At 37.3% G+C, this 60,948-nt stretch overlaps 5 protein-coding genes and 1 long non-coding RNA gene across 12 annotated transcripts; 3 read left to right on the top strand and 3 right to left on the bottom strand.

The window, feature by feature from the left end:
• Positions 1–868: 868 nt before the first annotated feature.
• LOC133863545 (threonine synthase, chloroplastic-like) lies at positions 869–4,193 on the top strand. Of its 3 annotated transcripts, none has more exons than XR_009899406.1 (3): positions 869–2,523; positions 3,458–3,741; positions 3,826–4,193. XR_009899406.1 is itself a non-coding variant. In XM_062299530.1 (2 exons), the coding sequence occupies exon 1, from the start codon at positions 936–938 to the stop codon at positions 2,505–2,507; it is 1,572 nt and encodes a 523-aa protein (XP_062155514.1). In that variant the 5' UTR covers positions 869–935; the 3' UTR covers positions 2,508–2,523; positions 2,885–3,296. The 3 variants fall into 3 exon arrangements, 1 of the variants encoding a protein (XP_062155514.1); XR_009899407.1 differs by having other exon boundaries at positions 3,345–3,741; XM_062299530.1 differs by lacking the exons at positions 3,458–3,741; positions 3,826–4,193 and adding an exon at positions 2,885–3,296.
• Positions 4,194–8,840: 4,647 nt separating this feature from the next.
• Positions 8,841–11,827, bottom strand: LOC133864964 (uncharacterized). Its single transcript, XR_009899590.1, has 3 exons — positions 11,105–11,827; positions 10,260–10,295; positions 8,841–9,051 (listed from the first exon to the last, which is right to left on the bottom strand). It is a non-coding gene; the product is annotated as an uncharacterized LOC133864964 (long non-coding RNA).
• A 4,569-nt stretch (positions 11,828–16,396) lies between these two features.
• On the top strand, positions 16,397–28,461 carry LOC133865026 (aminopeptidase M1-like). Its single transcript, XM_062301491.1, has 19 exons — positions 16,397–16,833; positions 16,922–17,067; positions 17,428–17,530; positions 22,187–22,373; positions 22,442–22,535; positions 23,087–23,240; positions 23,613–23,717; positions 23,819–23,935; positions 24,389–24,502; positions 25,299–25,481; positions 25,601–25,922; positions 26,303–26,424; positions 26,507–26,604; positions 27,045–27,222; positions 27,313–27,427; positions 27,542–27,609; positions 27,699–27,776; positions 28,011–28,088; positions 28,182–28,461. Exons 1-19 carry the CDS (start codon positions 16,606–16,608, stop codon positions 28,365–28,367), a joined length of 2,676 nt encoding a protein of 891 aa, XP_062157475.1. The 5' UTR covers positions 16,397–16,605; the 3' UTR covers positions 28,368–28,461.
• A 2,232-nt stretch (positions 28,462–30,693) lies between these two features.
• LOC133864951 (formin-like protein 20) lies at positions 30,694–32,708 on the bottom strand. Its single transcript, XM_062301405.1, has one exon. The coding sequence runs from the start codon at positions 32,587–32,589 to the stop codon at positions 31,009–31,011; it is 1,581 nt and encodes a 526-aa protein (XP_062157389.1). The 5' UTR covers positions 32,590–32,708; the 3' UTR covers positions 30,694–31,008.
• A 6,349-nt stretch (positions 32,709–39,057) lies between these two features.
• LOC133864933 (uncharacterized) lies at positions 39,058–47,514 on the bottom strand. 5 transcript variants are annotated; one of them, XR_009899585.1, is made up of 6 exons: positions 43,483–43,497; positions 43,250–43,353; positions 42,863–42,929; positions 40,606–40,732; positions 40,377–40,494; positions 39,058–39,406 (listed from the first exon to the last, which is right to left on the bottom strand). XR_009899585.1 is itself a non-coding variant. In XM_062301379.1 (6 exons), the coding sequence occupies exons 3-6, from the start codon at positions 42,870–42,872 to the stop codon at positions 39,353–39,355; spliced, it is 309 nt and encodes a 102-aa protein (XP_062157363.1). In that variant the 5' UTR covers positions 42,873–42,929; positions 43,250–43,353; positions 47,243–47,506; the 3' UTR covers positions 39,058–39,352. The 5 variants fall into 5 exon arrangements, 3 of the variants coding, with proteins under 3 accessions (XP_062157363.1, XP_062157365.1, XP_062157362.1); XM_062301379.1 differs by lacking the exon at positions 43,483–43,497 and adding an exon at positions 47,243–47,506; XR_009899586.1 differs by lacking the exons at positions 43,250–43,353; positions 43,483–43,497 and adding an exon at positions 47,243–47,514 and having other exon boundaries at positions 40,606–40,810.
• Positions 47,515–49,106: 1,592 nt separating this feature from the next.
• On the top strand, positions 49,107–55,075 carry LOC133864399 (uncharacterized). The gene is made up of 4 exons (XM_062300723.1): positions 49,107–49,731; positions 50,074–50,223; positions 51,088–51,402; positions 54,445–55,075. Exons 1-4 carry the CDS (start codon positions 49,264–49,266, stop codon positions 54,847–54,849), a joined length of 1,338 nt encoding a protein of 445 aa, XP_062156707.1. The 5' UTR covers positions 49,107–49,263; the 3' UTR covers positions 54,850–55,075.
• The last annotated feature ends 5,873 nt before the right edge of the window (positions 55,076–60,948 follow it).

Below are 60,948 nucleotides of genomic sequence, written 5' to 3'. Positions count from 1 at the left end.
GACCGAGACAGAGAGAGCCGCAGAGTGACGGGGAGATGCTGGAGAGTGGAGAGCGTTGGCAGTCGGCACTCGAGTGGGTCAAGGCAGCCAGCGGTCCAGACTCCAGCCGACTCCAGCGGGAGCTGCGGGACTGCTGGAGGAAGAAGAAGGGACGACGGTCAACGGCGGCGCGGCGGCGAGCTGAAGAAGAAGGGAAGGGCGGCAGGCAGCAGTTGAAGGAAAAAGGGAAATTTTGGGAAAAAAAAGTTAGATTTTCACCTTTCAGACTTTCAATTTTGATTTTTGAAGTTTGAACTATTGTGAAAACTTGTGTTTTCACTTTTCAATTCGGTAATTCCCAATCCCTGAATCCCATTTCCCAATTTCTATTTTTCCCCCTTTTTTATTTTATTTAAAAAAAAAAAAGAAGAGTAAAGGACTTAATCAAGGGACTTATATAATATATTAGTTTTATATTAAATTATAGAAAAATGATATAAATACATATTATACATATCTCTTTTTTAAATCTATTATTAGATTTATGAGACTCAAATGTGAATTCTACAAATTTAATAATGAATTTAAAACTTAATTGTATGAAGATGTGCGAAGAATATATGCGTATTATTTTTCTTTCTAAGTTAGGATACGTTTGATAATAGTTGTGAAAAATATTATTAGATTTTAATTAAAAAAAAGTATTTTGATTCGGTATAAAAATAAAATTTGTTTTTTCATTGCTGGTAAAAATGTTTTATATTTTAAATTATTTAATAGGGAAAATTGAATTTTGAAACAAGAACATTGTTTTATAACCGTCACCAACCAAGCGACGACAATACACCACGACACCTTAAACCCTCCCTATAAAAAACGAAGTACAATATGCCGCCACTCACAATCAAAAGAAAAAAAGGGTCACCAAAGATCTCCTGTTCGGCCATCTCACTCCGATGGCATCCTCTTCTCTCTTGCAATCGCCCCCCCCTCTCTCCATCAAACCCAAAACCCGCACGCCTCCAAAACTCCATTTCTTTGCGATCAAAGCCTCCACTCACTCAACCCCATCTCCATCTCAACCATCCCCACCGCAGCCCATAGTCTCCAAGCCCCGCCGCCCCGCCGACGAGAACATCCGCGATGAGGCCCGCCGCAACAACCCCACCCACTCTCACCGCTTCTCCGCCAAGTATGTCCCCTTCAACGCAGACTCTTCCTCCACCGAGTCCTACTCCCTCGACGAGATCGTCTACCGCTCCCAATCCGGCGGCCTCCTCGACGTCCAACACGACATGGACGCGTTAAAAAACTATGACGGCAAGTATTGGCGCGACCTCTTCGACTCCCGCGTGGGCAAGACCACGTGGCCCTACGGATCCGGTGTCTGGTCCAAGAAGGAGTGGGTCCTCCCGGAGATCGACAGCGACGACATCGTCAGCGCCTTCGAGGGAAACTCCAATCTCTTCTGGGCCGAGCGTTTCGGCAAACAGTTCATGGGCATGAGCGAGCTCTGGGTCAAGCACTGCGGGATCAGCCACACCGGGAGTTTCAAGGATCTGGGCATGACCGTCTTGGTCAGCCAGGTCAATCGCCTCCGCAAAATGAACCGCCCCGTCTTCGGCGTTGGCTGCGCCTCCACCGGAGACACCTCCGCCGCTCTCTCTGCCTACTGCGCTGCCGCCGGAATCCCATCCATCGTTTTCTTGCCCGCAAATCGAATCTCGATTGCCCAGCTGGTTCAACCCATCGCCAATGGCGCTTTCGTTTTGAGTCTCGACACTGATTTCGACGGCTGTATGCACCTGATTCGTGAGGTAACCTCCGAATTACCCATTTATTTAGCGAATTCGTTGAATAGTTTGAGACTAGAAGGTCAAAAAACAGCGGCTATTGAGATCTTGCAACAGTTTGATTGGGAAGTACCCGATTGGGTTATAGTTCCGGGAGGAAATCTTGGAAACATATATGCGTTTTACAAAGGGTTCCATATGTGTAAAGAATTAGGCCTTGTTGATAGGATTCCCAGGCTTGTTTGTGCTCAAGCGGCTAATGCGAACCCGCTTTACTTGCACTACAAGTCAGGGTGGAAAGAATTCAAGTCCATAAAGGCCAACACAACCTTTGCGTCCGCCATTCAAATTGGTGATCCAGTTTCGATCGATAGAGCAGTGTATGCGCTCAAGAATTCGAACGGGATTGTCGAGGAGGCGACTGAGGAGGAGTTGATGGACGCAATGGCGCAGGCGGATTCGACCGGGATGTTTATATGTCCTCATACTGGGGTGGCTTTGACAGCCTTGATTAAGCTTAGGAAGAGTGGGGTGATAGGGCCGACCGATCGAACCGTGGTGGTGAGCACGGCGCATGGGTTGAAGTTTACACAGTCGAAGATTGATTATCACTCCAAGGCTATCAAGGACATAGCATGCAGGTTTGCGAACCCACCCGTTCAGGTTAAGGCGGATTTCGGCTCAGTTATGGATGTTTTGAAGAAGTATCTGCTGAGTAAGGCGCCCAAGCATTAGGCCTGATTGTGGCATTGTAAGTTTTGCTCATGTATTTTGTCTTCTGCTTATTTGGTTTTAGTGGCATTAGTGTTGTTAGTTTATTTGCTCTTCTTCTTGGATGCTTGGCTATAGGGAATATGCTTGGGTTAAAGAAAAATGTTTCTCATCCTTTGTGAGCTTTGGTAGGAAGGAGTTCATTTGTACGGCAGCATTTTCAATTTTGGACAAGTTCATTGTCATTCGAATTCGACGACATTTTTGTTGGCGAGCTTTTAGCTTGAAGGGTTTACCTGCATTCTATGTGCTGCTTATGTTGGACTCGTATGTTTTTGCTTCTGACTTGCTTGCTTTGTTTGGTGTCTAATACTAGAGAAATGATGTTTTGCTTTTTTCAGCATTATGAGCATTTCTAGTTGTCAAGCTTTGATTTGACTGGTTGGAATCAAACAACTTAAATGTGTACAAATTGTGAGAGCTACATTTAAGGAGTGAGTTTGATGGCCTGTGATCTTGAATTTTGCGCACTACTTAATGAAATTAGTTTAGGAGTAATGCTATAAGGGGGACTCTCTTCCTTGTGTCCTCCCAAATGTCATGTGGCTTTTAAAATCACCATTGAATTTGAGACGATCATTATTGGATTTTGATCCAATGGTAATTTTAAAAGTCACATAACATTTGGGAGGACATAATGAGGACTTTGACCTCCTTGTAGCATTACTCATCAGTTTAGTTTGGACTTCGCTCTTGAAGCACATTTCTACAAGTAGCAGTACAATTTGTAGGAGAAGGTTCTATGTTCACAATCACATTATGATCTTCTCTGTTATTAGCCCAAAGTAAGCTCAATTGCAGAGGTGTGGCTGTGCAGCCTGAATGGGCTAATTCATAACAACTCTAGTGATAGAATAGATCTATCCAGTTCCCGTTCCTTTCCAGTGCACTTGTTAATATCTCCGTCACTCAAGGACGGACGTGGTGGGAAAGAAGCAGCCCTAGCCTCTGTCCGGCCGATCACTCCGCTGGCATCTTGCATTCAGGACCCTGTTTGACTCTCATTCAGGGATGTATTTCTGAAGTTGCTGCTGAGTGCATAGTGAATCTTAGTTATGTCCTTCATTCTTAATGCACATATATTTCTTGGAGAGGAGCCACATGGGTTGTACAAAGGATCCACTTCAAAATCTGCGAAAGTTGTCTCTTGGTGATTAGAATACCTCTCAAGATGAGCGAGGTTGTCTGAAGTTGGCAGGTATATAATTATTTCCTCTTTGTAAGGAAAGATAATTTGGTCTTAGATGTTCTGATTAACAGGTATTGTAAAACTGCATCGCAGGAACTGTGCAGTTTCTTGCTTCAGTTACAAAGATGCTATAATGGGCACGGATTTGGCACTAGACTTCGCGTGAGTTTAGAAAAGATCTGCATGTACACTGCATGTTATCTTGGCTTGCAGGAAATGGATTCGCTATTATCCTACCTGTGGATGGCTGGATTCAGATCTGCAAGAAACCAATGGTCAGGTGCTGATTCATTTTGGCCAACAGAACTTACAAAATCTGATATACTGCACTTTGTTGGGATTGCTTAGTTAATTCTTTCTTTGAGTAAACTTCATAAACTCAGGAAAGCTTATCACTTTCATGCCCGTCCATTTTTCTCCCCTTTATGGCCTATTAGTTGCATATGAATTAACCATCTATCTGTCCTTGGCAGCACTATGCAATGAGAGATTATTGACTTTGGGCTGTAAATGAACGGAATTGTTCATAACCAGCTCAAGTTTGACCGGTATAAACTCGATTCAAATTTGGTTTATCTATTAACCGAAGCAAGTTTGAACAGAAATTTAGGCTCGTTTATTAAATAAGCCAAACTTGGATAAACTCGGTTTGACTCATTTATTGAAGATTTTAAATTTTTAAAAAGATAAAAGGGAATTATCTTTCTAATATGATAAATATAAATTGAATATTTGTGATTGTAAGTCTTGATATAGATATGTAGGTCATGTAATATATGTATATAATTGAGATTGGATTATTTACTATTATAATTCAACCCATATGAACTAGATGTTAAAAGATTCCACCACACTTGCAATTGGACTAATGACATTGAGCAATGTTATAAATTATATTTTTATCTTACAACTATTTTATAATGCTGATGTAGTAGTCCTAATCAACCATTGTTAAAAAGAAAAAAGATTCAATTTTTAGTTGAAATTACCACGTCAGCATTATAGCATAGTTGTGAGATAAAATTGTAGTTTTTAGCATTTCTCATGACATATACTTTTTCTTTTTGATTAGTGTTGGATATTACATTTTTATTTTCCAGCCATTTCACAGTATTGATGTAGCAGACTGGTAGTTCCAGCAAACTTTTGAATCAATATTTGTTAAAAAATAAATCAATTTAAGGGTCGGTTGAGATTGAGACCTTGGCATTACGAGATAAAAATGCGATATATAGTATTACTCTTTTCTTTTTGCTAAGGGAAATATTATATACCATATTTTTATCTCATAATTATTTTACAATATTGATGTGACATTCCTAATTAAGCTTTGATTTTTTTTATTTTTTATTTTTGGGGAAAAAAAAGGCAAAATTAATCCCTTTGGTTTGCATGATTTGCAATTAATTCTATGTGGTATCAAAATAAACTAAGAGGTCATTGAGGTATGCCAAAAAAATAATTTGGTTCCTATAGTCAAATTTTGTCACTAAATTAACATATTTCATTAGTGTGACAGACTTAAATAAGACACGTATCATAATTTTATTGGCTTTAACATATAACTTTATCAGAATATGTTAATTTAGTGGATGAGATTCGATTGTAGGGAATAAATTAGTTTTTTGGCATACTCCAAGATCTCTGAGTTCATTTTGATACAACGGGAAACTAATTGCAAGTCAGGAAAATCACATGTACTATTTTTTCTTTTTCCTTTTTTCTTATTATTTTATAAGAACCTATTATGAAATTTGTTAGAATTGTTGTATCAAAATGGTTGTGAGATATATATAAAAAAAAAAAAAAGGTTTTGAGCGTTACTTTTTGCCAAAAGTTGGTGGGATTTGATTCTTGTACTACACCATCACAACAATCCCTTACATGAGGGTGGACTCCAGTGTGTAAGACCCACCTTCATGTGAGGGGTTGTTGTGCAGTTGTTGTATTGGTGTAATAAATCTAACATTTTTTCTTACATACGATACAAAAGTCCGATTCATTGCTTTCTTTCGCATGCATACTTTTCAACGCTCAACTGCTTCCCATACACAAAAATAAAAAACCTTATCCACTTGAAACAAAGTAGAAAGCGACGTTTAGAAAAAAGAAAAAAAAGATAAAAAGGGAATTTATTTTATTTTATTGAGAGTGTCTTCTTCGGTTATTTAAAAGATAAAGTATAACCCTTTCAAAAAAAAAAAAAAGATAAAGTATAACATTTTTTTTAAACAAAAAAAAAAAAAGGTTGATAAAGGGTAATAGGATGGATGATTACATGGAAATAAGATACATATAAGAGATATGTTAGATGTATAACTATTTTGCATAATAATTACATAACAATATTGATGTGTCTAACATTTTTTTTTTAAAAAAAAAATTGACATATCAGTATTGTTATGCAATTATTATATAAGAATTGTGCAAATAACATATCTTTACATATAAAGGGTTGGGTTAATCAACAAAAATATAAAAACAGTTAAAAAAAAAAGTGTAAAAGAATAACCTATTGGGAATGTATATGACCCGACCCATTTAGTTTTTAGCCAGAAATGGTGGTTTGAAGTGGCAAAGCCGACAGTTTGGATCAGATTTGTTGTAGGGAAGCACCACTATGGTGTCCTAGGGGAGAGGTACCCAACAAAGAAAAATTGGTGAATATCAAAACAGAAATTGCAACTATATTTGGAGTTCTCCATGGGTAAAAAAAAAAGGGTTAAATACTTTTTTGCCCATGTGGTTTAAAAACCTTGTTTTTCGCCCTCTCAGTTTTCATTTTTTTCATAGACGACACATGTGTTATGGAAAAAAAGGTAAATGGTACTTCCGTATATTTTTTCGTCCAAAACTGACAGATTTCTATGTCAGCGTCACGTGGCACCATTAAAATTGCGAGACGTGGTTGCACAATTTTTTTTAATTTTAATTTTTTAATTTTTTTTATTATTTAAAAAAAAAATGTGGGCCACATAGGGGGTGGTCGGCCACCCCCATTTTGGCCAAGGGGCCCTTGGGGCGAACCACCCCCATTTGGCCTAGGGTCGTTCGACCACCTTCAAGGGCAAAACCCTTTATTTATTTATTTTATTATTATTATTATTATTATTATTATTTTCACTTTGGCCCATTGGGATGGTTCGACCACCCTCAGGCCAAATGGGCCACCCCCAAGCCAAATATGGGTGGTTTTGGCAACTCCTATTTTGGCCCTTGGGGGGTGGTTCGGCCACCCCCGAAATTGGCCCTGGGGTGGCTGAGCCATCCTTACAAATTTTTTATTTTTTAAAAAATATCAAAATATATAAAAAAAAAAAAAAAAAATGGGGGCCACGTGTCGCTAATATGGAAATCCGTCAATTTTTTATGGAAAAATATAAAAGATAAAGTTTTTAAACCACAGGTGTAAAGTATTTAACCCAAAAAAGTACCAACTATGAAGAATGAAGATCCAGTATAGAAGAAGAGAAAAAACCGACAATCTGACGCATGAACCGTAAAGAAGCGACGCAACACACGCACATTGGGATGGGGCGTGGGCGAAGCAAAGGAGTGAAGCGTAACAAATTTGATTTTCAAGTTGAAAAAAAAAAAAAAAAAAAAAAAGGTGGGAGGAGAAAAGGAAGGGGCAGGAGGAAGGAGCTCCTCCTCCTTGGTTTGCTCTGAGCAGATGGGAAACTCACAAAGGAGTAGGAAAACAAAAATTGAAATATTTTGTAAGGGATGTTTCTAGATGGGAAGAATATAATGGAAAAGAGAAGGAAAATGAAGATAATCTGCAGGATCTTTACTAAAAATAAAGGAAGAGCTCTTAGAGAGGCCCAAAATCTCCAAGTAAAGGTTACAATTCAATTATCAATTCTATTCTCACTCTCAATACAACCTTCTACTTATAGGCGATTCTGTTAGGAATGATCCAATTAGAAATCAGCTCTTTCTCTCTCTACTAAACGGCTACAACAATAAAATGGAATCTAGGGATAGAAAGGTAAAATAACATATATATATATAACCATAACGGCTTCTAGAATTTCTAAGAATCACCCCACTGCTGAGTCACACTTTGGATCATTGTCATCACTGCCATCACTCTCCACGTACTCCCTGGTTGTAGCTAGAAGGTGACTATGGCAGGCCCATAACAAGGCTTCCCCCATTAGAGCATCTTGCCCACAAGGTGCGGGTATTGGGAGTGCAGCGTCCAGAGGAGTTTCCAAGTGTCATCCTTCGGAGAAGCCCATTTCCAGCAAACAAGAACTTCCGTTGCAGAGTGGTCGTTCTTCTTAATCAATCGCCGATCCACAATCTACTTCGGTTCAGGGCGTATTTCACCAGTAGCATCAACTGGAGGAAAAGTGGAAATGGGAGAAGAGAAGTGCCCCAATTTTTTTCTTCAAGCAAGAAACGTGAAAGACAGGATGAAGGCGAGCTTCAGGTGGTAGATTGAGCTTGTAGGCCACAGACCCAATTTGACAAAGAACCCGAAAGGGGCCATAGAATTGCGGAGATAGCTTCAAATTCTTGTGCAAAGATAGGGACTTTTGGCGGTATGGTTGCAAGCTGAGGTACACCTAATCCCCTTCCTTAAATTCACGCTCCGAGTGGTGCTTATCCGCTTGGATTTTCATCCGGTTCTAGGCAAGTTGCAGATGCTCATTGAGGAGGGAAATTACCTCATTGCAATCCCTCAACTGGGTGTCCACAGCAAGGTTTGCAGATGTGCCTGGAACATAGGACAAGAGGGTAGGCAGAGGATAACCAAAGAGCCTGTTGTAGAGTGGTGGTTGGTATTGTACCACCATTCTGCCAAGGGTGACCACAAACTCCAAGCCTTAGGTTTAGTTCCCACATAGCACCATAAATAGGTCTCAAAACATTTGTTGAGGGCCTCAGTTTGACCATTCGATTGTGGGTGGTATGCTGAACTAAAAGGCAAGGGAAATTCCCTGGAGCTGGAAGAGTTCCTTCCAAAAAGAACTGGTAAAGATGGGATCCCTGTCCGAGACTATAGTAGAAGGCATGTCGTTTAGTTTTTCAGAACATTGGTTGTCACGCCTCCGTTTTGGGATATAAGGGAAAACGTGAGTTTAAGTACTAAAACCATATAAATGGAAGCGCGCATTTAAAACATATATATATAGACTGAAACTTATTATATCTATTTAATAAATTCTAGCTTTTAATAATTCTTTACAACGCCTTGAAACTCCGAAAAACTTACTATACAAAGTAAACATCTAGTCAGCCCACAATGATCTATGGCTCTTAGCGAGGTCTGCGCCAATATCAAGAATTATTATTGTCTCACTGGGTCATCTGAAAAGGGTTGAGGGAAAAAGGGGTGAGTTCGACAACTCAGTAAGAAAAATACAACACCAGGGGAATAAATCATGTTATAAACCTTTATGCCATAATCTATAGTCATGCATAATGACAGACTTATTTTTATTCACTAATGGGAATTAATTACAATTATAATGAATTGCATATTGTATATTGATCTACAACCTAAACCAATTGTATGTTGATTTAATTTATATTGGATGAATTGGATATTTTTGATTATTTTGAAATTACAATGATGTTAAGAAATATAAATGAAATATGTAATTTTAGAGTGATAACAAGTTGAAGATTACAGTTATGCATATTATTTAAGAAATGATATACTAATGAAAATGACAGTTTATAAATGAGAATGACAGTTTGTAAATGAGAATGACAGTTTACTATGATCCAGTATATTCTTTTTATCAGTTTTCTCTTTAATCCTTTCTCTGTGGTTTAACCCTTTACAGACTCTAAACCGCTGTTAACCGTGAGCGGAGCACGTTGGCTTTTGTCACACAGACCTATGGACTCAGCCTGTCGTCACAGGGGAGAGCCGGTTCCGAGTTGGGGATCTTCCCTAGGTGAAGGCCAACCTCGGCTGGTAGCACACACCAACACATGGTGTGCTTGCCATGCTACCCTATGGGTACCAATCCTAGCTGTAATAGTGCCTCAGGGTTAAACAGTTACTGCACATGAACGATTTTCTGTAATACTGTGGGCTCTGCTTTATCTGTATACTTTATTTCAAAACTGTAAGAGCCGTTTTCATAACTGTAGTCATGTGCAGAATTTAACTTTAGAATCTCTTTTCTTTCAAAACTGTATTCTTGAATAGAATCATATACTTTGGAATTTTCTGTAATCATATCTTTCAAATGCTCTTTATCATTTCTCTGAGTATGCATAATTCATAATTTTTGAAATGCTCATAATCATAACTTTAATTATGCATAAATCATAACTTTAAAATGCTCTTAATCATATCTGTAATTATGCATAAATCATATCTTTAAAAATGCTCTTACTCATAACTATAATTTATGCACAAAATTCTTGAATAATAACATATGAGCAATAATAGCTTCGCATTAAAAATCACATGATCAACGCTTTGTAAAATTCCCCAACACTTTTTCAAAAGATTTATAATAAAATCTTGTTGGGGGTTTTTCGGTGTTGTATCCCCTTACCTGGACTTTCCATTAGCATCGAGATCGAGCTTTTACCTAAATAAATTGAAAGAAGAAGCTTAGAAGAATATTCTAGAATTTGTAGCCTAAAACTTAATTAAAATAACATGTATCAAGAGGTCTCCAATTTGTACTACCCAAAACAACCCCCTTGAATTTACTAATCCTTAGTCCGAAACTTCACATCCAACAACCCAATTTTTAAGTTGAACGACAAAATAGAACCTTATCCACATATAAACATCATCCAATCATCAAGAGAAAACTCATTTCTCATTAATTTGTCCATAACATGATAATCCTCCAACCTTTAAGCAAGAACTTAATAATAAATCGTAATTTTTACTAATTTCGAAAACAACTTCACTCTCATCCAAAGTCATTAATCCAAAATATTGTACATGGTCAAAACTCATCAAAATAATATTTAGTCCTTTAACCAAATTCTCCTACTCAATTACATACTCAATAAGCTACTCCAAATAAAACATCTCAACCGGAAATTGCACCCCAAAATATCAATACTCCAAAATTACCCATAATTAACCACTAGAAATCACAAATCCTTTCTAACCAGAATCATTACACGCATACAACCAACCCAACAACAATGAAATCCCTAGCAAGCTTCAATTGGCCAGAAGCAAGAAAAAAAAACTCACCAACAATCTCCACCACATCACTGACCGATATCACCCAAAATACGACTCAATTCAACACAATCAAATAAAACTCACAAATTCAGATATCACAGCATCAAGACTAAACAGTCACTGAAATCATTCACAACCATTACATACTTATAACTCAAAAATTAAACAACACAAAAATACTCAAGAAATTACCCCTCTGAGAGTTTCTGTTTTAGGCTAAGGGAGACAACCGGAAATTCTCCTAGATTAAGCCGGAATTTAGCCTTCAATCCACCGGGTCTCGGGTCAACGGGTCACGGGTTCGCCGGAATCGCCATCGGAACCGCCAGAAATCGCCACTGGGAGCCACCGGATCTCTCTCTCGGGTTCGATATGGGTCGCACACACATACACACGGGTCACGGATTCTGGGTTATGGGTCACGGCCTTGATGGGTTCGGGGTTATGGGTTAGGCCGGAAAACACCAGAGCTCGCCGGAATTCAGCTTCCCAAGTTACCAGAAATCACTGGCGGTGACCTCCGTCGATCGGGTCTTCTTCGATTCAGTTGGGTCGTTCAGGTTTTGCACTTCACGGGTCACGGGTTCTCGGGTCTCTCGGGTTCTCTGGGCTCACGGGTCACGGGGTCCGGCCGGAACACCACCTGGCCCACCGGAAATAGCATCCCCGGCGTCCTCTGCTTCGACCCACCATGGTTGGTTGGATCTTCCCCGGTTCTCCAGCTCTGGCCCCGGCTCCGAACGACGCTACTCCCGACTCCCATCTCTCCCTCTCTGCATCTCGGTCTCTCTTTCTATCTCTCCCGATCTCTCAGTTCTCTCTGATCTCTCTCTCAGTCTCACTCTCTTTTTCTCTCTGCCTCGTCGGGTACAGAAACGAAGAAGGAAGAAGAGAGGAAAGAAGAAGAATAAAAAGAAAAAGTAATGAAGAAGGGAGAAGTTGACGAAAAGAAAGAGAAGAAGAATTATTAAAGGAAAAGAACAACTTGCCGTGCAAGTTCTTCTTTCATTTTTTTTTTTTTTTTAACTAAGGTTACTTTTTATCCTAATTAGATTAACCTAAGTTAATCTTTTTTAAAAAAATCTAGTTAACCCATAGTTAACTTTTATCTAGTTAAATTAACTAGAATTACTTTTTAATAAAAACTAATTAATAAACATAGGTATTTTTATTGGTTTTAAAAAAAATATGTTTTCTAATAAAAATTTGGGGTATTACATTGGTCATAGAAGCTTGGGCAACCTTAAAGGCAGAAAACGGGTGAGCCAATGGAATGAAATGGCCATACTTCGTGAGCCTGTCCACCACCACGAAGATGACTAAAAACCCATGAGAAAGAGGGAGGCCTTCAATGAAGTCCATGGAGATGTCAGACCACACACGGTTAGGGATCAACAAGGGTTGCAGTAAACCCGGAGAAAGAACTGTCTCATGTTTATTTTCCTGGCATACAGAACACTCCCTAACGAACTTCTTGATATCTTTGCGCATGCCTGGCCAATAGAAATTAGCCTTGGCTCGTTGAACCATTTTGTTGTAGTCGGAATGGCCAGTAGAAGGATTGTAATGAATAAATTCCAGAACCTGGTGTTGGAATGGAGAATGCTTTAGAATCCATAAGCTATCCTTGCGAATGAGCAAACCTTGTTGCAAGGAAAGACCCTTAGGACTAGGTGCACCTTGTTGAAGATTTTGAAGCAAAGCAACTGTTTGTGGGTCTGTCAGATATGAAGCCTTTAAGTCAGAGACCCAAGTTGGAGATGGAAAGGAGATGGGGGAAATGGAGGCCTCCTCGTGGAAGAAAGTGGGATCCAATAATCGGGATAAAGCATCTTCGACCTTATTGTCGTTGCCATGCTTATATTCAATTACATAGTCGTAACCGAGGAGCTTGGACAACCAATGTTGCTAGGAAATGGTGCCCACTTTCTGCTCCAACAAAAATTTCGATGCTGATGATTGGTCCGCACAGTGAAAATTTGGCCAAACAAGTAAGGCTGCCAGTGTTGTACTGCGGTCACCAAAGAGAGGAGCTCATTTTTGTAAGTAGAAAGGAGAAGAGCACGTCATTTCAAGGCCTTGCTAAGGAAAGCAATGGGTTGCCCGGTTTGCATCAAGACCGCACCGAGGTCGGAGCCATTAGCGTTGCATTCGATCACAAAAGTCTTGGTAAAATCAGGTAGGCGGAGCTCCAGGGGCGTAGCCATAGCAAGCTTGAGCTTGTTAAAAACTTCAGTGGCCGAAAGGGTCCATTGGAAGGCATTCTTCTTGAGAAGGGCAGTTAGTGGTGCGGCCAAGGATCCATAATGCCAGATAAATTTCCGGTAGTAACCGATAAGGCCCAAAAAACCCCTTAAGGATTTCACATTCAAGAGAATAGGCCAATTGACCATTGCCTCTAACTTGGTAGGATCTGCATGTACCCCATGTTGAGAGATGAGGTGACCCAAGTAGTCAATTTCTTCCACATCAAAGCAGCATTTGGAAAGCTTGGCAAAAAGTTTATGGCGCACCAAAATCTCCATAACAGCCTTCAAATGAAGCAAGTGATCAGCAAGGGAATTGCTGTAAATGTGGATGTCGTAAAAAAATACCAAGACAAAGAGTTGAAGGAACGGTTTGAAGACATCGTTCATGAGAGCTTGAAATGTCGATGGGGCGTTAGTAAGCCCAAAGGGCATTACGAAAAATTCGTAATGACCCTCGTGAGTGCGGAAGGTTGTCTTGGAGACGTCTTCAGGGCGCATCTAAATATAGTAATAACCAGAACGCAAGTCTAACTTAGAGAAAATGGCTGCTCCATGGAGCTCATCCAATAGCTCATCGACTATGGGAATGGGATACTTGTCATTAATCATTTTCTGATTAAGGGCACGATAGTTGACACAAAAGCGCCAACTGCCATCGGCTTTGCGCACTAAAAGAATGGGGGTAGAGAAAGGACTCTGACTTGGCCGGATCGCTCTCGAATGCAAGAGGTCCCTTATGATTTTTTCAATTTCAGCCTTCTGGAAATAAGGGTATCTGTAGGGGCGTACACTAATGGGTTGAGAGCCTTTGAGATTAATTTGATGGTCATGGCCACAGATAGGGGGAAGACCCGTGGGTTCTGCAAAAAACATGAGCAAAATAATTGACAAGAGACTGAACCAAGGTAGGCAAGGGAGCTGGAGCTGAATCGGCCTCCAAAGATAAAAGTTTCAAGGAAAATCCCTTGTTGGCAGAGGAAGAGGGCTTAAGAAAGTGGAAACCTTCTTCCATAAAAATACCCTCAGAAGACACCCCAGTGAAAAGAGTAAGGACCTAAATTAGTGAACCGCATGGTCATAAGAGTGAAATCCCATAAGATAGGCCCCAATGTGCTCAGCCACTCCACTCCTAAAACAATGTCACACCCGCCCAAAGCAATGAGATAAAAATCGGTGGAAATGGAATGACTCTGGACCTTAAGAGTGACAGAAGCAACCTTCCCACAGCTTTGGATAGTTGTCCCATCAGCAATTTTAACCCGGAGTAAGGGTATAGATGTGATGTGTAATTGGACCCGAGTTAACAAGACTGGATCCAGGAAGTTATAGGTATTTCCTGAGTCCACAAGTATGCCGGCTTGGTGATTATGCAGGAGACCCAATAATCACATGGACTTAGCCCTAGCAGAGCTAGAAATGACGTTGAGAGAAATCTCCAGTTCTTTGCACTCCACTACATCAAATTTAGGGATGGGCTCAACAACTTTGGTAGAATCATAGAATACCTCCTCCCCAGTATCATCCAACTAGAGTTCCAACCCAGATAAAAGAAAAAGTCGGGGAGACTTACATTTATGACCCGGGTGCCAACATTCATCACAATTATAGCAAAGGCCCTTCTCGCAACGTTCCTTCATATGTGTTGCTGAGATTCGCTAAATAGGAAGACCAGGCCCTGGTTTGGTATGAAGAGCCAACTGTGATGAGGAAGGAGGAAGTTGCAAGCTCGAAGGATTGGTAGGAGAACTCCAACTTTGCTGCCAAGGAAAACAAAAGGAAGCAGAAGAAGTACACAGGGGCCGTTTGGAGCTTTGAAGGTACTCCTCCTAAAGTTTAGCAAGACTAAAAACAGCGACTAAGCCTGCTGGATTTAACATCCGCACAGGGAGGCGAATGTCGTCTCGCAACCCGTTGAGAAAACAGCTCAATCGGTTCTCCTTAGACACACCATGTAACTAGGGGTATACAAACGGGGCGGTTATTAACAAGAAATAAACGGTAACCGCCCATTACCGCTAACTGGGAAGATCGAAAAACCAAAAAATCGAAAATAACCGTAATCAGATAATCGGGTAACCAGGTACCCCATTGCGGTTATCTGTTATTACATTCTGAAAAACCGATTAATAACCGAATAACCGCAACCAGTTTTTATTATTATATAAAATTATATATATATATATTAACCGGACAAATCTCAATCAAAGGGTCCATTGTTCGCGTCCCAACTGTGCCGAGATTGACATTTTTCGGCCACAATGCTTGTGGACTGTGGGTTTGGTAACACCTTTAGATTTGTCAACTAATATATATATATATATATATATAGATTTTGATTTGATTGACATTTAAATGAGCCACTAAACATATTCTTTACCTTTCATAATAATATATATATATATATATATATGGGTGCACTTATTCAAACTCTGTCTCTATTAAGATGTCGAGAGTTGCGCTGCTTTTCGAGTAATACAAATCTGCTTCTTTTCCTTTTGTGTGGGGGGTGGGGGGGGGGGGGGGGTGTCATGGTCTTGTTGAAGAGATTTTTCTAGGAAAAAACTGAGGAAGCTTCAAGAGCCATAGAAACTTGCTTCTTTCCATTTTTATGTTTTACTTTTTTTTCCTTTTTTTTTTTGCCAATTTTCCAAAAGATGATTCATGATTGATAATGATGTAATTGAATGCAAATATTGGATTTTTTTTTTTATTATTTTTTTAAAAAAATAGTTTTGAAAAATTCAACATATATGAAAATCAGTTATCCGGTTAATAACCGGTTTAAAATAATCGAATAACCAGCTGTTAGTAAAAATCGCGATCGGCTTATCGGTTTGCGGTTTTGGTTATTGAAATAAGAACTTCTAGATGGGAAGACTGGTTCGTCGGAAGCAACGGATGATGAGTGATGGCCCGATACTAAATGTAAGGGATGTTTCTAGATGAAAAGAATATAATGGAAAAGAGAAGGAAAAGGAAGATAATATGCAAGATCTTTACCGAAATAAATGAAGAGCTCTTAGAGAGGCCCAAACTCTCCCGGTAAGTGATACAATTCAATTTTCAATTCTGCTCGCACTCTCTATACAACCTTTAACTTATAGGCGATTTTGTTAGAAATGATCCAATCAGGAATCAGGGATAGAAAGGTAAAATAACATATAACCATAATAGCTTCTAGAACTTCTAAGAATTATCCCACTGCTGAGTCACTCTCTAGTTCACTGTCATCACTGCCATCACTCCCCACGTACTCCATGGTTGTAGCTAGAAGGTGACCATGGCAGGCCCATACCATAGTTTAGAAAGCGACAACGGACCAGTTTTCAAAGTAGGCAAGCACGTGTAGTCCAAATAACTCCAAAATACAAGTACCATCTGCTTAAAGCCTTGTCTTTCTCTTTGCAAAGCTACCCACAAGAAATTGAGATAGTTTTGGAGAAAATGGAGACGAAGCAAAGCACGGAGCAATTCAAAGGCCAAGCAAGGCTACCGGAGTTCGCAATCCCAAAACGTTATGATCTTTACCTCAAGACCGACCTGTCTGAATGCACTTTCTCCGGTACCGTACAAGTCAACCTTAACATCGTCGAAGACACGAAGTTCCTCGTCCTGAATGCTCTCGAGCTTGTCATCCACCAAGTCTGGTACACCACCAGCTCCCACAACCAAGTAACTGCCTCTTGCTCACTCCATCATGGTCGTTTACCGTTGATTTTGTTGCGCTTTTAATGACGTTTTGTTCCTTGAATCTTCGCAGACGTATCTGCCGTGTGATGTTGCTTTGGATGGCGATGATGAGATACTCGTGCTGGTCTTTGATGAAGTGCTTGGTGTTGGTGAAGGAGTTCTGGGGATTGAGTTTTCTGCGGCCCTTAACGAGCACTTGAAGGGTTTCTATAGATGGTGGGCTCTTTTTTCTTTTTCCCCTTTTCATAGAAGATTTATTGTCGCTCAAACGCCGATACACGCAAGGTGTCTCGTTCCTAGTCTACCTCCAAAGTTCTCTTAATTCTTGATAAGATAATAGTGTGTCCATAAGTGCAGCTTTTCCCTTGTTTGGGAGCTGTGAATATCAGGGAAAAGAAAGAAGAAAACGGAAATTTTCAATTTTAAGTTACTAGTGAGTTGTGAGAATGATCAAACACCCTAAGATTCTACAAGTTAAGCGGAAACTAAAACGACTGTGAATTATGGAGATGAACGGACAGGTATTTTTCTTGGGTACGTATATTCATGTTAAGAATTAACCCATTTTTTTTACAGTACTTATGTGGATGGAGGAGTGAAGAAGAATATGGGAGTTACTCAGTTTGAAGCTGTCGAAGCAAGGAGGTGCTTTCCTTGCTGGGATGAACCTGCGCTTAAGGTACACATAATTGTTAATTTCCTTTTACCCTTGATATAATTTGTTGTTTTGCTTATTTTAGCGCTTGGAAACACTATAATAAGTGACATGTTGATATGGTCCTGGAATATGATTTGGGTTTTGATCCTATATTACTTTCCAATAGAAGAAAATTAGGGGTAAGAATATTTTTCTGGCTACTTCAAGGGAGCCGGTTCTCCTATAATATGCATGATTGAATAAAACTCAACTATGATTTTCATTAAGCAATAATAGAGTTATATAGTCAACCCTTTCAAAGCCCAAATGAGACTCCATTAGAACTCCTAATATCCTTATATAATCACAATTCAATTAGGGTTGCAAAGGATTTCAAAAAATAATAATAATAAGGGTTGCATAAATTCAAATACGCTAGTTTACGTAAATTCAAATAACCAAGGACTTCATTCCAACCATACTACTAGACTTCTTCCTATTAAACTACTAACTTCCTATGCAAGATAGGACCGTAACATTGCTCCCCCCCTTAAAACATGGCCCTTGTTCTCAAAGGCAAAATTGTGCTTCTTTTTTTTTTCCCCATGTGTTAGTCGAATTCTTCCTCTATCAACATGTCATGATCATCTTCCCTACTGTAGGCCTCTATCATAAAAAGTTTCTTGTGGTGGTGGAAGAACAATTCTTCGGGTTGTAGTTCAACCATCCATTGATGTAGATTGGCCTTAGAGAAGTCCAATTGACACCCTTTGGTTCCGACAAGTTCTATCTCTCAAGCGTTCCCTTGTGCCTGTTCTTTGGATCAACTTCATCTGCCTTTCATCCATTTATGTCATAAACATCAAAACCGTCAGTTGGAGGGCTAGATTTCACAAATTTAAAATCCTTCCTGTCTCCTTTCAAATACAAGATCTTGGAAGAAAAACCTGCATAGTCTTTTTCAGATTCATCTAGCAAGTGTTGAGTGATGTGTGCTTTTCCTCTGATAAACAAAGTCACCTGATGACCCTCTTTGACAAGGAGTCTTGACAAAAACATACCAATAAATCTTGTGCCTCTCATTATAAGAAATTTCCTGGTGTCTGATGCCGAGACATGTAATGCTCTTTTCGGTTTCTATACCTTTCTTTTCAACTGAATTGAGTGTATAGTGTCTGTGGGACTTTGTTACTGGTGGTGGGGCTCGTCCATGGAAAAAGACGTATCTGTCACCTTTTAAACAATGCCCATTTGTGGAAAATGTAAGGGGATTGCTAGTTTATTGGAATTGCAAGGAGCATGTATTGCAGGTGTTGCTACAATCTGTGGTGAAAGAAAAGACGATCTAAAAGAAGTTGCTACTTGGGTTCCTAACAAAGCATCTAGAGGCGGATGCTGGTTATTGCCTTTGCATCCATGCAATGCATTAGACGTTTCTCGGACTCTGCACCTGACCTATTTCCTTCTTAAGTGGACAACACTTGGAACAACTCAGCGAATCAATTCAAAAGCTGTTGTTGTCCATCTAAAACTGACTGCATGGTTTGTGCAAGTTTATCAAACTGACCCTTCATACCTAGGCTCTAGTAACCAATTGATATGGACCTGGAATATGACCTTGGTTTGATCCTATATTCACTTTTAAGATAGAAGAAAATTAGGATAATAATAGTTTTTTTGACTACTTCGAGAGAACCAGTCCTCCTATAATCATGCAAGGTTGAATAAGACTCCACTATGATTTTCATTAAGCAATAATAAGGTTTTATAGTCAACCCTTTCAAAGACCAAATGCAACTCTACTAAAACTCCTAATATCCTTATACAACCATAACTCATTTAGGGTTGCAAAGGTTTACATAAATTCAAATACACGAGTTTACGCGAATTCAAATAACCAAGGATTTTATTCAAACCCTATCGTTAAGATTTATTCCTACTAAACTACCAACTTCCCATCCAAGAGAGTGCCAAAACACAGGCTTTTTAGAAACAAAGGGTACAATAGAACTTTTTGATACAACATGGCGCAATGGGAAGCAGAATTTGCAAGCACAATAACTCACAACCCTTCTATAAATCCTAGAAAACTCGAAGAATTATCAGAAAACTGAGGAAAAACTCTCTCAAGAGTATTCTTATTGATAAAACTGTGAAAATACAACTACTGGGTGGCCAGACCGTCCTTATTGCACTTAAATAAGAGTTAGGGTCGCACCCCTAGAAATAAAATTACATAACTATCCTTCATAAAAAGATCGCAAACTCCCACGACTAATCGCAATCTTCACTCGAGCGAAGGGTTAAGCAAACTTTCGGGTTCCTCACTCATAGCATCTCACTCAAGGGAAGGTTGAGCGAACTCTCAAATGAAAATTCTGTAGTAATCTCGCTCAAACAAGAGTCCTGCACCAGATTTTCGGACTTCTATTGACAGCTCGTTTTGACTTAGTAAACGTTGGTGATAAGCGTTGAATGTTTACATTCAAAGCCCCTTAATTCACATATGTTAAACTTTAAAATGTGTTGATAAATAATGTGTTATTGTGTTTTAGTGTTTTGTCTTAATTTTAGGTCTTAATGGAAATCAAGAGCAAGACCATTTGAAAAATGGGTTTAAAGATAGCAAAAAGGCTGGAAAATATCAAGGATGGAAGATCAGAATTCGATCGACCGACCATCAATCGACCCTTGAAGAAATCGAAGTCGATCGATTGACCAACATGGTTGATCGAACGACTATTCGATCGAGCGACTAGAATAGTCAATCGCGCGACCTCTGATCTTTCAGAAATATTTGCAGATGTCGACATATTTTTTGTGCGATCCAAATTTATCCTCAATTTGTGCGGTTGGAATTGGATGTCGACACTCTTCTCTTGTGCGGTTGAAAAGGATTGATTGAGATATTTTTGATGTCTCAAGTTCTTTATAAATAGAGAAGAGCCGAGAGAGACATAGTTTTTTTTTCTTAGCTTTTAGGTTGTAATCTTTTGATGCAACCCTTGCTTTAGTTTTTCCAGAGAGCTTAGATTAGTGTATTTAGTTTGTCTAATACTTTTAAATTCGTTCTTATTCAAGAAAGTTTGGAAAAATTCTTTGATGCAACTTTTTCTCTCTTTTTCCAGCAACGTGTTCTTCTTTCTTTATTGTCTATTTCTTTTTGTTTGATGCAACCTGGAATCTGAAAATTCCAGGGAGTTTAACCTAGTTTCCTTGATGCTTTTCCTTAGTTTTTCCTTTCCAAAATCCTTGTTCGTTGTTGTTTTTAGTTTATAGTTTAGTTTCTTTTACAAAGGTCAAAATAAGTGTTGTTTTAAGGAATAAGTTTAATTTGTAGTTTCCAAATCCTCTTAAAGAAATGGGTTCTTCTTCTTCTATAAGAGAATCCCATTCCTTCATGAGAAGCTAAATTAGTTTATAGGGTATTGATGCAACTCCGTCCAATTACCGTGGCTTGATTATGTTATTCTTGGATTTCTATATATGTGTAATGATTATATAGCCTAGAGATTTGCAAAACTTTTGTGAAACATTCTTCAAATAATACCCAATCTTGAAAAGAAAGTTTTCTTGTCTATAAGAACCCTTCAATTCTTGAAAGAAATCAACGTTTCATTTTTTCTGTGATTAAGGGAACGATGGCTATCTAATGATGCTTTTTGACATAATTTATGTGAATTTGATAAACCATGCTAGGGAACATTCATCACTCCACATCTTTTTAGTTTAAATGCTTTTTCATTGTAGTGTAATTTTTATGTGGATGATCCATGTGAAACTAAGATGATTTATGCTTCTTCCATAAATAGGTATGCTTATTTGGAGGTTTTATAGTCTATGCTAGGAAGCATGAATCATTCATGAGTAGATTTTAGTTGGATGATTAATGTGTAACTAAGATGGGTTATTATTACTTTTTAACTAAAGTATTTTCATGTTGAGGTCGTTGTGTGATTGACAATCATTACGTGCTCATATTATGCATATAAGGAAAATCCAAGAGAGACATAATTTGCCATTGGTATGAGGATTGAGTGAAATCAATTCCCTATACTTTTCATTCTATAAATCTCCCCATTTTGATTGTTTTTTGTTTGTGTTATCTTAGTTTTTAAAAATCAAAACGAAATACCTTTTTCAAAGTTAAATTGGATAACGTTTTAAAATATTTCATAACCAAAATAACCTCCACCATCCTTGAGGTTCGACACCCGCTCTATAGTGTAAAGACTCGTACTATAGCGAGTGGTTATAAATATTAAAATCCACGTAGTGTTCAAGCCGATAAAGTTTTAGAACAAAACCAATTTTTAATCATCGGTGAAATGCTATCAGTTGGAATTGGAAATTTTTTGTAAATTACAAAAATGAGCCCCCTTTCAATCAGCTTTCCACCAGCTTGCCTTCATCTGGTTTCGGAATTAAAGGATATGACCGTTTTACTCCAACTAGTCTACTTGGTTTCATGATTATCAATTTGCTGGACTACATGAAGCAACATGTAAACTGGTCTGCATCACTCTTAGTCATGGCAAAAATTGTAGAAGATTCTTTGATGATTTGTTTTAACGAAAAATGATTTTACTATTGAGTGAAGTTGTTGTGAGTTTATAATCACATATTTGTGTTCTTCTATGTGATTTCAATTACCTTGAAACTGAGATTTGTTCTTTGCGGCCCTGTCATTCTTTTCAGGCCACCTTCAAGATAAAACTAGATGTGCCAGCAGAGTTGACAGCATTGTCGAATATGCCAATTACTGATGAAAAGCCTAATGGAAACATTAAGACTGTTTATTTTGAGGAATCTCCAATCATGTCAACTTATTTGGTGGCTTTTGTTGTTGGTGTGTTTGATCATATTGAAGAAACAACAGCTGATGGTAGGCGTGTGCGGCAGGGGTTCATTCACTTTTTTCTTTTTTCTTGTAATATAACTGATCTCATGCAGGGATTAAGGTTCGTGTATATTGTCCTGTTGGAAAGAGTGATAAAGGGAAGTTTGCTTTAGATGTTGCTGTTAAGGCGCTCGATTTATATACCAAGTAATTTCACTGCTCTTTTTCTTGGTCATGAGGAGGTTTTGCCTTCTATGTTCTTCAATCTTGTGGTTACATAGATCAATACATTAAAATTAAAATCCATCATGACATAGTTTTACATACAAGTAAGAAGGGAGGGAGAAAAACAACAATATGTCAGAATTATAGAGTTTGGTCTACGCCGAGGTTCAAGGGAGGGTGAACTTTTCAATACTTTCTTCTATGCCAAAACAGAAAGGACTCTCTCTCTCTCTCTCTCTCATGGAAAAACACAAAGGAGCAATTTAGCTCCTCTGAACTATATGTGAAACACTTGGATTTCTTCCCTCACAGGTTTCCCATCCAAAAAGTTGCCTAATACTACAAAAAGTCCTCTGCACCTTCTTGAATCATAAAGGTCCCAGCTCCCACAAAACAGAACCAGTGTATACAATATAGAATAGGTGACAAGTAATCAAAGGATTACTAAACATTCTCTTTTTTAGTTTGGGAGAAGACTGTTTATGTTCTCGGTGGTGACAATGCTACTCAAACCTGCTTATGGCATCATTTAGGTACTTTGCAACTCCTTACCCACTTCCAAAACTAGATATGGTTGCCGTCCCTGAATTTTCTGGTGGGGCTATGGAGAACTATGGTTTGATCACATACCGTGAAAATGAGCTACTTTACGATGATTTGCTTTCTACAGCTGCCAGGAAGCAACGTGTAAGTTACATATCTAAACACGCCTTTAGCTTGATTTTTCTCTTCTGCATTATGATGCTACCAAAAATTTATCGATCTACTATGAGGCCTAGCAGCTACTGCTTGTCCAGAAATGGAAGTTAAAGCCTGTTTTTGTTTTATATATATAATAAAACTTCTATCCATTTCTCCTTTCATAAATCACAACATATGATAATTGCTTGACTGCAACCAACCCATTAAATGGTTTATATAGCAACTGCAATAGGAAAAATCTGGAAACAAGCAAGAGATCAATTTCAATAGAAATCATAATAATCTGAAATATATGATTCTTCATTTATCTCCTTAATACTTGTATATGTTCTTTAAATCATATTCTTGTTTTTTCAGAACGCAATTGTAGTATCTCATGAAGTAGCCCATCAATGGTTTGGGAATCTGGTAACAATGGAATGGTGGACTCATTTATGGCTTAATGAGGGATTTGCAACATGGGTAAATTTGAGTTGTCTTATATTGTAGCTTCCGCTTGCTGAGCATTGCACTAAATTCAATTTTTGTGACTTTGGTATCTATATTCGATCTTAAATTTCCAGGTTAGTTATTTGGCTGTTGACAGCATGTTTCCAGAGTGGAAAATATGGACTCAATTCCTAGAACTAACGACCGATGGCCTATGTATGGATGCACTGGAACAATCACATCCAATTGAGGTAAAGAATTGTAAGTGCTTGTGCTAGAGTTTTCTGGTAACACATCAATTATGCATAACTTATTGGTGAATGCAGTGATAAATCAACTATGAGAAATAGCATTTTATAGTAGAAAAATTGCTTCTGAAATTTGCATGTTGTACTCAATTTTCAAGCACTGCACCGAATGTCACCAAAGTAAAGGAATTGACACATAGTGAACAGAATGTATGTCTGTTTGCGCATATGTGTGCATGTGTGCGTGTGGAGCAGTATCTAGAAGAAGGGAGGTGACAGTTATTGAAATTTTATAATCCATCTCCAAAGATTGAAGCTCCAATTTTATTATATCTTATTAATTCCAAAGTATGACTCAGTCTAAGTGAGAATTTTTTTAGGCAATATGCTATATTAAGCAGCACTTCACTATGCAATTCAGTTTTATCCTTCACATACTGATTGGCATATTTTCAGGTGAAGGTACACCATGCTCGTTCCATAATTGAGGTATTTGATGATATCAGCTACAAAAAGGGATCTGCTGTCATAAGAATGTTGCAGGGTTTTCTTGGTGATCATATGTTCCAGGTGTGACTTCATGTTCTTAATTTACAGAGTCAGATTAATTTCGCATGCATGACCAGATAATGACTCAACATAGTTTCATAGTTAGTCTTCTACATGGCTTCATTATTATTACAGTTAACTACTATTTGGCATTATGGTTTAACGTCATTTTTTTTTTGCAAGATGTCTGCCACTTTGTAAGCCCCGAGACTGTTATGTTCTTTTCTGATCATATTTTATGTCAATAATACTGCTGTGTCTTTGATCAGTGGCTTGACTCAAAATCCCTCTGTTGCTTAGGGGTTTAAGCAGGATAATTTTGCTATGTAAAACCTTCTTGGTCTTTTTCTTGGTTGAAACTCTACATTTTTAGGTATTTAATAATTTATTAGAAGTCAGAGTTAGTTTCTTTCTTTGCCCCAGTTTATGGTGTGCTTTAAGAATCTATGCATGTATAGTGTCGATTGTTATAGTTATCGTGGAAGCTTTCTTTGATCAGTTATTCCCCTGGTCATTGTCAATAATCGGTATGATTCTCTCATTTCCTTGGAGCTAGAGGAAAATAAGAATCTTAATCATCCCAGCAGTCTATATTGTGCCACAGTTTTGTTAGACAACGAAATTGGTACCATAAACACTTTCCTTTAATCAAAATATTACGCACATAAATTTTTGTGATCAATTTACTGTGTTTTACAGAATCCATCCATTTTAACTTGTGCTTCTTGAATGTGATCATTTTACTGTGTAACAAGTTGATAGAAAAAAACATTGCTTAAGTTACATCTTTAATGCTGTGACTTCTTGTTGAAACCAGAAATCCTTAAGTTCATACATAAGAAGATATGCTGGAAAAAATACGACGACCGAAGATTTATGGAGCATTCTTTCAGAGGAATCTGGTGTTCAAGTAAACTCAATGATGGATGCTTGGACAAAGCAAAAAGGATATCCAGTTATCTCTGTAAAATCCAAAGACGATATTTTGGAATTTGAACAGGTCTAATCATTGATTAGTAAGCAAACATGCATGCATTTGAAGCCTAGAGTACAATGTCGTCTTTATCTTTGACCATCTTTATTATCTGTGGAAATCTGACACAATTTTAGGATCTGCAGTTGCAATTCCTTTCATCTGGTTCTCATGATGACAGACTATGGATTGTTCCAGTAACTTTGTCCATTGGTTCATACAGCAGGCGCAAGACTTTCCTTTGGGATACAAAGTTTAGAGAATTGGATATATCTGAACTGGTTCATTCTTCAGACGAAAATTCAAGCTCAATCAAGGAAAAGAATAGAGAGACATGTGATGAACATTTATGGGTCAAAGTTAATACTGATCAGAGTGGTTTCTACAGGGTAAAATATGAAGATAAGCTTGCAGCTCAGCTTAGGAAAGCTGTAGAGAGCAATTGCCTGTCAGCAATAGATAAATTTGGTGTGTTTCATGTCCAACAATAAATTAACTACTGATCTTATGTTGGTGCATTAGGCATGCTGTATTCATTGACAACCAATCACCAGGGTGAACTATGATTAATTTCTGACTTAGGTGCCTTGTTCAGTGGGTGCGAACCACAGCAAGGAAGCATCCCCATGACAATAGGAAAAGGATGCAGCTAACTCAAGCCTACATAATTTCTCACTATATTTCAATTACTTTTAAATTCAAATGAATCAACCAAATTGCATATTAAGACAACATATTTCCTCTTTTCATAATCAATTGCTTTCTTAGATGGTTCCTCTTGATTTTATGCCAATATTAACTCTAATCACAGTTAAATAGCATATAACTCCTTTTAAGTCATTTTTCAGGCGTTTTGGATGATATGTATGCTCTTTGTGAAGCTTGCAAAGAATCACTCTCCTCATTGCTTTCCTTGATGGATGTATACAGAAAAGAGCTTGATTTTGTTGTGGTGTCGAAACTCATTGATGTAAGAATAACTTCTGTAACTTAATAACATTTCCATTTACACCAAATATTTATCAGAACTTATTAAGTGATATACACAACAGGTGTGTTATGAAGTTGTGAAGATCTCGGGTGATGCCATCCCAGATTTGGTGAATGAGTTGAAACAATTTTTCATTAATCTCCTCCTGTTTTCTTCAGAGTAAGAACAATCACCATTCATTTTTATATGCAGATGGACATCTTCATTCCCACCTCTTTTTCATGATTGTTTACTTTTGAATGGAGATGAGTTTGTTAATGTTCATGCGAGTTTCTTAGTTAGGGGGTGAGATAGTAGGGTTGGATGTATGCCGGAGCGAACCAGCATAAAATATAGCTTCCAAATTTTGTGCTACAAGGTGTATGCAAAACGACCAACAACATGGAAAAAATTGAAAAGAACTTCCCTTTGGTAAAAACTGAGTTTTTCAAATATGTGGACACCTGATTGTCAAAATAAATATCTTTATCTTTATGATGTTTTGCAGTCTCCTTGGCATTACGTTGACATTACTGTCATATTTTACTTACTGGTACTTCATAACAGATTGATTAAGCTTCTTGATACACTTGAATATTACATTTTTGTTCTTTATGCAGAAAATCAGGCTGGGAATCAACATCTGGAGAGAGTCATTTAAGTGCATTATTGAGAGGAAGAGTCTTTCTTGCCTTGGCTACTTTTGGCGATGATAAAACTCACAAGGAAGCAACACGACGCTTTCAGACTTTACTGAATGATAGAAATACTCCACTCCTTTCAGCTGATACTAGAAAGGTACTTAGTTTTACCCGTATATCTAAATCGCTTGCTCATTTATAGGGGCCTATTCAAAGTTGATATGCAGATGTGCTATGTGCTCTGCAGGCTACTTATGTTGCTGTCATTCTGAACACCAACACCACAAACAGGAACGGGTTTGATTCCCTATTGAATGTCTATAGAGAAGCTAACACAGTGCAAGAGAAGGAACTGGTTTTACGTAAGATTTAATAACATTTGAACTCAAACGCGTTGCCCGACAATCCACTATCCTGTGTCTCTTTTCCGGGTGAAAGCCATTTAGATTTAATTCATTCCTTTTGGCCTTATGCAGGCCATATTGCATCTTGTCCGGACCCAACTATAGTCCTTGAGGCTCTGAATTTTATGTTGTCTGATGAGGTATTGCACTTTGCGTACTAAATTATGGTTCTTAACAGCCTAATCTTCCATGCCGGTCTTACTGTCGCTATATCTCACTATCCTTTCAGGTTCGACATCAAGATATTATTTACGTGCTTGCCGGGATAAGCTCAGAAGGCCGTGAAGTAGCATGGAGATGGTTGAAGGTATGCAGTTCCCGGGCAACATCGGCATTTTGATTTTTACTTTTTGACTATTACTATCATTTTGTGACTGAGAAAATAATTGGGAGTATGTTCAATTGGTGACATATTCGGGAAATTACTACAAATAGGAGTTTTAAGATGAGACTATTTAACATCAACTGTCATCTATCAATCAGGAAGGTTTTGCTTTGAATTTTATGATTTTGTGGGTCTCATGTTTGATGATAAATACAGGAGAACTGGGAGTTGATCTTCAACAAATATGGTGCTGGAATTCTAATCCACCATTTCATTACCGACATTGTCACTTTGGTAAGCAATTCACCCTCCATAAACAGCAGTAGTACCTTTGGTCTATATATATATTTACAAATGCAGTTTGCTGTGAACTTTGTCGTGTGGCAGTTTTGCAGCAATGAAATGGCTGATGAGATAGAAGAATTTTTTGCAAGCCGTGTGCATCTTTCTTTTGGCATGAATTTGAAGCGAAGCATTGAGCAAGTCCGAATCAAAGCGAGGTGGGTGGAGAATATAAAGCGCGAGCAATCCCTACAAGACCTACTCAAACGATTGGCTCGCAAGAAATCATAGTTTTTTTGATTTGATTCCAGACCATAATCAATAATTTGCTCCACAAATCGTGCAGTATATCTGTTATATATGTATGTGTGGTGCATATAAAGAAGTCAACTTAGTAGACCATGAACTAGGGGTGTGCAAAACCCGCAATCCCCGCCCCGCTCCGCAGCACCCGCCGAGGACCGGGTTTTCAGGTTTTTTGGCGGGTTAGGATCTTAATTTGAGAAATATATGCGGGGCGGGTTGCGGGTTTAGCCTTTTAAAAAATGCGGGCTCCCGCACTGCACAAAGGAGAAAAAAAGAAAAAATCATGTTTCTTAGAATTTTATCTATAATTAATAGGATTTTTAGTTTAGTTTACAAGGCTAATTCCATGGAAAATGTTCTTATATGGAAATAGGAACGATTGGAAGATATGTGTCAATATGTCGAATCACTAAATTTAAGGAACTTTGAAATTATAATCTTTTTCTTTAATGAAACAGTTGATTTCTTAAAAATTTGACTTTGCATTCATAATATTCTGTGAAAAATTAATATGAATTTAATTTTTTTATTAAAAAAATCAGTATTTTTTTGAATTTTTATTTTTTACAAAATAAAATTAAAATTACATAAATGTCACTCAAAATCCCCGCCATGCAGTGATCCACTCAAAATCAACTTAGTAGACCATGAACAGGTGCCAACCTGGTATCATTATATTATATTGCAAGCAGGTGACTTGGTCACGTGGTAATTCGTGTTTTCTTGTTGAGTTTGAATCGTGTTAATGTATAATAGTCAACGATAATCTGATCAATTTAATTAAATGAATTAAATCTATTAATCCTAATATGCAAATTTCGTGTTGGGTTTGGAGGCCGTGTTAAAAATTGTTAGTCTTGAATGTAGGGTGTTAGGTTCAGGTCGTGTTGAGACATGAGTATAAGATTATATCGGGTAAATTTATTTTGATCTATTTAATTAAACGGGAAAGGCCTTTTAACTTTGATTTATTAATTTTATATTAAATTTAAACCGAATTTACTAGTCGTATCAAAATATAATGGCAACCCTAGGTCATGCAAACAGAATAAACCAAATTATATATAATTTCCCAAGTTCCTTCTCAATATTCCTAAAATTTTTTAAAAAATAAAAAATAAAAAAATTGCTTCTCCATTTACTCTCACCAATTATCTGCCAGATGCCGACAAAGAGCCAACTGCCACACTCCCGCCGCTACTTACCTGTCACATGCCAACTAAGACCACTTGAGATTTGCCCACTGCCTTCTCTCTCACGCACAAGCAGACGCAAAAAGACAGCAAACTTCCAAAGACAAACACGTTTTCCTATTCATTTTTCTTCCAAACGCTCCTTTTTGTTTTCTTTTTTTTTTTTTAAAAAAAAAAAAGAGTAAAAAATAAAATAAAAACAAACAAACGACTTTAAAGTAAGACCGTTACCATTATACATGTTAGTGGTTAACTACAATCAACGGTTATGCAGTTATTAAAAGTCGGTTATTAATCGGTAGTTACTTTATGCATTATTAACTTAAATTATTGATTTGTAATAATGCTTGAATACACCTCATGATAACCGAGAACACGCAAGAGAGGTCCAAAAAAATAAAAAATAAAAGAAAGAATATATAAGACCACTCCTCACTGCATGAACTTGGTTTAGTCTACACTACTCTGGTTAGAGTGACTAATTTTTCCACCTTTTAAGCCAAGAGCAAAGGAATCAACTCACCAATACAAGTTTCTTTGTTTTTGTTTGTAAAGCAATTTCTTAAAAGGCATCCAACAAGAAAAATGCATTTAAAAACAGGCATCCAACAACAATCTTGAAGCAGAGCAATGGATTAGGTACCCAAATACATAAATATATACTAGATAACTGCAATCAAATACATCACGAGGAGGTCCAAGACACCATCACAATTCACAACCCAAAACCAAATTGACGCACGACAGAAGGAAAATAACTAAAAATAAAGATAATTTTTACGTTAATTCAGTCTAATCAAAATAACGATAAGAAGGAGTTGAACCAAAGTTTCATCGGTCTTGGCCGGGTCTCACAACGAAAAAAGAAGAGAAATCGCATCTCAAACAAAAAAATTAGTTATCCTGTTATTAGCTAGATTCTTAAATTCTTATAATTGATAATCGCAACTGACTTAGGCAATTATGCAGTTATTATTTATTTACAGTTATACAGTTAACTGTTATTAACGATTAATAATTCATCCGCTTGTACGGCTCTATTTTACTTTAAAAGACAAAACAATTATAAAATATATATAAAACTACAAACTACCTTTTCAACAACAGAAACACAAACAAACACCTCCCAACAGCTTTTGTTTAAATACAAGTTCTGACAATTACGTGGTATACAAGCCTATGCATCTCCGTGAGTTTCTATAACAAATAAATTGAAAAAATGCAGGAAAAAAAATTAAAAAAATCCAAATGAATTAAACTTGGTATCTCTAACTATGTATATACTCAGATATTCATGTGTAGGTCAGGACAATGAGAACATCTCTCACTTTAACAAAAACTCCCCAAAATAAACAGAAAAAAATAAAAATAAAAAAATAAAAAAATAAAAAAATTGAAAAAATAAAAACAAAAACCATGCCACCTTCAAACTCTTAGCTTGGACCTGCTCCGTCCACAGTATCTGTATCTGGGCCTCGCTTCTGCTTGATAGAATTCATCTTCTCCAGTTTCAGATTAGCTCTAAACCTCGCAATGAAGCTATCAGCCTTGGTGTCAACGTCCGGGCTCGGACAGAACATTGGCGACGACGTCGACGTCGTTGGATCTCCACCGTCCGTCTCATCCAAGTCCGGAGAACCGCTACGCGAACTAGTATCGCTTTTGATCCTAACAAAGTCGCCTTGCACCACGAACTTCCATTCCGGTATTTTAAATGGCGGTGGAGGCGGCGGTGGCGGTATCGGAACCACCGGCGAATTGTTTCCCGATCTCGCGTTTTCGTGGAAAATACTGCTTGTCTTCGCCGGCAATGGAGGCTTACGCGCTGCCTTAGCTCGTGGCGGTGGTGGCGGCGCTGGCGCTGGCGGTGGAACTGAATGAACCTTCTTGGTCTTTGCCTTCTTGGAGGAGAATAGGTTGTGAAAGACTGAAGAAGGCGGCGGAGGCAACGGCGGCGGCGGAGGTGGGGGCGATGGCGGTGGATATAAAGGAAGGGACGAATGGGGTTGAGAGTTTAGAATAGAGTCGAGGTTTTCGACGCTCTTTTGCCTTCGCTTCTTCTTCTTCCTCGTCAACGAGATCAAGAAATCTTTGGTGGCGGAGCTTCCTGGTGATCTCTTCTTCTCGTTCCTTTCGCCGTAACTCCTTTGCTCTGCCTGTTCAAACACTGGCGGCGGTGGAGGCGGAGGTTGGAGAATACTCTTGGCCACTTCTGAGTCTTCTTTTCTGGGGTTTTCATTTTCAGTCTTTTCGTGGTGCCCAAGAGCTTCATATGATGTTCTCTTTGCTGTGCGCTTAACTGACTTGGGCGGCGGCGGCGGCGGCGGCGTGGGTTGTGGCGGTGGCGAAGGAGGCGAATCTGATGAAACTTCCTCTCTGCCGACGACGAAAGTATCCACAGCTATAGTCTTCGTCTTCATCTCCAAATCTTCTTCTTGAGGCGGCTCTCGCCGTGGCTGGCGGTGATGCAGCTGATCCGAGCCCGGAAAGTGGTAATTACTGATGTGGCTGTCATCGCAAAATCGCCACCGTTCATCTTCGGCCACCCATGCAGACTCTTGACGTAGATCCGGGTAGGAACTGCTGCTCCTTAACCTGTTGACGGCGTTATAGCCAACCGTCCGATCTGAATACTCGTACCATCGATGCGGGGTCGAAGGGTTTGACTTGTTAGCCTCTTGCGATGCATTTGAAACGCTTCGATCTTCGTTGTTGTTGTTGTTGTTTTGGTTTCGGTTGAGGAAGGCACAGGCAATGGCGAAAAGAACGAGGACTAGATTGAGGGAATCCCAGCTTTTCTTCACCAGATGCGGCCTAAATATGTGTGAGGTGAAAGAGAGAAAGGAAGGAAATACTACGAAGATGAAGAAAAATGCCACGACCAACAAGAGTACAAGAAGAAGACCGGAGTTGAGGAAGAGGGACGAGGAGCGGCGGAGACGGTTCCGGTTGCGGAGAGAGTCGGTGTTCTGCAGCCAAAATGGTGGCCGGAGCATGTCTTCCTCCTCTTCCATTATTTGAGGTTGAATTGTGATGAGCTTTTTCAGATACTTTTTTTAGCTTTTGCTTTTGCTTTTGTGTATTTCCCCTTGAGTTTGCTTTTCTTGCTTTTATGGGCTCTGATGCGTACGTTAATTCCTCAGCTTGGCTTTGATGAAAATGGGTGGTATGTATTTATATAATAATGATAAATGTGGGCCCGTCCTCTTCTTCTTCTTTTTGTTTTTGGTAAACGTAATATAATTCCAATTAAACAAAGGATTAATGTTTCTATTATAGGCATTTGAATCAATTGTCATTTAGAAGAATAAAAATTAAATCTCAGAAACCGTTGTCACATCAGTTTAATAAAATTAAAGTGACAAGAATATATTACTTCTCTTAATCATTTCTTTTAGATGCATGCTATACTCCCATCTTAATGGGCTCAATGGGCTGATATAATCGTGTTCATCTATTCTAAAATAATAATAATAATAATAAATATAAATGTACATTGTTATATTAGTTCAGTAACATTATTTTAGCATAGTCGATATATCAATTTTTTTTTTTAATCTTTTAAAGTTTATGTCGATTTTAAAAGTCATATCAACTTTAAGCGATAAAATAAAGATAAAAAAATGATATATAAACTATATGAGAATAATGTTACAAATTACATTCTCATTTTATTGTGCTGAAAGACACTATCACATAAACCCAATAAAATAAAAGTATATATTAGCATTTCACTTTATAAAATTGTCATAAATCTTTTATCATATTACAAACCACATACTTTTTTTAATAGAATTTCTTCTTACTATATATATATATATATATATATTTCTTAAGTATCAAAGAACACTACTTGGACAATTTTATAAAGGGAATTAAAAATCTCTTCTTCTTTTTTTTTGCTTTCGAAAAGTTTATTAGAAAAGGGCTGGCATCCATGTTGGCTGTCATTGTAAGAATGACAGCGGGATTGGGGGCAAGATCGTCTATGATTGATTGATTGTAGAGTGTAGAAAAAATGGGCCTTTCTTTACTTACTTTTAGGTTTAATAAGTTTGACTAAAACTAGGTGATACAACTATTGACAGACATCCATCTTCAACCGCAGCACCCACCGCCCTAAATTTGTGCTACTTTCTCACAGAACACTACCTCCAAAATCGAGCCTCAGAAGTGGATGGATTCCACATTCGAGGACTTGTTTGTTCTCAAAAGTATAACTAAAAGGCACAATTTTATTTTTTAAATACTTAAATCACAAAATCATTTTCTTTGGATTTATTTAAATTTACGATTTTAAAAAGTATAACTTAAAATTATGCAATTTGAAAATGTAATTTTTAAAAAATATTTAATTTTTTGACCTTTAAAATTGTGTGTTTTAAAAAAAGCATTCAATTGTTCACAATTTCAAATAACAATTTTTAAAAAACGCAGTTCCAAATAATTTAAACTTTTTTTTTTTTTTTTTTATAAAATCACAATGTCAAATGCACCCTTAGTCATTATCAAATATTTTATCATATTTCAAAAAAATTTATTCATTTTTTTAAAAATAGCTTTTGAAAAAAATGAAATGACAAGCATTTTCAAGTGAGCCCCAAGTTATTGATAAAAAAAATAATTTTGATCAAATTGTGATTTTAAAAGCCTCTTCATTTTTTTTTATTTATACTTGATGGATACTTAATGCACATGTAGAATTACTCAAAGTTATTAGTCTAAAACCTCCGCTTCGCCACCACAAGGTTTAATTTTTCTTTGATCAATCACACGCCCAATAGTGATTTTAAAAATTACCTTATTTTTTTATAGACACTTAATATACATATAGAATTACTTCTAATAATAACATTATAATTCATATTTTTTCAATTATGCAGGTGGCAGCATTCGCTTTATCATAATGAAAAATATTAAAAGATTAATTAAATTATTAAATTTATCATTTTTCAGCTTAAAATATTAGAGGCGTTTATCTCTTATTTATTATCATCTTAAATTTTTTGAAATAATCGATAATTATTTTTTTTTAAAAAAAGTATTGAAAAATAAAAAGAGTAGAAATTATGCCATGGGCGATTTGATTAGGGGCATACATTCCGCGTGCGACAACAAATTCTCACTAAACCCAAAGAGTAAGACAATGGTTAGGAGATAAAATTAATTAATTAGTATTAAAAAGGTTAAGGGAAGCGTGTTATGTTATCCATTTTTATTATTATTATTATTTTTTTTTTTTATTTTATTTTTTTATGTTTTCTGTCAAAGCTTTCAAAAGACTTTGGTTGCTTATAATACAACATTGTGTGAAGTTATTGTATACTTGTAATGGATATTTTGGTCTTAGGAAACTTGTTATATTGGTTTGTGTAGGAGGTTTGATGAATAATTCGTTCAGGTTTCAAAAGTAATAAATAACTCTTTGTAGTATGTTTGTGTAATAAATAATTCTCTTTGTATAAGTTTCTACTTTTTTTTCCGGCACGGTCATTATGAAAGTACAAAATTATCTTAAAAATTATAATAAAATAAAATAAAATAAGATTGGTGTTGAGTGGTCGACCACCCCCTATGGCCTTGGGGTTGGTTCTACCACCTTCAGATTCAACTGCAAGGGGCTTGAGCCACCGATCCGTCAGCCTTCTTTCACTGTTTTGACGAGACAACCTAGACAAGGACAGCTCTAGGAACAGTCGCTTTGACGTGACTTTCATTGGGTCAGGTTGGCCAGAGTTTACACAGAGTAAGAAATTGAACAAGGCGTAGGAGTTCCGCATCCGATAGGCGGCTAAGTCGTAAGCCAACGCATCATCCTCAATCGGGCCTTAGCCGAGTTCTTAATCCTATTCACCAACTTCTCCTAAACTCTTGGGATGGTTCAGCTGCTCTTTTGACCATCTTTTTTTTTATACTTTGACCCCTAAATTTTTTTTAAATACAATTTAACCCTCTTTAAATTTAAATTTAAATTTATAGTTCCGCTCTTGCGGCTATAAGTAGGTATTTTCATTGTATTATCAAATAAATAATTGAACATAATCAAAATATAAACTCAAATCATGGAGCTCGTTTGTTAACAAATGAGCCCCTTGTGTGCTTGAGCTTCTCTTGAATCTTATTTTATTTTAACCAATGAAAATCAGAAAAATAGGGTTGAGGCTGCAATTATTAGACTTTGTCAGAGGATGGATGGGGAGAGAATTCCGGACACGACGCCGATGGAGTTTCCTCAAAGTTTTCTTGTGTCAGCCGTCAGCGTAACAGCTTTGTGTTTGCCAGACAGACAGAGACAGGGATTCCATGAGAATTCAATTCCCATGCAAACAAGTTCAATTATTGAGTACAACTGTACAAGTGTTGACAAATAATTTTTTTCTACTATAATAATCAACACCAATTCTAGGGGAATAATTCCCATTTCCTTCAAAAACAATCTAAAAATAAAAAGCACCCCCAAAATACCCTTATTTTTGAATTATCTCAAATTATATCCAATTTTTTTAAAGCAAAAATCTTTACTTCTACTTTTTATATTGCTCACATTTTTTCAACAAGCAATGAAGGATTTTTTTTTTCTTTCCCAAAAGCTTTTTCATCTATCATACAAAGGATATTTTTTTAAAAAAATTTATCCATTTGTTTATGCTTTTTAGATTGTGCTTCGCATTTTTTTTTTTTATTTAAAAAAGTGTTCGATGTGACATAAAAATAAAAATAATTTTGAGTGATTTGTGTTTTTTTCGTGAGCCTCGTGACATTATCAAATAGTATGAAAGTAATGCCAAGCTAAGTTTTGTGAAACTTGAAACAAGAACTTGTAAAGATGCTTAAAGATTAGGTTGCAATTATAAAAGCTCACTAAACAAAAAAAAAAATCCCTCTCAAATGTTTGAATGATATTGTACGTACAAGATCATTAATTTTTTATGCAATACAAATTCACCTAAAGCAATTCATTATCATGTCAATTTTAATGTTGAGGTGTGTGATGTATTACAACTTTTATTATAAAGTCATTCATAAATTGATGTGACAGTTCATAATTGATGAAATTATATATATATATATATATAAGCCAAGTTCTAACTTAGAGTTGGCCTATAATTGTGACACGTGGCATGAACCCATCATTTTTAAATATTGAACCGATTTTTTAAGTAAAAAATCGGTGAATTTTAAATGTTGAACATATTTTGTCATGATTTTAATAAATTTATTGTGCTTTAATGAAAAGATCATGGGTGTAAATCTTCATGAAACCAAAATAAAGATTTTTTTTCGCATTATAGCATTAAGTCTCATTATAGCATTAAGTGGTGATAATTATCACATCAACGATATAAAAAATTCCTGATAATTTTCTATTTTATGCTTTGGTAATCAAAATCATGGTTTTCTTCTTGCTATTTTTCTTCATACTAATTTTTATTCTAAATTATACCTATGGGAACAAAGATTTTAATATGTTTTAATTTATATGGATTAAAACTAAAATTATGGTTCTTTTAATAGTAAAATTTTATGTAATTTATATATTTATGCAATGTTCTATGTACAATGGAGATGTTTTTTTAAGTTTCAAAATTAAATTATAATTAATACTCACACGGGTTATAAGCTAGTAATTATAATGGCTAACTTCTTAAATATAAAATTTGTAGTAAAAATTGCTTAAAAAAAATTGTAGTAAAAAGTTGTATTCCAAGCATTTTATTTGATGTGCCTAGTGATAAAAATTGACATCCCTTAAAATCAGGGTCGAGTTCGTGGATTTATTTTATATCATGTCGAGTTATATATATATGACTATAAGTTGATTAAAACTTTTTGGGGAAATTTCATAAAACCCCGTTAAACTTTCACTGGATTTGAAACTACCCCTCAAAGTTCAAAAATTCTCAATTTCACCCCTCAAACTTCTAATTTGATGCAATGTCTCCCTTCTGTTAAGGTTTGACGTTAAATCCTAACGCTTTTAGTGAAAATGACAAATATACCCTTTAGTTTGTTTTTCTTTTCATATAAAAAAAAATGAAGGACCCGTGGGTCACCAAACCCACGGTGGGGTCTTCTGACCCTCGATGAGGTCACCACCAAACCCTGCCATGGGTCTAGCGGGTGATCCGGTTGGGTCTCAATTTTTTTTTTTTTAAAAAAAAAATTAATTTGAAATTAAGGGTAAATTCAAAATTTTATAAAAGTTTCATGAGTCATTTTACCCATTTTGTCGTCTGATTTAACGCTAAACCCTAACGGAGGGGGGACATTACAACAAATTCAAAGATTGAGGGGTGAAATTGATTTTTTTTTTTTTTAAAAAAAAAAAAAAAAAAAAAACTTTGGAGAGTAAATTGAGTGAAAGTTCAAGGGAGTTTTGTGAATTTTTCCCAAATTTCTTTTTAGAATCTTCCACCACTACATATCTAGTTTAAGTGATTAAAACATCTTTCCTTTATAAAATGGGGATGGAGAGCTCTTCATGGGTTCCAAAGCCATTCGATACAAACTTAACAATAAAGCAAAAAAAAAAAAAAAAAAAAACTATTAATTTCACCCCTCAAACTCATAATTTGATGCAATGTCCTTTTATCTATCAGGGTTTGACGTTAAATTAAATGGCAAATCAGGTGAAACAGTCTTTATGCCCCTGAAACTTTTTATTAAATACCAAATTTTCCCTTAATTCAAATTAATATATATATATATATATATATATATATATATATGTATATATATATATATATTTTTTAAAAAGTTGACTCAACGTGGATGACGGCAGACCCATGACTGAGTCACCTGATGACCCAGTTGAGGTCACTACCAGACCCATGACAGTGGATCACACTTTGACCGAACGCAAGTCACAGCGTAATCCAGCATGGGTCAGAAGACCCCGCCATAGGTATGGTGACCCACGATAGTAGGTCACAAGGTTAGCCCATTTGTTTTATTATTAAATCAAAAAGAGAGAAGGTATTTTAGTCATTTTCCATACGTCTATTATGATTTAATGTCAAACCCTAACTGAAGAGGAACATTACATCAAATTAAAAGTTCAAAGGTGAAATTGAGTTTTTAAACTTTAGGGAGATTGATTGAAAGTTCAAAAAGATTTTGTGAAGTCTCCCCTAAAAGATTAAAAAAATTCCACATACTGACATACACAAAAAGATTTTTCTGGACTTCCATTTATAAACAAATAACTTTGCATAATGTATTTGAATTTCATCTACAGTGTTTACCCACATGTACACCGTAGATGAATGCATAAGTTTTTATTTTTTATGATTTTCTCTCTCCCTCTCTCTCTTTCTTTATTCATTTCTCTATCCTTTTTCTTTCTCTCTTTCATCAAAAAGCAAGTATATGCTTGAAAAATGAAATAAAAGAAAGAATAATATATATATATAGAGAGAGAGAGAGAGAGAGAGAGAGAGAACAGATAATTGGATGTAGAGTTTATTTCAAAATTCATTAGCTAAAAAAAAAAAAATTGCTTTTAATTAGCTATATAGGAATCTAGAAAATCCAATGTGAATGCTTGCGATCTCTTACTATACAGGGTTCGTATTATGCACAAGGCTAAGGAGAAACCCAAAAACTGCTTTTAGGTATTCACATGGCTGAACCAGTTAAATCAATTGCCTCTTCTGGCACCTTTACGATTACTGGAAGGAAGCTTTGAGTAGCTGAGTTCTAAACCATCAGCTCAGGCTTTTCCTCAAGGAAGGTGACATAGTGATGGGTACAGGCGCATAATTGTAGTGAAAACGACTATAAGAGAATAACAGCAACTGTAATTATCACAGCAATTGTACATAGCAAAGCCTGCAACGACCATAACATTTGGGATTAATGAAAAAGACAAATGGCATACACATGCTTCATCATAATTCATTGCAATTGAGTCCACAAAATATTTTTCACTGCAAGATCTGCTAATAACCCCGCTGTTCACAATTTTACAGAGAAGGTAGATGAAAGTGGGGAAAGCAGATCTTTTTCATGGTTGTGCGTGCACTGTGTACAAGCACATTGTGTGTTGGTAGGATTGGATGGGAAGTGCCACTATTTAATGTTGTATTGATCAATCATGAAAAACTTATCTGTCCCCCCGCCCCCAAGCTACAAACAAAAAAGAAAGAAAGAAGTTGATTCGGGGCAAGTGTTCAGATCTATTATGATATAGCCACAAGGCGCTCAACCGACACCTTTTAATCTCATAAAACCTTTAGTTATTTGAATTGAGATTTTTTTTTTTTTTTTTTTTTTGTGCATGTTATGTACCTTTCTTGGATTTGTGTATATTTTGGGATTTTTGTATGGAAATGAGATTAGAATGATGAATAATGGATTGAAGATGAGGAAATAAGAACAAGATAATGGGCTATTCGAGATGCCCAAGTCTCCAAGCTGATTTGAGAACAGCAATTCTCCTAAGGGAATCAATTTTTGTAATATTCATTTCATGCCTTTCTTTACAAACTTGGTTTTTTTTTATAGACTCTAAAAGCATATTCTAGAAGCAATATCCTAACTAATTCTCCCTAGCTAATTCCCCTATTTACCCCTATATAATATTCCTTACCAATTTCCTTATTAACCCTTATAATATACCATAACAGTGCAACTCACTATATTCATATCTCAATTAGTAGTTATGATAATATTAAAATGTTTAGATATTACAAGAAGAAAAAACAATGGTGATAAGAAAATATCAAGCTCGTCATATACGCGTTGAAACAAATAAACTAGCAAACAAAGCATAAGATAAAACAGTGAGTGCGGTACTTACAGCAAATGTATTGGCAGCAAGTCCATCCCGCTCCCTTGGATCCTTATGATAGTACTTTCTAAAGTATAGAATTGTAGCATAGTACCACATCAGTGGGCATGCAAATCCTAGCAAAAGACTGCAAGAGAAAGTGCAGCCATCAATACACACGTAGTGTGTGTTTATGTGTGTGTGTGAGAGAGAGAGAGAGAGAGAGAGAGAGAGAGAGAGAAGAGCTATGAAAACTCACGAAAACCATCCAATTCCACAGCCAAAGCAAGGAAGGGGCTTATCAAACATTCCCAATTGAGGGTTCTCCGCATCTTTAATATTGGCATAGTCACCGTTTCTATAGTCCACTACATCTGTTGAGAGTCCTGTGTTCAATGTTAACACCTTCAGCGACTTGTTCAGTCACTTTATGTACAGATAAAGACATACAGATTGCAGAGTTACTGCAAAAAAGAAAACAACAACAGAAGCAAGGCAAAATGATGCAACTGCAAAAATTTCTTATGCAATTTCCAGTTTTGGCAATTTAGGGTTTTAACATGTGGGGCCGAGGTGTTGCCTCGAAAGAATCAGTATATGATTAAATCAGTTTTAAATTTAAGAAGCAACTCCAGAAACTATGGGATTTCTTTTTATAGTAGTGGCAAAATCGTAGTTTTGTGCAAAATACTGCATAGGGAAAATGATTTTTGTACACACTCACTTTGTACACACACTCACAATGGGTGTGGGACCCATGTATGTGGGACCCACCACACCCATGTATGTGGGACCCAGATGGGTCCCACATACATGGGTCCCACACCCATTGTAAAAGTGTGTACAAAGTGAGTGTTTGCAAATAACACAACTCTACTGCATAGGTTCTATACCACTTTAACTAAGGTTGAATTTGATCAAGTGTTTCTAGCAGTATCTGTGTCCACTGAGTGCTCTATTGAGTACGCAGTTAGTGCTCCTCAGGTATGATTGCGTTTGACTTACTTTCCATATTGGTGGAAGACACTTACTTTTCAATAAAGTTTGCTAGGCTATAGATTTATTCAGTTGTAATCAAACGAATTTTAGTAGAATTGAATGTCCCTCTTCTTCTTCTTAATTCTAATTTCTGCAGTATTCTCCACAAAGTCTGCCTGTCGTTAAGCAAAACTATCCACATCAAACAACCTCTGCAGCTCCAATCTATCATGCCCAAAAACCCATATCTATTAATGCCCCATCACCTCCGAACAACCTACTATTACACCATCTTTCTCATGTACCATATTTCATCCACATTTCATCATCATCATCATGATCTTCTCCTTTCTTTCTTTTTATTTCTGCAGTATTCTCCACAAAGTCTGCCTGTAGTTAAGCAAAACTATCCACATCAAACAACCTCTGCAACTCCAATCTACCATGCCCTAAAACCCAAATCCATTTAATGCTCCATCACCTCAGAACAACCTACAACTATTACACCATCTTTCTCATGTGCCATATTTCATCCATATATCATCCACACTTCATCTTGTCCTACATCACATGAGTATTTTGTTTCTCCATCTACTTCGAACACAAAATTACTAATTGCTAAACATATCCAAAAGAGACACTGGGCTGCTTGTCCTTGGTTTATGTTAATTTCAGTTTAAATCCAGGGTAATGAACGGGTGTTTGCTATTGTGATGAAACTCGAAAGCGATTTACAATTCACATAAGCTATTGAGCCTCAAAGTATATGTTTTTAAGCGATTGCAGCATCAAAAAGAAAGTCTGAATTTTCCACGGAAGTGAATAACAAGTCCACGAATATCAAACTAGGAATAACTGTCAGGCTGTCTATAGTGCTCATAAAGTTTCGGAGAAAGGAAGTTATCAAGGGACAACTAATTATTAAAAAGCATAAACCCCACATGGTAACTGTAATATTCTCCGATAGCAAGCAGAGGAATTTATAAGGAAAGAATATATTGTGTTCTGACTGAGTTAAAGACCTAAGAAGAAAGATCAGAGGATGAATAGCTTCACGGTATTGAGACAAACTTTATCAACAGTCCCGCTTGCTAGAGAGCTTATTAACTATTAACAGTAACATTGTAAGAGGCTCACAGGGCTAGAAGTCAATCAAGCATCATTTCTACTCATTGGTCCTCAACACTACATCGTGTCAGACCAACATTTGGTTAGGAGGTCTCACGGTATAGATATCTCCCAGGTCCTTGATTTAAAAGAAAATTAAATTGTCTTTAGGCCCAGTGAATTCCAAATTCCAAAACCAATATTTGAGCCTTAAATATTATCTCGCAAAGGGAAGACAGACAACCATTATAACCACATACAACTCTGCTTGCATCAAGACCACCTAGAAATAAACTAATATAAAGAGATCAGAAAGCCCTTCAAAAGAATTTAAGAAAAAAAAAAATCGAACTAGCAATATTAAGGCCAAGTCCAAACTATAACAAGTAGAAAAAAGATGGGGGGAGGGGGACACAGGAGAAGTTGAGTACTCTGATCCATGTCTCCCAGAATAAATTATCGCAATAGCCTCAGCTCCCTTCTCTGCCTTCAAAGCACCTGCTACATGAAGTATACATCTATTAAAAAGATGAAGATGGGTTGACTACTTATCAAAAATAAGAAAAAGAAAAGATGAAGATAGGTTGACTATAAGATTGTTAGAGAAGTGTACAACTTTGAAGTGAGAAGGTTGAATTTTTTTTTTTAAAAAAAAAAAGAAAAAAGAAAAAAAAGAGGCACTCGAATGAATAAAAGAAGAGAATAAAACAAAAACTAATTGTGCAATGCATACAGTAAATTAATTTTCCAACAAAGTGCAGACATATCATTTAATCAGTACATAATCGAAAAAGTGATTAATTCTGCCAAGTAATCACCTTCAAAATGATGCTTATAACAAATCACCCACCACCTGGAAAACCCAATCTACTTAAGAATAGACACATCTTTGATGTCAAAAGGCAGAGACATCTATCAAGCACTGTAATCACCATTAAGATAATATCACCACCAAGCAGAATCTCCATAGAGGCAAAACATATACATAAACAAATCAAATACAACTCATGCACTACAAATGAAACAGGGTCAAAAGATCCTCGCTTATCACTTTAACAAGCTCTCAAAGATGACATAGCCTTCTAGCTATCTTCCAAGAGGCCGGTGGAATAGCAAACAAACTCTCAATTTTCTCTAAGATCTTACTCCTGTGTACACACCCAACTTTTAATATCAATAATTTTTTTTGATAGGTAATAAAATAAATAGCATTAAAAAAGCGTAAAGGCGCGCCTAAGCATACAAGGAGTAGACAAGGACACCAAAATAAAAGAAAAACAAAAAACAAAAGAAGAACACCTGAAAAAACCCAAAAGACAGAAGAAAGGTTACATTAAACCCCCAACCTCTTGCTTCTAACCCGGCTAGAACCCACACCCCCAACATCGAAATTGATTGAGTTCTAGATTCTTGACCTTTCTTTTCTCTTTTTCTTAGGAGTAGAGACAAAGTGCTACCCCTCATTAACTAAAGTCAAGAAATCTAGAATACCATTCTCAGTCCCCTTGAAAGAAACCCCCATTGTGCGAAAACACGACCTAGCATCTTGCACTACCTTGGGGTATACAACAACTCCTTCCTTAGGATCACCCCCCTTCGAAGATTCACCCACCTCAAAGACCCAAGAAGACTGTTGGTCTGTCCAAGACATACCAGGTAAAAATTGGGGAGAACACCCATACATCGAGGAGAACGGCCTCGGAGGAAACAAAACCCACTGAAAAGGGGGAGGGAACCACCAGACGAGGGTTGGGCAACCGAAACCACTCCCCCACCTAGCGTCGTCGAGGACTGGTCCACAGGTCCAATAGGGGGCTGAAAAGGAACACCCAAAGACTATGCTATCAGAACATTGATTGCCGCCACAGCCTAAGCAATCAGAGAAGCGTCCACCTGTGCTACATTGCCTTTCTTTGCTTTCAGGTAATATCTCTGCATCTGCTTGGAATCTGACGGGTAGATGGGAGCCCCGCACTTTGACATCACCGAACAAGACAGGCGAAGCCTTTCACTCAAGGCAACCACCCCTGAAAAAGTGGCTCCGAAAGATTCAGACCCATTCAAGGATGCCGAAGACAACTCCTCCGGGGAGAAAGGAGTTCCAGTGCACAGAAGGTGCCAACCCTATGCCTGAGGAGCACCCCATCGAGAAACCCATGTCTACCGGCGGTGGATAGAGGAGCTTAGCTGCAGAAAACGCCGAAATAGCAACTGAAGAGCAACCCAAGGCAACCTGCTGCGGAACAGCGGTAGAAAACTTCTCCACTACAGCTGCTGGAGATGAAAACTTTGGTGGAGAAGAACAGGCGCGCACAGAAGACACCGAGAACTCAACTGACGAACTACCCAAAGCTTTCGGCGCTGGAGAAGAAGAACCAACGGCGGCTGCCGAAGACGCCGAGCCTAAAATCGTACTCGGACTCAAGCTCAAACCCACATAAAATGCGTTGAAACTATGAACCGGATCAAGACCCAACTTAGTTGTCTTTCTCGAATAGGGCCCTACAGCCCACCCTACTGGACCCAGCCCTTAAATGCAACCGGCCCAACCCATTCCTGCCCATTCTCCGCTTCAGCCCAAAAGAGGAATACAAGCCCAATTTAGCCCTATTCCCACAAGCCCAAACTAGCCATGCTTCAAAAATATCAAGATGCTTCCTAAAAACCCCAAACTCCTGCACTGATGCGTCAACTTCAAGCTCAACGTCATCCACTGCAACCCTCTTCTTGGAGCACGTCAGACTGCATCCTTTGTAGTCTCGAATCTTGGAGCCATCAGCATGAAGGTCTTTACTCAGAGGACCAAAAGAGGACCTCTCCATTGCGAAGCAATCCACTGCCTGCGAATCGTCTCCTACTCCCGACCCAGCGGGATGATCTTCTCCACCTCGCACTGGACCACCGCCCCTGTTTGAACCAAAGGCCGCCATCTAAGACAGTAGCCAACGAGAACACCACCTCTGTGAACGACAAAAAGCCTGAACCCTTACCCAAACTCTTCCCCACTGGAGCGCCACTAGAAGATGAAGACACCACCGTGGTTTCAAAAAAAGCCAACGCTTTGCTCAGCTCCCCAAAAACACGACCCCAACCCCGCCTGTCACGGCCTTTAGGAAACAAAATCATCCATCTCTGACCAGGTTTTACTACTTAGCAGAAAGAAATTAGTGTCGCCAAAACTCTGTCACATATGCACTATTGTTCTCAAAAGATATATCATAAAAATGATATAAAAATTGGCACCTGCCTTTTCTCTTTGCCATGCAAACACTCTGACTTAAATGATGAGAACAACCTCCACAATCTGGTACATTGGAAAAAGGATAACTGGAAATTCAGATTGCCAACTTTTCTAAGAATTATACAATTTTTTATTTTATTTTATTTTATTTATTTATTATTATTATTATTATGAGGAACTCCTCCAAGATAGAGTCACTTCGTGTACCCACCCTTGTCAGGTAAATCTCGGACCAATGTATAGCGCCATCTCCACACGAATCGGGTAATACTCCGGCTTTGCTAGTGGGCTGGCCTGAAAGAATTGTTTGTGCCTAAGGGATTCGAACCTTAGACCTCATGGGACTACCACAAAGACCAAGGCTCTTACCACTTGAGCCAACCCACCGGCGAAGAATTATACAACTTCCAACAACGATGATCCCTAATTCCCCAAGACCATTACAGAAAACTGAATATAACATATTATCTATCCTAGATTCAGAACCCAAATTGAATTTCACCAGAAAAACAGTACTATTACACTCATTTGAGCAACAATAGATTGGCGGGTTCAAAATCACAAGAGATCAAGCTATCATAGCTCATAAGCATTCTCAGTGAAGAGAGATTGATAACAACAAAGTTATAATTTCCTTTGATTCAGCTGGATACATCAAACCAAAAGGGATAATAAGAGTTCATGTAACATGATTATATCTTACCTAGACGGGCTGGAGGAGTGAGCAGTTTGGAAAAAAGATGGCAAAAAAAAAACCTCAGGTAAAATTTCATAATTCATCACTAGCTGTGATTTAAAAGAAAAAATATCAAGTCCTTTAAATACTGATAATCTAGTTAAACTTCCCAAACATTGAAGCCAAGAAAACCCATGTCAAATGAATTTTGAGCAGAACCCAATGCATAGAAGGGAAAGAAAAATCTCATATGTAAATGAGCCTGATAAAGGCTTTAACTTGAGAATCAACCCAAACATACAGAAAGGGATGCTCAGTAAAACCAATACAAATAAAGAATATTCACATGCTTAGAAGTAAAAAGAAAGGCCAATTTTTATTTTTTTTTTTAAAAAAATTAATTAATTTTAGGTTACGCCCTCTCCTTGCGGCACCACCAAAAAAAAAAATGAAAAAGAATTGCATTCAACAGCTACACTGTACACCAATGCTATCTCTATCTCTGATCGATAGCACAGTGTTATCGTGAACAACTCACAAAACCCTTCCTTTCAACCAAAACTACACCGCAAAAAGAAAAACTATAAAATCATATGACATTTGCTCAACCCACGTCAATACCGAGAAATTTCACCAAGCCCCACCAGAAAGGGGAAAAAAAACCCCGTAAAGCAAATGAGTTTTATCAAGTCCCGTAAGACCAAAATCGCGCAAAAAAAAGAAAAAAAGAAAACCCATTTCTCAGCAGATAGGTTCAATCAAAAACCATAAACAAGTACAACAGAAGAAATCACTCTAAGAAGACAATTTCAGCAACCACGTCTACAAAGCAGAAGAATTCAAAACCCAAAATTTCCAACTCTTAGCAACAACAGAGAGAGAGAGAGAGTCAACCTGCCTCTGATAAACCACAGCAAAAGGAGAGGCGAAGACAGCAGAAGCAGCTTCTGTTGGGAAAGGCTTTTCCTTTAGAGCATGGAATTCAAGAGCAGCCGATGATTACTAGTGATTAGTGAAAGATAAAAAGCTGTTTGTTATAATAAGTGCTTTTCGTCTGCTTTTTAGATGGCTATGATAACGCTGCTCTCCATTAATCAACTGAAGAATTATGAAAAGGAAAGAAAATGACACTCCCTCTTCCCCCCCCTCCCATCACTTCCCGCAGGAAGCAACAGCCAACAAATGATTGTGCTAAACGATGTCGTTCTATTTTCTTGCTTCTGTTAGTTCCATTACTTCCGACCCCACCTCTCCGGGATTATCCCCCGATAATTCCCAAAGGACCTCAACCAATCCTTTTTTTTTATTTTTTTATTTTTTTTCTTTCTCCTTTTTTTAATAGTTTTTCCTTTGTAATAATTAGGGGTATATGTGAATAATTAGGGGTATATGTGAATATTCGAGTGGTTATTTGTTATATTTACACTTATATTTATAAAATATGGATATTATTTTTAGATATTCGAATTTATATCATTTTTTGCTATTTGTATTGATGCGGTTATTGTGGTTATTATGTGTGGTTATTATCCGCTATCCGCAAATAAGTAATGAACCTATTTTAAATGTTTTTAAAAATAATTCTGATCGATTTTTAGTTTTTTAGACTTTTTTGAAAATATAATGTAACACAAAAAATATGTAGAACTGATAAAAAAAATGGAATGATGGATACGATCTCAAAATATTCATGACAATCAATGCTCACAAAAAACACTCTTATGTTTTTTTTTTATCAATAATTCAACGAGCATAACAATCAAGCCAACAAACATAAGAAATCATAAATTACAAATCGAACATAAAAAAAATATATTAAAAATTCATAACATAAAAAATATAAATGGTTTGAATATCGCGCATGCATTAGTGAAATATATATATAAAATATACAAAATATATATATATATATATATATATATATATGAGTAATGATTCACTATCACCTAAATATACAACTTTTCACCACCTTGTCTATGTGGCAAGGTGGTCCCCTACTAACTTTAGAGTTTTTTTTTATTTTTAAAAAATAAAATAAAGTGGGGGACCACCTTGCCACATAGACAAGGTGGTGAAAAGTTGTATATTTAGGTGGTAAAGAATCATTTCTCTATATATATATATATATAAGGGTATGCGGATGCGGATATTATCATTATCCGTATACTTTAAAATTGTTATTTGCATTCGTACTTACAAATAATAGTTTTTGCTATCAACATTCGTATATGTAGTAATGTAGATAATGAATGTATGGAGTTAATATTCGCTCGCATGCACACCTTAGTAAGGGTGCGTTTGAGATTGCGATTTCGTAGACAATAAGTGCGATTTTAAACCAAATTGCAGAACATAAATCGTTTGGGAACTGCATTTTTAAAAATTGCGATTTGAAAACGCAGATAAGATTGTGCTTTTTTGAAAACGCAGAATTTTAAAGGTAAATTTACGATTTTAAAGGTTAAACTGCGATTTTACCAAATGCTTGACTGCATTTTTAAAAATCACTTTTTTCAAATCACATATTTTAAAATCGTTATTTTAAATCGCAAATCCAAATAGACCCTAAATAGTAATAATGAGTCAGTGACTGAATTCTTCTTGTCCGGTTTATACCCGATCAATTTACTGACCCGCTTTTGTTGCTACTTGGTTATGACCCGTTGATCCAGTAGGAATTTGGGCCTCTTTGGGTCAAATATTCGGCCCAACAAATAGGGCCTCCATCTTTACTCAGAAACAGTTAAACACAATTGTTCTTCCTTATTGCGAAGAAGCGTCCGTGGTTGTGCCCCAGTGAGATGAATCTGTCTCAAACACAAGCATCTCAGAAAAATTAGGCATCGCCAGCACTGCCTTGAGACTTGAGAGTAGCTGTTGTCGTTGTAGCTGAAAGTTTTGGTCATTCTCTTCCGATGAACTCAGAACCAGAAGACACCAAATCGCAACTAACCCAGAACCAGGAGACCCCAACAAAGAAGAAGAAGAAGAAGCATCGAGCTCCACCGACACCAACACCGCCACCGCCACCGACGTTGCTACCGGTCCAAGGCAAAGCCAAAGTGCAAGTACTTCACGAGAACCCACAAAAAGCGCCGCCTTTTGTTGGCTACTTCTCCTCCAGTTATGACCCCCTTAGAGATAACGGTGGGAACAATTCCGAGGGAAGTGATGGTATTGGGTCACCTAGGGTTAGGGTTTATCGAAGCCAGAAGTGGCCCAAGAGGGTCCAGATGGTGGTGAGCCCATCTCGGTCTAATGTGGATTTCGTTGGGACCAACTACTCTGGCGAGGCCACGATTGGCCAGCGGTATAAGTACGCGCTTGGGGTGTTTGACAAGGAGAGCCAGAGCTTGAAGATTGTGCCTGTTGCTTGTGACAGGGTGAGCTTGCTGTTTGGTTGCTGAGAATGTGTGGAAATTTTGATTTTTCTTCTAGTGTTTAGTCACTGAGAAAATATGAAAAAGTTTACTTATTTACTGATTGGTTGATGTGGATGTGTGGGGAATTTGGTTATTGATGAAATGTGGAGAGTTTAGATATTGACGGTTTGATTGCTGATGAAATGTTGAAATTTTCTTGTTTATTGGTTGCCTAGAGAATTATATATATTAGCCATTTGGTTGTGAGTGAGAATTTACTAATATATTTTCTTTACTGCTTAGTTATTTGTTGCTGCTATGTAGTTCACAATAAAATGGAACTCTTAAATTTTGATTGTTCAGGTATTTAGACTAGAACCCAAAGTTAGGGGGTTAGATGTTGCTGATGAGGAACCTGAAAGCTCAGTGAAGGAAGAAACTTCTGCACAACAGAAGGCTGACAAGATGAAAGAGCTTACTATTCTTTTTGGAACAAAGAAGTCAATAAAGGAGGTAAGCCAAGCCCCTCACCCTCTATAGCTTTCTAGTATAATTACAAGTTCTTTGTTTTAGTAGATAAATGATCATACATGGCAAGGTGGTCGGCGGTTGGTGAATAACAGTTAGTGTTTTTCAAATAGTAGTCTATTGGTTATATTAGTTTTTCTTGGGTATGTCAAAGTTATTATGATATACTAGTTTGATTAATGAGAAATGTAAGTCTCACAGCCAATATAGAAATGTAAGTCTCATTAGCCTTTTGGGCCTAATGTCACTTTGACTCACCATAAGCATGGAGTGATGGGTTAGGTTGCAAGTTGAAATACCATTGGATGCACGAGTAAAGTAGCAATTATTATTATTTTTTTAGAGAAAGAAACGTAAGTCCCACACATAATGAGGCTTATATGATTGGTTGAGGAGGGGTTCAACATATGAAAATCATTGTGCCTGTGGAGATATTGTAGAATTTTTTGATTAATTGGGTACTAGTGTCATGGGGTGAATTTTCTGTTTACTGTCTCTTTGATTCTCGTTGAATTCATTAGCATAAAAGGAATTTGGTGGGTATGAATGTCTAGCAATTTAACGGCTGCAGGTACGGGAATGGTTCATTGATAGGGCCTCTTTTATGTTTGTGAGATTTATCTTGTTTGTTGGATTCCTTCTAGTATTGAACTTATAATTTTTTTTTCTTCCGTTCTTTATTATAAGCAAATTATTAGAAGACCTTGCCCTAGAGCTATGTAGAGGTTTTGAGCAGTGTAACCAAAGCAGTTAAGAATTGGATAGAACACTTTGTCGAGCTGAGTAAGTTGAGTTTTGTTGGAAGTGTTTGCATGTGCAGTTGATTTTAACTTTATTATCATATGGCAGGCAAAAAAGAAGCACTCTTTGAACCAAGAAGATAATCCCAAATCTCAAGAGGAGCTGAGTGGGAGAATCAAAGAAGTAAAGATAAAAAAGGAGGCTCTTGAAAGTACTGATGCTAATATCGCCCGCAATGTTCCACCATATGATGCTTCTGCGACTTCTCCCCAGGAGGCTTACCCACTGGACAAGATCATCCTTATGGGAGAGTGGGCTTTTCTTGAAGATATTTTTGAGCTTTTGCAAGTGGGAGCAGAAGTATCCCCCAAGACTTACCCAACCTTTGTCTGCAACAGAATCCATAAATTGCAGGAGATCCAGGTATGGTATAAGAAAGTCTTATAGTGTTTTTGCAAATAACTTAACGGAAGAAGATCCACTTCTTATGGCCTTTAAATTAGTATTGATGCCATATATTTTGACTTCGTGTGCTATATTTCCAAACGTAGGTTGTTTTCTCTTTTTTATGTTTTTGGAGAATGCTGATTGTTTGTAATGGTTTTTCGTATCCTATCACAACCTTTATGTTTGGAACATTTAAATAAATTAATTTAAGCCAAATGTTTGTGGCATATGACAGCTAGACATCCCAAACATAAATGCCTCTTGCCATCAAATACAAGCCTAACTTATAGGCCATTTGGTTCCTTTTACTTTGTGTTGGCAACTTAATTATATTTAAATACTTATTTATTCACTTTTCCATAAACAAAAATTTAGGTGTGGAATAAATACTTATCGGCCCTCCTGCTTTCACATCGCAAATTTGTATCTTAGCTAAAGTTTATGCCTATGGAAGGTGGTGCCTGCTTTGTGCACAAAGTAGTGAGGCATTTTTTTTTTTTTTTTGATAAGTAAGAGTAATATCATTAAAAACGCAAAACGCCATCAAGTACACATGGAGTTTAAAAGAAAGGCATCTAAGAAGTAGAAGAAAACAAAACAAGGAAATCATTAAAACTAACCACTAAAGGTGTGAGGAAGCAGCCGTTCAAGAGTACAAAGAATGAAAGAAAAAAGAAAATGAGTTCCTCAATGATTCTTTCTTTGTCCTTGAACTGTCTATCATTGCGTTCTCTTCACAAGCACCACAAAAGGCAACAAGGAATCATCTTCCACACGACCGCACTTCGGGAGCGACCACCCGTCCACCAGCAAGCAAATAAATCTACTATCCGAAAAGGTATTACCCAAGACAGACTGAAGCGACTAAAGATGGCATTCCATAGAGCGCGTGCAACCTCGCAATGGAGAAGAAGGTGGTCCACAAATTCTCCATTCATTTTGCACATGCAATATCTATAAATCTCAATGACACGCTTCTTTATGAAATTGTCCAAGGTCGCCAAATACTTTTCCAGAGGAAATTAACAGCCTCTTTGCAAGCAAGAGCCTTATAGAAAGATCTAAAATCAAATTCCCTTTGTGAGAAGGAGACCACCAAAGCTGGTCTTTCCCTTCACGATCCACTCTAGAGGAGTACAGTAAAGAGAAGAAAGAAGCCAAGACGTCCACCTCCCAGTCGTGGGCCGCTCGAAAGAAGCTAACATCCCATTGATAGGACCCGCTCACCACAACCAAGCGGTTTGCAACGTGGGCATCCTTGTCGGGAGCTATGTCATACAAAACTGGGAAAACTTCCTTGAGGGGCATCTCACCACACCACACATCATCCCAAAATTGGATCCTAGACCCAATTCCCAAAATAAGTCTGGTATGGCTATGAAACAAACTCCACCCCTTCCTAATGTTCTTCCAAAGCCCCACTCCGTACTTTGCATCCACAACAGATTTCCACCAAGCCTTTCTCTCATGGGCATAACGCCACAACCACTTCCCTAAAAGAGCCTCATTGAAGGTCCTCAAATTCCAGATGCCCAAACTACCTTTTGAAATGGGGGAACAAATCTTGGATCAACTAACCAGATGATATTTGAATTCTTCACCTATGCCTCCTTACAAGAAGTCTCGATCCGGCTTCTCTATACGACTAGCAACACTAGATGGAATAGGGAGAAGAGAAAGAAAGTACGAAAGAAGATTGGAGAGAGTGCTCTTTATAAGGGTAACTCTACCACCCTTCGACAGATACAACCGCTTCCAGCTAGCCGACCGCCTCTCAATATTACCAACGACCTCATCCCAACTGGACTTTGCCTTAAAAGGGGCCCTCAACGGAAGACCGAGATACTTTAAAGGAAGAGAGGAAACTCCACAGCGCAAGATACCAGCCAATTCATCCATATTATCCACATAACCCACAGGAACCAAAACTGACTTAGCCAAATTAATCTTTAAACCTAAAACAGCTTCAAAGGACAAGAATAACAAACGTAGATAATGAAGATGATTAGGATTAGCCCCACAAAAGACTAAAGTATCGTTTGCGAACAATAGATGAGAAATGTTAATCAACCCATTGCTGCCAGAACCCACAGAGAAACCTAAAAGGAAGCCCCTGTGAACAGTAATAGAGAACAACTTACTAAGGGCCTCCATCACGATGACAAATAAGAGAGGCGACAAAAGATCACCCTATCTAAGACCACGAGAGCTGTTAAAAAAACCAGATGAGGTGCCATTCACCAACACAGAGAAACGCATCAAAGAGATACAATGCGCTATCCAAGAACACCATCTCTCCCCAAATCCACATCTTCTCAACATATACAATAAGAAATCCCAGTTGACATGATTATATGCCTTCTCAATATCCAGCTTGCAAAGTAACCCTGGTTCACCTGATTTGATGCGACTATCCAAACACTCCTTAGCTATAAGAACTTAATCAAGAATTTGCCTACCTTTCATAAAAGCATTTTGAGGCTTCGAGATAAACTTCTCCACAACCCTTCTAAATCTATTTGCAAGAACTTTTGCAATGAACTTGTAAACACCACTTACAAGACTGATAGGCCCTAATATGCTGAAAATCTTTAAGATCCACAGCCCTAGACTTTTTCGGAATTAAAGCAATAAAAGTGGCATTAATGCTTTTCACGAACTCGCTATGAGTGTGAAAGTCCTGAAATACCCCCATGAGATTTGTCTTGATCACATCCCAGCAGTCGTAGAAGAACGCAAGAGAGAACCCATCAGGACCTGGTGCCTTGTTAATTAATCATTAAAGATGCCAAATGTGTCTGAGGCTCTCGTCTACTTTAGGGTGGGGAACAGGGGTGGAATAAAACAAACATGCTGTTCTCAAAAATAGAGATACTGAATTTTGGTGTCCTTCCCATTTGAGTTGAGTCCTACACCTGTGGTATTCTTTTTGCTGGTCCTTTTGTTTTTTAAATTATTTTTTTGGGTCAAAAGCTGCATTATTTACTATCTCATGATGTCATGTTTAATTGTTTGTAGGATGAGGCAGAGAAGAGATCGCTTTCTTGCATATTCTCATACATTACTCATCTTATAAAGTACAAAGATCAGAATTCCATGGATGGTGTTTCCTCTGCAAAGGGCCACAGAATTCCAAGCATTCTATCCCAGAAGTTCTCAACAGTGTTCTCTCCAGAGTCAAAAAGGCTGTCAGCTGAGAAAAATGATCTTCTCATTAGTTATGTCTTGGTACTCACTCTGTATGCTGATGAATTCCGAACTGACCCGACTGATATAGCAAAGGATCTGAGAATGAGTTCAATAAAATTGAGAGTGCATTATGAGCATTTGGGTTGCAAGCTCTCCCGCCAGGACAGCTTGCTGTCATTTACCCTTCCTTTACCCCTCCAATTTCCAACAGTAAGGCAGAAGAGGCGACGATAGGTAGATGATTTGTTCTTGTGATTGTTCTAGAGCTTGGAAGAGCGCGGGCGGGTGTCTTCAGCATGGGCTCAGAAAATGAAAACTCGAAAATAGTTTCAGGAATAGAAAATTTTGATTGCTTGTTATGAATTCAGGTTTTCTTCAGGATACTTTCTTGTGGTATTGTTCTTCCATCTTAAAACATAGTTATGCTTACATCTATTTGAATAGATTCATAATTTGGTTCTCCTTTTCTTCACCATCTCATGGAATAGGCCTCCCAATTATGCAGATTTGTTTGGGAGGTGGCACAACTAGTAATACAATTACTTACTCATTTTGACGTACAATACTTACTGATGTGAAAGAATCCCTTTCTTCTTTTTTTTTTTTTTTTTTTTTTTTTTTTTTTTTTAAATAATAAATAAATAAATGAAGAAATGGGTTACAAAAAAGATTCTTACCAATCTAGATCCGAATGGAAGAAAGAATTGAGGATCTTTTGAGAATGCTTTCAAAAGCACGATTGGAAGCGGCCTATTTTACCAAAGTATGTGTCTTAAAATTGGCACCGATACTTTCAGCTTTGAAAGGAAGATAAAACAAGACTAATATTTGAAACTAAATTAGAGAAAAGCCAAGAATAGAAAAAAGGGTTGTTGATTGCTAGAATAAAAGAACATCTCCTTCAAGGTGGAAATGATCAAAACCCAAGAGAGTTGCAAGACGAGAAACCCATAAGGCAGCCGAAGCTTCACCAAGAAGGACATCAGGAGAGAAGAGCTCTTGAGTGGCAGTCATGATTATATTTTCAGAAGAATCACTAATAATAGTCGCATTAATTGCAAAAGAACCCCTCGCTGCAACATCAAAATTACCCTTTGAAGTAGGGGCGTAGTCAGCTTTTAGACTTTGGGGAGGCCAAATTGAAAAAAAAAAATCAAAAAATCAAAAAAAAAATAAAAAGGGTGGGGGGCAAAACTAAAAAAAATAAAATTAGGGGTAAAATTTTAATTTTAATTTTTTTTTTTGGAAAAGCTTGGGGTTTTGGGCCTTAGACCCCAAGGCTCTCCCTAGCTACGCCCTTGCTTGGAAGGCAAAGCTTTATCCTTTCGGGCCAAAAAAAATGCTTATCCACATAATGAAAAAGATGGCTCAAAATCTGAGAAGGAACTGGAAATAAGCCTTCATGAATCAATTTATTTCTTGCAACCAAATGAGATCCATGATAAGAGTAGCAAAAATCTGAAATCTTCTAACATCTTTAGTAGGAATGTCCAGCTTTTCCTTTGGGGAAAATAACATCGTAGATCCATTCATAAATACGTTTAGAAGAAAAACCTACAATATTGATTAACCAAGGAGAAGAATTCCAAAAAAGACAAGCCAAATCACATTCCAAGAAGATATGACTTAAAGTTTCTTGAGGAAATTTACAAAATGGACATTCCCAAGCTTCTATATCCTGTGAAGCGAAAATACAACCAATATTATCCCTAGTAGAAGGATGTTCCAAGCAATCTTCCAAAGAAGATGTTTAAGACGAGCTTGAAGCTTTAAACTCCAAAGTTTATGCCAAGTTTTCAAAGAAAAAGGAGAAGCGCGGCCTCTCAATGATCTAACAACTGCATTGATTGATTTAACCGATAAGACTACTGTAGAAGGAGCCCAAAACCATTTATCAAAAACCATAACTTGAGACAAATGAATGCTAAGGATGCTTTAAACTGATATAGGATCAAAGAGGTCTTGCAGAAGCAAAACATTCCAGATCTAGCTTTAGGAACCATAAGATCAGCAACACAAAAGGGAGGCAACTCCAAAAGATTCACATTCGGTATGGGCTTAAAATCAGGCATCAAAGGAATCCAAGGAGAATTCCATACATCAATATTAGCTCCATTAGAGATTGAGATACAAGCTCCTTTATTAATAACCATTCCGTTTTTCAACAAACCCTTCCAAAGCCAAGAGGAAGAAGGGTTAGGAGAAACATTCAAAAAAGATATACCATTCTTAAGGTATTTACCCTTAAGCACTTCAACCCAAAGACTAGGAGCATTTGTAGTCAATTTCCAACCCAGTTTGGCAAGCAAAGAGTGGTTGTGAAATTCTAAAGGCCTAATTCCAAGCCTCCAAGAGCTTTTGGTTGACAAATACTATCCTAAGAAAGAAAACAAAGAGAGTTTTTCTTTTCCTGAGGAAAACCCCACCAAAACTTACGCATAGCAGCTGTGATTTCAGAACATAAGGACTTAGGAAGCAAAAAAAGTGACATAAGATACGTAGGAATTGCATTAGCCACTGACGTTAACAAAGTAGTACGAGCTGCTTGTGAAAGTAACTTATCTTTCCATCCAGAAATCTTAGTAAAAATCTTATCCTTGATATCAATGAAGGCATCTCTCCTATTTCGGTTCATAAAGAGAGGAATTCCAAGATATTTGGCCCTAGATGGGATAGGGAGAAGATTGAATACCATTGATTGCTGAAATAGAAGCATGAGAGCAATTCTTGCTGAAGAACATAGAAGATTTTGAAATATTGATGCATTGTCTTGACTATCTTGAATAAGTAGAAAGACAATGTAGAATAGATCTAGCTTCTTGGGCATTAGCATGAGAGAAAAACATAATATCATCAGCAAATAAAAGATGTGATATAGAAGGACTCAATGTAGCCATCTTGATCCCATGTAGAGAGCCAAGATGTTCTTCTCTCATAATTAACTTAGAGAGAATCTCAAAACCCAATATGAAGAGAAAAGGTGAAAGATGATCACCTTGTCTTAGTCCATGAGAAGGCCGAAAGTTTCCAAAAGGAGCACCACCCAACAAAACTGAAAAGGAAGTAGTAGCAATACATTGACGAATCGAGTGAATCCAAGTTGGATGAAAGCTCAACAAGGAGAGAACTTTCAAAAGGAACTCTCATTCTACATAATCAAAACCTTTTCCCATGTCTAATTTCAAAGCCATCACACCCCCTTTATATAATGTTTGTGACATTATTTAATAATTAAAGTATAAAATTTGAGTAAATAATTGATTAAGTTAATTTAGTGTCATTAAAAATGCAAGAGAATATTTTTAAAGTCCAAAGAAAAGAAAAGAAATGAAAATAGAAAAGAAATAAATAGAAAAGGAAATGAAATAAATAAATAAATAAGGCGCGTCCGGACAGCAATTCATTGTCCAGACGGCCAATTAAAAAAAAAGGGCCGCACGACCCTTCACAAAAATGTGCATTAGGTGATGCGTGTCCGGACGAAAATGGGGCCCATCCGGACAGCACATCAATAAAAGAGGCAGTAGCCTCTTTTCATGGGTATTCCGAAATTTCCTTGGCTTTCTCTCATTTTCTCTTAAGGTTTTTCATGGAAAACCCTAGATCACGAAAGCCTAAGCCCCATACCTCAAATCTAACTTCATAAGCGTGATCTACGCGTGAGGATCTACGTTTTAACCGATCGTTTTGAGGTAAATCGTTAAACTCGTATTTTAAAGATTTTTGGTTAAATCTTGTAAAATGCGACGTTAATCTTAATTGTTCTCTAGGTTTTGTGCTATTTGGAGCTTTCAAAAATTCTCCAAACTCCGGGTAGTGTTTGGGTGAGCTTAGGGTAAGTTTCTTCAAACCCTAGATTATGGATATTTAGTTTAAATGGTATTTTGTGAAATTAACCCTAAGATTTTCTTATGGGTTAATGTTATTGTAGTTGGGTTAGTGATTATTGCTAATGGGTATGTGCTTGGAACCCTTAAAATTTTATGGGTATTTCAAGTTTTCAACAGTATAACTCTTGAGTGATTCAAGTGCTAGTTAGAGTGTTTTTAGTTTAAAATGTTAAATGGGTTGCAATGTGTTATATTTTTAGTAATATATTGCGGGTTGAGCTTAGGAGTTCATTGTGAGCCAATTATTCCAGCAGCCATTGTGAGTATTTTACTCAATGAGAAAATGATAGTATTTTATGTATTTTTATAAAAGTACAAATAATATGTGGTTTTTCATGCCGAATAGACATATGATGATTATGTGTTGTGAAAAAGACTGGTTGAAACATTGGTGTTTTGTGAGAACATTGTGTGCCAAAAGCATGAGCATGGGATTGGAAAATGTATATGGTTTTGAGCATAGAGTATTGTGTGGCTAAAGACCTTAGGGTCAGTGTTCCCTTTGACATAGCGTATTGAAAACCTTTGGGCCAGTGTTCCCTTTGGCATAACATGTTGAGACTCTTGGGCCAGTGTTCCCTTTGGCATAGCGTGTTGAAGATCTTTGGGCCAGTGTTCCCTTTGGCATAGCTGTGGAAGACCTCTGGGCCAGTGATCCCTTTAGCACGGTTGTGAAGACCTATTGGCCGGTGTTCCCTTTGGCGTTGTGTTATAAAATACCTCTAGGTCGGTGTTCCCTTTGGCACTATACTGCATTGTTGTGGACTGGGTTGGTAATTGAGCATGCATAGCATTGTTTATGATAGTTGAGTTGTTTTTAAGATTATACATAGTAGTTTTCATGCTAGACGTATCTATATGCCTATGAGGTTGAATGAACAGCATGTGTGTATATTGCTATTGCTAGTTTGGATAACTGATTTAAAGGTATTGAGCTTTAATGTACTTAGATGTTCACGTTACCCAGATTTGGAAATGTAAAAGTCCTTATTATAAAATATTATTGTAGATGAGTTCATATGTGGATGCTTTCAAGGCTAGGACTGGAACTTCTATTTATGATCCCAACTGTCTAGTATGCTTTCAAGTATTTCTTAAAAGTCGGTGTTTACTGTATCTACTACATGTGTTTTCAAGGAACAAATGTTTATAAAAATAAGTAGCTGTTATCGTAAACTTAAGACAAAAATAAAAGTCGGTTCTTTACGAAAACTCAGTGATTAGTATACTACTGAGGTCTCGTTATATTTTATACTAAGACGGTGAACTCACAATTTCACCTGTGCGGATGTGGTTAACCCCACAACCGTCCAAACACTGATGCTTTGATTGTAGGTTCAGCGGATGTAGAGGATGACCTCGTAGCATAGTATTTGGGATATTGCGACTGAAGCTCGACACGACAGTTGTAATAGTTGGACCATGGGTTGTCCTTCTTTTGGTATATTTTGTATATGGCTTTTGTCCCACGTGACACTTATATTTTGTAGAGCCATCATTTGTTATGTAATTAAAGTAATGTTATGTTAAAGCCTTAAACTAATAGACATGTTAATGGCTCCTTTTGTTGTAACCAATAGTTATGTTGATAGATGTGTTCTTTTTCGCTTATATTATATTGTATTATCTGTTGCATGGATGTAACTCTGAATATCAGGTACATATTACGGAACGTGTATGATATGTTGTCTGAGCGACAATTATTCGTGCCATTGTGATGACTCATCTATTTTGTATATTATATATATATAAAAAAAATGGGTCGGCACACTTTACCTCTCTTATTCTTTATAGAATGAAAGAGTTCATGAGTCAAAACCATATTATCATGAATGGATCTACCTTTGAGAAAGGTAGATTGCCTGGGGGAAACAATTTTATGTAGCAAAGGCTTAAACTGATTTGACAAGATTTTAGAAATAATATTGTAATTGAAATTTGTAAGACTAATCGGTCTAAAATGGTTAATCAAAGAGGGATTATCAATCTTAGGGATTAGGGCTATATTGGTATGATTAAACTCTTTTAGCATAAAACCCCCACGAAAAAGAGATTGAACTGAAGAAATCACCCTAGGTATCACAATTGGCTAGTAGGTTTCATAAAAGAGCCGTCTTATACCATCAGGACCAGGACTTTTATTTAAACCTAGCTCAGAGATAGCCAAAAAAAATTCTGCCTCCTCAGGAATTAAATAGAGAGCAACATTGTCATCAAAAGAAATAACTTCATGTACCAAATCAGATAAGTTATTTTCAAGAATAGGATTGGTAGAGGTAAATAAGGAACTGAAATGAGCAACCACATAAGAACCAATATTTTAACTACTCGAAATCCTAAAGTCATCACCAGCTCTAAAACTAGAAATAGAATTGTACCTTCGTCTACAAGCAGTGGAAGCATGAAAAAATTTATTGTTGAGATCAGTACAAGTAATATAATT

This window comes from Alnus glutinosa, chromosome 3 (assembly GCF_958979055.1).
Source record: "Alnus glutinosa chromosome 3, dhAlnGlut1.1, whole genome shotgun sequence".
NCBI lineage: Eukaryota > Viridiplantae > Streptophyta > Magnoliopsida > Fagales > Betulaceae > Alnus > Alnus glutinosa.
This window is presented reverse-complemented; position numbering and strand designations above follow the sequence as displayed.

Bases quoted from the DNA above. Each gene is read 5' to 3' on its own strand.
- LOC133863545 (XM_062299530.1), top strand. From the start codon at position 936: ATGGCATCCTCTTCTCTCTTGCAATCGCCCCCCCCTCTCTCCATCAAA.
- LOC133865026 (XM_062301491.1), top strand. From the start codon at position 16,606: ATGGAGACGAAGCAAAGCACGGAGCAATTCAAAGGCCAAGCAAGGCTA. The intron at 26,425-26,506 runs GTAAGAATAACT...TATACACAACAG, and splicing joins TGGTGTCGAAACTCATTGAT to GTGTGTTATGAAGTTGTGAA. The intron at 27,777-28,010 runs GTATGCAGTTCC...TGATAAATACAG, and splicing joins TAGCATGGAGATGGTTGAAG to GAGAACTGGGAGTTGATCTT.
- LOC133864951 (XM_062301405.1), bottom strand. From the start codon at position 32,589: ATGGAAGAGGAGGAAGACATGCTCCGGCCACCATTTTGGCTGCAGAAC.
- LOC133864933 (XM_062301379.1), bottom strand. The intron at 40,495-40,605 runs GTGAGTTTTCAT...TTTCTCTTGCAG, and splicing joins TGTGGAATTGGATGGTTTTC to TCTTTTGCTAGGATTTGCAT. The intron at 39,407-40,376 runs GTAAGTACCGCA...TGGTCGTTGCAG, and splicing joins TTGCTGCCAATACATTTGCT to GCTTTGCTATGTACAATTGC.
- LOC133864399 (XM_062300723.1), top strand. From the start codon at position 49,264: ATGAACTCAGAACCAGAAGACACCAAATCGCAACTAACCCAGAACCAG. The intron at 49,732-50,073 runs GTGAGCTTGCTG...TTGATTGTTCAG, and splicing joins TGCCTGTTGCTTGTGACAGG to GTATTTAGACTAGAACCCAA. The intron at 50,224-51,087 runs GTAAGCCAAGCC...ATCATATGGCAG, and splicing joins CAAAGAAGTCAATAAAGGAG to GCAAAAAAGAAGCACTCTTT.